The following is a 72,089-nucleotide window of genomic DNA, read 5'->3' as shown; positions in this document are numbered from 1 at the left end:
GAAAGTTGGTCAAAATTCAAAAAACCTCAAATAATGCAAAGAAAACAAGTTCAGAATCATTTAGAAACAACAATACTAATGTTTTCACTCAGGAAGAGTTCAGAAATCAATATTTTGTGGAATAACCATGATTTGTAATCACAGCTTTCACGCGTCTTGGCATGCTTTCCACCAGTCTTTCACACTGCTTCTGGTACAAAAATGTAAGCAGTTCTTCTTTGTTTGATTGCTTGTGACTATCCATCATCCTCTTGACTACATTCCAGAGGTTTTCAATGGGGTTCAGGTCTGGAGATTGGGCTGCCCATGACTGGGTTTTGATGTAGTGGTCTCTTCATTTTTGCCAGAGCTGTATATGCACTGCACACTGAAGAGCAATTCCTGGTGTAGGTGACAAGCCAGACTGGAAATAGGTGATTCATAAAAATTGAAGTATGAAAATCAGCCTAATTTGCCCATCGTAGCATCATAGCATATATGCCAATATGCATGTTAAGCTCAATAAGCATAGTGAAAAGCACTATACACTAGCAAAGTAGATAACTAATTACCCTATTCACTGCTAATGTATTCCAGCAAAGTTCTTTATTACATCCACTTGACAGAAGAGCTGCACTCAGCGGATGTACGGAGGTCCTTGCCGAAATAAAGAAGCAAGTAGAGCTCCAATGTAGCGAAGAGACAGCCCTGGCCAGTGGTATGCCTGGATTAAAAAAAATCAAGGTAATGCAGCCACAGGTATATACAGGTCCTTCTCAAAAAATTAGCATATAGTGTTAAATTTCATTATTTACCATAATGTAATGATTACAATTAAACTTTCATATATTATAGATTCATTATCCACCAACTGAAATTTGTCAGGTCTTTTATTGTTTTAATACTGATGATTTTGGCATACAACTCCTGATAACCCAAAAAACCTGTCTCAATAAATTAGCATATCAAGAAAAGGTTCTCTAAACGACCTATTACCCTAATCTTCTGAATCATCTAATTAACTCTAAACACATGCAAAAGATACCTGAGGCTTTTATAAACTCCCTGCCTGGTTCATTACTCAAAACCTCCATCATGGGTAAGACTAGCGACCTGACGGATGTCAAGAAGGCCATCATTGACACCCTCAAGCAAGAGGGTAAGACCCAGAAAGAAATTTCTCAACAAATAGGCTGTGCCCAGAGTGCTGTATCAAGGCACCTCAATGGTAAGTCTGTTGGAAGGAAACAATGTGGCAGAAAACGCTGTACAACGAGAAGAGGAGACCGGACCCTGAGGAAGATTGTGGAGAAGGACCGATTCCAGACCTTGGAGAACCTGAGGAAGCAGTGGACTGAGTCTGGTGTGGAAACATCCAGAGCCACCGTGCACAGGCGTGTGCAGGAAATGGGCTACAGGTGCCGCATTCCCCAGGTAAAGCCACTTTTGAGCTACAGAGAAGCAGCACTGGACTGTTGCTAAGTGGTCCCAAGTACTTTTTTCTGATGAATGCAAATTTTGCATGTCATTCGGAAATCAAGGTGCCAGAGTCTGGAGGAAGACTGGGGAGAAGGAAATGCCAAAATGCCTGAAGTCCAGTGTCAAGTACCGACAGTCAGTGATGGTGTGGGGTGCCATGTCAGCTGCTGGTGTTGGTCCACTGTGTTTCATCAAGGGCAGGGTCAATGCAGCTAGCTATCAGGAGATTTTGGAACACTTCATGCTTCCATCGGCTGAAATGCTTTATGGAGATGAAGATTTCATTTTTCAGCATGACCTGGCACCTGCTCACAGTGCCAAAACCACTGGTAAATGGTTTACTGACCATGGTATTACTGTGCTCAATTGGCCTGCCAACTCTCCTGACCTGAACCCCATAGAGAATCTGTGGGATATTGTGAAGAGAAAGTTGAGAGACGCAAGACCCAACACTCTGGATGAGCTTAAGGCCGCTATTGAAGCATCCTGGGCCTCCATAACATCTCAGCAGTGTCACAGGCTGATTGCCTCCATGCCACGCCGCATTGAAGCAGTCATTTCTGCCAAAGGATTCCTGACCAAGTATTGAGTGCATAACTGAACATTATTATTTGTTGGTTTTTTTGTTTGTTATTAAAAAACACTTTTATTTGATTGGATGGGTGAAATATGCTAATTTATTGAGACAGGTTTTTTGGGTTATCAGGAGTTGTATGCCAAAATCATCAGTATTAAAACAATAAAAGACCTGACAAATTTCAGTTGGTGGATAATGAATCTATAATATATGAAAGTTTAATTGTAATCATTACATTATGGTAAATAATGAAATTTAACACTATATGCTAATTTTTTGAGAAGGACCTGTATATATACAGTGTGGCAAAAAAGTATTTAGTCAGTCAGCAATAGTGCAAGTTCCACCACTTAAAAAGATGAGAGGCGTCTGTAATTTACATCATAGGTAGACCTCAACTATGGGAGACAAACTGAGAAAAAAAGATCCAGAAAATCACATTGTCTGTTTTTTTATCATTTTCTTGCATATTATGGTGGAAAATAAGTATTTGGTCAGAAACAAACAATCAAGATTTCTGGCTCTCACAGACCTGTAACTTCTTCTTTAAGAGTCTCCTCTTTCCTCCACTCATTACCTGTAGTAATGGCACCTGTTTAAACTTGTTATCAGTATAAAAAGACACCTGTGCACACCCTCAAACAGTCTGACTCCAAACTCCACTATGGTGAAGACCAAAGAGCTGTCAAAGGACACCAGAAACAAAATTGTAGCCCTGCACCAGGCTGGGAAGACTGAATCTGCAATAGCCAACCAGCTTGGAGTGAAGAAATCAACAGTGGGAGCAATAATTAGAAAATGGAAGACATACAAGACCACTGATAATCTCCCTCGATCTGGGGCTCCACGCAAAATCCCACCCGTGGGGTCAGAATGATCACAAGAACGGTGAGCAAAAATCCCAGAACCACGCGGGGGGACCTAGTGAATGAACTGCAGAGAGCTGGGACCAATGTAACAAGGCCTACCATAAGTAACACACTACGCCACCATGGACTCAGATCCTGCAGTGCCAGACGTGTCCCACTGCTTAAGCCAGTACATGTCCAGGCCCGTCTGAAGTTTGCTAGAGAGCATTTGGATGATCCAGAGGAGTTTTGGGAGAATGTCCTATGGTCTGATGAAACCAAACTGGAACTGTTTGGTAGAAACACAACTTGTCGTGTTTGGAGGAAAAAGAATACTGAGTTGCATCCATCAAACACCATACCTACTGTAAAGCATGGTGGTGGAAACATCATGCTTTGGGGCTGTTTCTCTGCAAAGGGGCCAGGACGACTGATCCGGGTACATGAAAGAATGAATGGGGCCATGTATCGTGAGATTTTGAGTGCAAACCTCCTTCCATCAGCAAGGGCATTGAAGATGAAACGTGGCTGGGTCTTTCAAAATGACAATGATCCAAAGCACACCGCCAGGGCAACGAAGGAGTGGCTTCGTAAGAAGCATTTCAAGGTCCTGGAGTGGCCTAGCCAGTCTCCAGATCTCAACCCTATAGAAAACCTTTGGAGGGAGTTGAAAGTCCATGTTGCCAAGCGAAAAGCCAAAAACATCACTGCTCTAGAGGAGATCTGCATGGAGGAATGGGCCAACATACCAACAACAGTGTGTGGCAACCTTGTGAAGACTTACAGAAAACGTTTGACCTCTGTCATTGCCAACAAAGGATATATTACAAAGTATTGAGATGAAATTTTGTTTCTGACCAAATACTTATTTTCCACCATAATATGCAAATAAAATGTTAAAAAAACAGACAATGTGATTTTCTGGATTTTTTTTTCTCAGTTTGTCTCCCATAGTTGAGGTCTACCTATGATGTAAATTACAGACGCCTCTCATCTTTTTAAGTGGTGGAACTTGCACTATTGCTGACTGACTAAATACTTTTTTGCCCCACTGTATATATATATATATATATATAGATATATATATATATATATATATCTATATATATATATATATATATATATATATTATGCAAATTATGCAAATACTGCCTGCACTTCAGAAGATGCATATATAAATGCATACACACATTGCAAGATATATTGTTGTCCACAAAGAACATATATGGCCATCTGCATATGCTTTCAGCAAGAGGTAAAAATACATATGTTAAAAAAGGTAGATATACTCAAGTTATGTAGACATCAGTCAGAGGCACTTGGACATGTATGTCATATTTTATGTCTTCATCCTCCATAGATTATGCAGTGAAAGAAATCCCACATGTTTATAAGTTACTAGGCAAATTGCTATATTCCACTTATGCTTTATTCCATTGTCCTGAGGAGCTTAATTAAGATAGCCAAGTGGGTGAAGAAATGAATTCAGAGACTAAAGGACCATACTTCAAGTGCTACATAAAGGTTTGATTAAAGGCAAAAAGTTCTATGTCATGGTTGAGGCCACTAGGTGTAAAGGTACCTTCACACATAACGATTTAGTTCACGATATCGTTGCAACGTCACGCTTTTTGTGATGTAGCAATGATCCTGCTAACGATATCGTTCTGTGTGACAGCGACCAACAATCAGGCCCCTGCTGGGAGATCGTTGGTCATTGGGGAATGATCAGGAACTTTTTTTGGTCGCTGATTACCCGCTGTCATCGCTGGATCGGCATGTGTGACGCCGATCCAGTGATGTGTTCACTTGTAACCAGGGTAAATATTGGGTTACTAAGCGCAGGGCCGCGCTTAGTAACCTGATATTTACCCTCGTTACCATTGTAAAAGTAAAAAAAAAAACAGTACATACTCATATTCCGATGTCTGTCACATCCCCCGCCGTCAGCTTCCTTGCACTGACTGTCAGCGCCGGCCGTAAAGCAGAGCACAGCGGGGATGTCACCGCTGTGCTCTGCTTTATGGCCGGCGCTGACACAGTCAGTGCGGGAAGCTGATGGCGGGGGACGTGACAGACATTGGAATGTGAGTATGTAGTGTTTTTTTTTTTTTACTTTTACAATGGTAACCAGGATAATTATCGGGTTACTAAGCGCAGCCCTGCACTTAGTAACCCAATGTTTACCCTGGTTACCCAGGGACTTTGGCATCGTTGAAGACAGTTTCAACTATGCCAAAGTCGTTCCCCTGATCGTTGGTCGCTGGAGAGAGCTGTCTGTGTGACAGCTCCCCAGCGACCACACAACAACTTACCAACGATCAAGGCCAGGTCGTATCGCTGGTCATGATCGTTGGTAAGTCGTTTAGTGTAACGGTACCTTAAGACTATTTAACTTAAAGATTTATTTGGCTTCCGTCCTTGACACATGTGCCATAAAATTGCCATCCGTACCAGTATAGATTAGTGGAGTTTAGTAAGAAAATGTTGGGGGAGGGGGTGGCCATTAAAACCCTGTTTGATGTTATACACATGTTCTCTTATCCACTCTTCAAGCCATCTTATTGCACGACCTACAAATATTTTCCTACATGGGCAAATGATGGTATAAAGAACGCTTTTAGTAAGGCTGGTAATTTGGCCCCTAATTTAAAAAGTCTCCATCCCGGTGGAGTTGCTAATCTCATTGCAGGGTTTTCTATGGGTATTGGGAATATGTCAAGAGCCATAGAAAAAGCCACAGCTAAAAAACAAACAGTATTAGAAAAATTTGCCAAAGTTATTGTATCAAAGGTGATTACAAATAAGAGGTCCGCCTTTTTGACTTCCACCAACTGGGTTTTTAACTGTAAGGGCTTTCAAGTTTCCTATATTTTTAGCTTTTTGAAAAATGAATTTGGGGCACACAGGTAGGGATTCCCCAAGAAGGGGATCCTGCTTAAGAACTGACTTGAATTTTGTGACCATATGTTTGAAGGGGACAGTTTGCGTATTATACTGCGTGATAAAGGAAGAAGACAGAAAAATCCTGCCTTTGGTGAAAGATGTTATTAATATCATGTATGGCAAGAAGAACAAACCAATCAATTTTGGAACAAGTCAAGCTAGACATGTAACTCAAAGCAGGGATCAACAAGTTACAACTTGCCTGCTTATCACTAGTGTTGAGCGATAACTTCCGATATCCAAAAGTATCCGTATCCGATTGCATTGGCCGATATCCAAAAAATATCAGCTATCGCCGACACCGATACCCGATACCAATGCAAGTCAATGGGACACAAATATCGGAATGTAAATAATCCCTTTCTGTCCTTCTACATCCTGTTCCGGAGAGGGGAAGAGTGTGGGCGGTGCGTGGGCGGACACTGTGCATGTCTGTGTGTGCGGGCGGGGTCTGTGCAGTCCTGCCGGGGATCTGTACGGGCCTCTCGGGGGTTTGTGCGTGCCTGCCAGGGGTCTGTGCATGCCTGCCGGGGGGTCTGTGCTGGCATGTCAGGGCTCTGTGCGGCGTGCCTGGGCTCTGTGCGTGTGTGTCGGGGCTCTGTGCCCCTAGAGAGTGGTTGCATCAGCTGTGCTGCCGTTCTCTATGGGAGATCGTCGTGGGACATTTGTGGATTTCTGCAGACCAGGAGTATATTGGTTGTTTGTTATTTTCATATTTTTTTACAGATGACACTGGCTTCGGGGAACAAAGTGACAAGTAATGGTGAGTATGAACTCTATGTTTAATGTATTGTATGTCTGTATGTACTGTATGTAATGTATGAATGTATTGTATGCAGTATGTATGTAGCATGCATGTAGCAGGTATGTAACATGAATGTAGTATGTATGGCTTTTTTTTTTCATTCAACACATTAGCCAGATGATGGGACTACTACTGTCCCATCATTGGCTAATGTGTCAATCACTGTCACTGAAGGCATCGTCTGATGGGACTTGTAGTCCCATCGGACGATGCCTGCACACAGGCACAGAGCCCCGCACGCCGCACAGAGCCCCGGCACGCCGCACAGAGCCCCAAATGCTGCACAGAGCCCCACACGCCGCACAGAGCCCCAGCACACACGCACAGAGCACCGCACACCGCACAGAGCCCCGGCATGCTGCACAGAGCCCTGCATGCCACACAGAGCCTTGCATGCTGCACAGAGCCCCGCATGCTGCACAGAGCCCACGCACACACATACAGAGCCCCGCAGGCCGCACAGAGCCCTGGTACGCTGCACAGAGCCCCAGCACGCTGCACAGAGCCCCGCACGCCGTACAGAGCCCCGACACGCCGCACAGAGCCCCGGCATGCCGCACAGAGCCCCGGCACGCCGCACAGAGCCCCGAATGCTGCACAGAGCCCCACACGCCGCACAGAGCCCCAGCACACACGCACAGAGCACCGCACACCGCACAGAGCCCCGGCACGCTGCACAGAGCCCTGCATGCCACACAGAGCCCTGCATGCCGCACAGAGCCCCGCATGCTGCACAGAGCCCACGCACACACGCACAGAGCCCCGCAGGCCGCACAGAGCCCTGGCACGCTGCACAGAGCCCCAGCACGCTGCACAGAGCCCCGCACGCCGTACAGAGCCCCGACATGCCGCACAGAGCCTCGGCATGCCACACAGAGCCCCTGCACACATGCACAGGGCCCCGGCTTGCCGCACAGGGCCCCGGCACGCTGCACAGAGCCTCGGCACACACGCACAGAGCCCCACACACCACACAGAGCTCCGGCACGCCGCACAGAGCCCCGGCACGCCGCACAGAGCCCCGACAGGCCCGCACAGAGCCCCAGCACACACGCACAGAGCCCCGACACACACACACAGAGCCCCGGCACACACCCACAGAGCCCCGGCAGGCACGCACAGACCCCCCCATGGTCACGTACAGACCCCACCTGCATACACAGTCTCAACCCACGCAATGTCCACACTCCATTTTAGTGAATCATTGCCCTATAGGAACTTCCGATTCCGTATCCAATATCGCAAAAGTATCGGAACTCAGTATCGGAATTCCAATACAGCGAATATCGGCCGATACCCGATATTTGCAGTATCGGAATGCTCAACACTACTTATCACACATCATATGAAGAGAGCAATCATTGGAGAAAGACATCATGTTTTGAAAAAAGAAAGAACAAAGCAAAAAGGCAGTCCAGCAACCTATTGGTTTGGAACTATTATGATAACAGCAGAGAAGACCCCGGTGGACATTTCTAGGCTTGCACAAGATGGATCTTCCTACATATCATTCATCCATCAACTCGCCATGACTTGAAATAGAGCCAAAGGCTTTTAAAAAAATTACAGCATGTTTTATATGCCAGAAAAGAAATGGTACAAAAAGTGTGGTAGGAAGGAAATTTAAAAAGAGCTACATGCATGCTCTCATTTTGTAAACTATCACTTATGCTTTTCCAGAAATGAAAATAGAACTATTTAGGTAAACCTTTTGAAATATGAACAATTTCAGACATGTTATTTGAAATGACATTCTTTGCATTTCAACATTGTTGGGTCTCAGTTAGAAAGAGAGTTATTTCAAGCGCTTGTATATACTTGTATCTCTAGGTTTAAACTCTTTTGTCGTCTCATTTCTGTAAGTCTTTTGGAATATTGTTCACCACACAAGGAATATATTTTGAAAAGTATTGTCATTTTTAAAATGTTTCCTTTGTTATCTTATGTTCGTAGAACACAAACCAATATACCAACAATTTCAGAATACTTCATAATAATTTAAAAATAATACCATTTTTCTGTGGTTAACACCTTTTTAGAGGATTGCTTTATATACTCAGGCTATAGGTTCAAATTCTGTGTTTTAGCAGTCAATTGATTAAAAAAACTACCAAACATTCATCATTTTAATCATTTGTTGATGCTCCTGTGGTGCTGATAACTTTCCTTAGTCTCTACTGTAAAAACTATATGTAAAATTTACTTGTACATGATAAGCAGCGATTGGTACATCCTAAAAATAAGAGTTTAAAAAAGAAGAAACAAAAAAGACATCACAACTTCCCACATTTATTAACCCCCTAATCTCATTTGACGTACTATCCCGTCAAGGTGACCTGGAACTTAATTCACAGGGATGGGATAGTACGTCATAGCGAATGGCCATGGGGCTGCATCCGGGTCCTGAAGGGAGGTGGCTTCCAAGCGCCTGCTCAGAGCAGGCGCCGGAAAGCCTCCCTGCTGTACATGTTAGATCGCTGATCTGACACAAAGTGAAGTAAAAAGTAAAAAAAAAAATATTCAGATGTGTAAAAAAAATCCTAAAGAAATAAAAAAAAAATATATTGTTCCAATAAATACATTCCTTTATCTAAATAATACAAAACAATAAAAGTACACATATTTAGTATTGCCACGTCCGTAACGACCCGACCTATAAAACTGTCCCACTAGTTAACCCCTTCAGTGAATACCGTAAAAAAAATTAAAAAAGAGGCAAACAACAACCCTTTATTATCATACCGCCGAACAAAAAGTGGAATAGCACACAATCCAAAATACAGATATAAATAACAATAGTACTGCTGAAAACGTCATCTTGTCCCGCAAAAAACGAGCCACCATACAGCATCATCAGTGAAAAAATAAAAAAAGTTATAGTCCTCAGAATAAAGCGATGCAAAAATAATTATTTTTTCTATCAAATAGTTTTTATTGTATAAAAGTGACAAAATATAAAAAAAATCTAAATTAGGTATCAATGTAATCGTGCTGACCCGAATAATAAAACTGCTTAATCCATTTTACCAAACACGGAATGGTATAAACGCCCCCACCCAAAAGAAATTCATGAATGGCTGGTTTTTGGTCATACTGTCTCACAAAAATCGGAATAAAAAGCGATCAAAAAATGTCACATGCCTGAAAATGTTACCAATAAAAATGTCAACTCGTCCCGCAAAAAACAAGACCTCACATGACTCTGTGGACTGTTATGATCCGGTGACCTTGGAGCCGCATGAAACTTTCTCTGGAGTAGGTGGAAACTGTACTGACCGCAAATCCTAAACTAACACCACAACTAGAAGTAGCCATGGGGTGTGCCTAACAAACCTTAGACACCTCGACACAGCCAGAGGACTAAATACCCCTATAGATGGAAATAGGAATTCTACCTTGCCTCAGAGCAGAACCCCAAAGGATAGGCAGCCCCCCAGGAATATTGACTGTGAGTAGGAGAGGAAAGACACACGCAGGCAGAAAACAGGATTTAGCAAAAGAGGCCACTCTAGCTAAATAGGAAAGGATAGGACAGAATACTAAGCGGTCAGTATTAAAACCTTTCCAAAAATATCCACAGCAGATAATACAAAAAATTCCACCATCTAACTAAAGACGTGGAACGTATATCTGCAACTCATGAGAATCCAACAAGACTGAGAAAATACTGACACAATCTAAGCTGGACAAGAAAAACAAATGAATAGCACTGAATTATTAAGCACACAGCATATGTGCCACAGAAACAAAACCAGACACTTATCTTTGCTGATTTGGCAGCAAGGCAGGAGGAACCAGACAGAGGTCCAATACCTCCCAACAACCATGGACAACTGGCAAGGACTAATGAATCCTGCACACCTAAATACCCCAGTCAGAACTGCAATCAGCAGATACACCTGACTAGGACTGCAACCCAGGGACAACTGCATTACCACCTACAACCACCGGAGGGAGCCCAAAAGCAGAATTCAAAACAGTGCCCCCCCCTTGAGGAGGGGTCACCAAACCCTCACCAGAGCCCCCAGGCCGATCAGGATGAGCCAGATGAAAGGCACGGACCAAATCAGCAGCATGGACATCAGAGGCAAAAACCCAAGAATTATCCTCCTGGCCATAACCCTTCCATTTGACAAGGTACTGAAGCCTCCGCCTCGAAAAACGAGAATCCAAAATCTTCTCAACCACATACTCCAACTCCCCATCAACCAACACAGGGGCCGGAGAATCAACAGAGGGAACAACGGCACCACATATTTCCGCAATAAAGATCTATAGAAGACATTATGGATAGCAAAAGAGGCCGAAAGCGCCAATCGAAAAGACACCGGATTAATAATCCCAGAAATTCTATAAGGACCAATAAACCGAGGCTTGAACTTAGGAGAAGAAACCTTCATAGGAACATGACGGGAAGACAACCAGACCAGATCCCCAACCCGAAGCCGGGAACCAACACACCGACGACGGTTAGCAAAACGTTGAGCGTCCTCCTGAGACAACACCAAATTGTCCACCACATGAGCCCAAATCTGCTGCAACCTGTCAACCACAGAATCCACACCAGGACAGCCAGAAGGCTCAACCTGCCCAGAAGAAAAACGAGGATGAAAATCAAAATTACAATAGAAAGGCAAAACCAAAGTAGCCGAACTAGCCCGATTATTAAGGGCAAACTCGGCCAATGGCAAGAAGGCCACCCAATCATCCTGATCAGCAGACACAAAGCATCACAAATAAGTCTCCAAAGTCTGATTAGTTCGCTCGGTCTGGCCATTTGTCTGAGGATGAAATGCAGAAGAAAAAGACAAATCAATGCCCAGCCTAGCACAAAAGGCCCGCCAAAACCTAGAAACAAACTGGGAACCTCTGTCGGATACAATATTCTCCGGAATACCATGCAAACGAACCACATGCTGAAAAAACAACGGAACCAAATCTGAAGAGGAAGGCAATTTAGGCAATGGCACCAAATGAACCATCTTAGATAACCGGTCACAAACAACCCAGATAACCGACATCCTCTGGGAAATCGGAAGATCAGAAATAAAATCCATAGAAATATGCGTCCAGGGCCCCTCAGGGACCGGCAATGGCAAAAGCAACCCACTAGCACAGGAACAGCAAGGCTTGGCCCGCGCACAAGTCCCACAGGACTGCACAAAAGAACGCACATCACGTGACAAAGAAGGCCACTAAAAGGACCTACCAACCAAGTCTCTGGTACCAAAAATACCAGGATGACCAGCCAACACAGAACAGTGAACCTCAGAAATCACTCTACTAGTCCATCTGTCAGGAACAAACAGTTTCCCCACTGGACAGCGGTCAGGTCTGTCAGCCTGAAATTCCTGAAGAACCCGTCGTAAATCAGGGGAAATGGCAGAGAGGACCACCCCTTCTTTCAGAATGCCGACTGGAACAAGGACCTCAGGAGAATCAGGCAAAAAACTCCTAGAGAGGGCATCAGCCTTAATATTCTTAGAACCCGGAAGATATGAGACCACAAAATCAAAACGGGAAAAAAACAAGGACCATCGAGCCTGTCTAGGATTCAGCCGTTTGGCAGACTCAAGGTAAATCAGATTCTTATGATCGGTCAAGACCACAATACGGTGCTTAGCTCCCTCAAGCCAATGTCACCACTCCTCAAACGCCCACTTCATAGCCAACAACTCCCGATTGCCGACATCATAATTGCGTTCAGCAGGCGAAAACTTACGGGAAAAGAAGGCACACGGTTTCATCAATGAACCAACAGGATCCCTCTGAGACAAAACGGCCCCTGCCCCAATCTCAGAAGCGTCAATCTCAACCTGAAACGGAAGAGAAACATCCGGTTGGCGCAACACCGGAACAGAAGTAAATCGACGTTTAAGCTCCTGAAAGGCAGAGACAGCCGCAGAGGACCAATTTGCCACATCAGCGCCTTTCTTCGTCAAATCGGTCAAGGGTTTGACCACGCTGGAGAAGTTAGCAATGAAACGGCGATAAAAATTTGCAAAACCCAAAAATTTCTGAAGGCTCTTGACGGATGTGGGTTGAATCCAATCATGAATGGCCAGAACCTTAACCGGATCCATCTCCATAGATAAGGGAGAAAAAATGAAGCCCAAAAAAGAAACCCTCTGCAGCCCAAAGAGTCACTTAGACCCCTTCACAAACAAAGCATTGTCACAAAGGATCTGAAATACCATCCTGACCTGTTCCACATGAGACTCCCAATCATCGGAAAAAGTCAAAATATCGTCCAAATATACAATCAAGAATTTATCAATATAAGTCCGGAAGATATCATGCATGAAGGACTGAAAAACAGATGGAGCATTAGTGAGCCCAAATGGCATCACAAGTTATTCAAAATGGCCTTCGGGCGTATAAAACGCAGTTTTCCATTCATCACCCTGCTTAATACGAACAAGATTATATGCCCCCCGAAGGTCAATCTTCGTAAACCAACTACCCCCCTTAATCCTAGCAAACAAATCGGAAAGCAAAGGTAAAGGGTATTGAAACTTGACTGTGATCTTATTCAAGAGGCGATAATCAATACAGGGTCTCAAGGAGCCATCCTTCTTAGCAACAAAAAAAAATCCCGCTCCCAACGGTGAAGAAGATGGCCGAATATGCCCTTTCTCCAAAGACTCCTTAACATAACTCCGCATGGTGGTATGTTCAGGCACAGACAGGTTGAAAAGTCGGCCCTTAGGAAACTCACAATCACAGTCCCTGTGCGGTGGAAGGGAACTGGACTTGGGCTCATCGAATACATCCTGAAAATCAGACAAAAACTCTGGAATTTCAGAAGAGGAAGAAGAGGAGATTGACATCAAAGGAACATCATTATGAACCCCCTGACAACCCCAACTAGTCACAGACATAGACTTCCAATCCAACACAGGATTATGTACCTGCAACCACGGAAAACCCAGCACGATAGCATCATGCAAATTATGCAACAACAGAAATTGACAATCTTCCTGATGGGCTGGCGCCATGCGCATGGTCACCTGTGTCCAAAACTGGGGCTTATTTTTAGCCAAAGGTGTAGCATCAATGCCCCTTAAAGGAATAGGGTTCTGCAAAGGCTGCAAGGGAAAACCACAACGCCTGGCAAACTCAAAGTCCATTAAGTTCAAGGCGGCGCCTGAATCCACAAACGCCATGACAGAAAATGATGACAATGAGCAGATCAAGGACACAGATAACAGAAATTTAGGTTGTACAGTACTGATGGTAAATGAACTAGCGATCCTCTTTGTCCGCTTAGGGCAGACTGAAATGACATGAGAAGCATCACCACAATAATAACACAACCTATTCTGACGTCTGAATCCTTGTCATTCCGTTCTAGACAGAATCCTATCACACTGCATTGGCTCAGGAATTTGCTCTGAGCACCAAAAAACAAATCAGGAGTAGGAATCTTCGGCTCTAAAACAGGAGTCTGAACAGTATAATCAGAAATACCCTGTACCCTAGCAGCAAGCTGGTCTACACGAGAATCTAATTCCTGAACATTGATTCTAGCACAAGACTCCTCAGCCACCCAGAGAAAAAGAGGGAAGAGAAGACAAAGCAGACTGCAGAAAAAAAATGGCTCAACACCTTTCTTCCCTTCTTCTGAGATGCATTTACATCATTATTGGCCACCTACTTTCTCTGTAGTAGGTGGAAACTGTACTGACCGCAAATCCTAAACTAACACCGCAACTAGAAGTAGCCGTGGGGTGTGCCTAACAAACCCTAGACACCTCGACACAGCCGGAGGACTAAATACCCCTATAGATGGAAATAGGAATTCTACCTTGCCTCAGAGCAGAACCCCAAAGGATAGGCAGCCCCCCAGGAATATTGACTGTGAGTAGGAGAGGAAAGACACACGCAGGCAGAAAACAGGATTTAGCAAAAGATGCCACTCTAGCTAAATAGGAAAGGATAGGACAGAATACTAAGTGGTCAGTATTAAAACCCTTCCAAAAATATCCACAGCAGATAATACAAAAAATTCCACCATCTAACTAAAGACGTGGAACGTATATCTGCAACTCCTGAGAATCCAACAAGACTGAGAAAATACTGACACAATCTAAGCTGGACATGAAAAAACAAATGAATAGCACTGAATTAGTAAGCACACAGCATGTGTGCCACAGAAACAAAACCAGACACTTATCTTTGCTGATTTGGCAGCAAGGCAGGAGGAACCAGACAGAGGTCCAACACCTCCCAACAACCATGGACAACTGGCAAGGACTAATGAATCCTGCACACCTAAATACCCCAGTCAGAACTGCAATCAGCAGATACACCTGACCAGGACTGCAACCCAGGGACAACTGCATTACCACCTACAACCACCGGAGCGAGCCCAAAAGCAGAATTCACAACAGTGGACCAAAATATGGAAAAATTATAGCTCTCAAAATGTGTTGACTCAAAAAAATATTTTATGCAATAAAAAGCAACTTTTAGTGTATGACAGCTGCCAATCATAAAAATCTGCTAAAAAAAACACCATAAAAGTAAATCAAACCTCCCTTCATCACCCCCTTAGTTAGAGAAAAATGAAAAAATTTAAAAAATGTTTTTATTTCCATTTTCCCATTAGCGTTAGGGCTAGGGTTAGGGCTAGGGTTAGGGCTAGGGTTAGGGTTAGGCTAAGGTTAGGGCTAGGGTTAGGGTTAGGGTTAGGGTTGGGGCTATGGTTAGGGTTAGGGTTATTGCTAGGGTTAGGGTTGGGGCTAGGGTTTGGATCACATTTACGGTTGGGATTAGGGTTAGGGGTGTGTTAGGGTTAGGGGTGTGGTTAGGGTTATGGTTGGGATTAGGGTTAGGGGTGTGTTGGAGTTAAGGGTGTGGTTAGGGTTGGGGTTAGGGGTGAGGTTAGTATTAGGGGTGTGTTTGGGTTAGAGTTTCAGTTAGAATTGGGGGTTTCCATTGTTTAGGCACATCAGAGCTCTCCAAACACAACATGGCGTCCGATCTCAATTCCAGCCAATTCTGCGTTGAAAAAGTAAAACAGTGCTTTTTCCCTTCCGAGCTCTCCTGTGAGCCCAAACAGGGGTTTACCCCAACATATGGGGTATCAGCATACTCAGGATAAATTGGACAACAATGTTTGATTTCCAATTTCTCTTGTTACCCTTGGGAATATCAAAAATGATTTTTTATTTTCACGGCTCTGCGTTATAAAATGTAGTGAAATACTTGGGGTTCAAAGTTCTCACAACACATTTAGATAAGTTCCTTGGGGGGTCTAGGTTCCAATATGGGGTCACTTGTGGGGGGTTTCTACTATTTAGGTACATTAGGGGCTCTGCAAATGCAACATTAAGCCTTCAGACCAATCCATCTAAGTCTGCACTCCAAATGGCGCTCCTTCCCTTCTGAGCTCTGCAATGCACCCAAACGGTGGTTCCCCCAGCATATGGGGTATCATCGTACTCAGGACAAATTGGAAAACAACTTTTGGGGACCAATTTTTCCTGTTACCCTTGAAAAAAAAATGGGTGTTAAATATAATTTTTGTGGAAAAAAATGATTATTTATTTTCACGGTTGTGCGTTATTAACTGTAGTGAAACACTCTGGGGTTCAAAGTTCTCACAACACATCTACATAAGTTCCTTGGGGGAGTGTAGTTTCCAATATGGGGGTCACTTGTGGGGGGTTTCTACTGATTAGGTACATCAGGGACTCTGCAAATGCAACGTGACACCTGCAGACCAATCCATCTAAGTCTGCATTCCAAATGGCGCTCCTTCCCTTCCGAGCTCTGCCATGCGCTCAAACGGTGGTTACCCCCCACATATGGGGTATCAGCGTACTCAGGACAAATTGCACAACAACTTTTCCAATTTATCCTTTTACCCTTGGAAAAATACAAAACTGGCGCTAAAATATAATTTTTGTGGAAAAAAAAATATTTTTTATTTTCTCGGCTCAGCGTTATAAACTGTAGTGAAACACTTGGGGGTTCAAAGCTCTAGATAAGATCCTTAGGGGGTCTACTTTCCAAAATGGTGTCACTTGCAGGGGTTTCAATGTTTAGACACATCAGGGGCTCTCCAAATACAACATGACGTCCCTTCTCAATTCCAGTCAATTTTGCATTGAAAAGTCAAATGGCGCTCCTTCCCCTCCGAGCTCTGCTATGCACCCAAACAGTGGTTTACCCCCACATATGGAGTATCAGCGTACTCAGGAAAAATTGCACAACAACTTTTATGGTACAATTTCTTCTGGTGCCCTTTGGAAAATAAAAAACTGGGGGAAAAAAATTTCATTTTTGTGAAAAAATACTATTTTTTATTTTTACGGCTCTACATTATAAACTTCTGTGAAGCACTTGGTGGGTCAAAGTGCTCACCACACATCTAGATAAGTTCCTTAGGGGGTCTACTTTCCAAAATGGTGTCACTTGTGGAGGGTTTCAATGTTTAGGCACATCAGGGGCTCCCCAACGCAACATGACATTCCATCTTAATTCCTGCCAATTTTGCATTGAAAAGTCAAATGGCGCTCCTTCCCTTCCGAGCTGAGTGGTTTACCCCCACATATGGGTATTAGTGTACTCAGGACAAATTGCACAACAACATTTGGGGTAACCAAGGGGTAACCTTGGGAAAATGAAAAATTGGGGCGAAAAGTTCATTTTTGTAGAAAAATATTATTTTTTTATTTTTACGGCTCTGCATTATAAACTTCTGTAAAGCACGTGGTGGGTCAAAGTGCTCACCACACATCTACATAAGTTCCCTAGGGGGTCTACTTTCCAAAATGGTTTCAATGTTTAGGCACGTTAGTGGCTCTCCAAATGCAACATGGCGTCCCATCTTAATTCCAGCCAATTTTGCATTGAAAAGTCAAATGGTGCTCCTTCCCTTCTGAGCTCTGCCATGCGCCCAAACAGGGGTTTACCCCCACATGTGGGGTATCCGGGTACTCAGAACAAATTGTAGAATACCTTTTGTTGTCCATTTTCTCCTGTTACCCTGGGTAACAAAAAAAAATTGGAGCTGAAGTAAATTTTTTTGTGAAAAAAAATTAAATGTTCATTTTTTTTAAACATTCCAAAAATTCCTGTGAAACACCTGAAGGGTTAATAAACTTCTTGAATGTGGTTTTGAGCACCTTGAGGGATGCAGTTTTTAGAACGGTGTCACACTTGGGTATTTTCTATCATATAGACCCCTCCAAATGACTTCAAATGTTACGAGGTCCCTAAAAAAAGAATGGTGTAAAAATGAGAAATTACGGTCAAATTTAACCCTTATAACTCCCTTACAAAAAAATTTTGTTTCCAAAATTGTGCTGATGTAAAGTAGACATGTGGCAAATGTTACTTATTAAGTATCTTGTGTGACATATCTCTGAGATTTAAGGGTATAAAATTTCAAAGTTGGAAAATTGCAAAAATTTTCAAAATGTTCGCCAAATTTCCATTTTTTTCACAAATAAACGCAGGTATTATCAGAGACATTTTACCACTATCATGAAGTACAATATGTCTCGAGAAAACAGTGTCAGAATCACCAGGATCCGTTTAAGCGTTCCAGAGTTATAAACTCATAAAGGCACAGTGGTCAGAATTGCAAAAATTGGCCCGGTCATTAACGTGCAAACCACCCTTAAGGGGTTAAGAACTAGGCACATACTGTACCTGCCATGCATGGTTGTCTAAGGCTAAGCTCACACTTACGTTTGGCTGGTCAGCGTATGGCTGCATATTTCCACCCTTAAGCTCAGCCTACGCTCTGCCTTCTTCTGCATGCGTCCTGCATTGTCCTGTATACCTAGCTTTAACATTGTGTACACATGGGCATGCGTTGTATGCAGATGCGTCCGCATGCAGCATTTTGACGTGCCCGCCTACCTCAAGAAAATGCAACATGTTGCGTTCAGAGGGCATGTCAAAGCGCCACATGTCGACACATCCACATACAATGCATGTCCTTGCATACCAAATGTTAAAGATAGGTATGCAGGACTACGGAAGGAGGCATGTGGAAGTAGGCAGAGCATAGGTGGAGCTTAAGGGAGGAAGTGCGCAGCCATGCGCAGACCTGCCAAATGCAAGTGTGAACCCGGCCTAAGGCAGAGAAGATTTTTTTGTTCATGCATTCATGGTGATGTTCCTCATTACTCATGATAATAGCATTTCAACTACAGATGAGTGGATCTTTTGAAATGTTTCCAAAAGATTCAATATGCAACAAATATATTTATGTTAATCTCAATAATGGAAAGCTTGTGATTGCTAAGAAAATACACATGGATAAGAGCGTGAACCCTGCTAGCCATAATAGCTTACAGTCTACAGGCAAGAGAGATGATCCAGCTGATCATAAGAGCTTACACTTTACAAGCAAAAGAGAGAGAACCCAGTTGAGTAAAAGAAATTTCACTTTATGGTAGAGAGAGATAAGACCCTCTCCGACCATAAGAGCCTATACTATACAGGCAAAAAAAGAGGTAGGCTTCAACTGACCACAAGAGCTTACTTTCTACAGGTGAGACAGAAAGAATATCCAACTGACAATGAGATTTTACACTCTACAGGAGAGAGAAACTTACCCAGTGACTCTATAGATGGAAGATGTAATGGGACCATTGAAAGAACATTTTGAAAATATTTCACTTGCTGAGCAAAATCAGATTACTGACATTTGTTGTATTGATTTTAATGAAAAATTGATGGTATGTTATAAAGGTTGACTTTTTTGAAAAAACACTATGCTTTCAACTTATACTATATACCATCCACAATGGTCTCTTTGAATGATATTTAGAATAGAAAGAAGTCGCAACCACCAGTCAACTGAGGGCAACAGTGTCATTTGACTGGTGGATGTGATGTCATTAGTGATGAGCGAGTGTACTCATTGAACGGGTCTTCCTGAGAACGCTCGGGTGGTCTCCGAGTATTTGTAAGTGCTCGGAGATTTAGTTTTTGTTGACCCAGCTGCATGATTTACGGCTGCTATCCAGCCTGAGTACATGTGGGGGTTGCTTGTTTGCTAGGGAATCCCTACATGTACTCAAGCTGTCTAGCAGCTGTAAATCATGCAGCTGAGTCGCCAAAAACTAAATCTCTGAGCACTTACAAATACTCGGAGACCACCCGAGCAACGAGTATACTCACGGATCACTAGATGTCATATTTTCTGGCTCAATGAGCAGCAACATTGGGGTACAGTATCTGTTTGTATGCAAGCCTGCTTTGTGTATTTTGGAAGCATTCTTTCTTTTTTGCCTTTTTGCTTTTGAGTAAAAATTACACCTGTCATTAAATAAATTCTGGTGTGTCTTTTATTCCTTTTATACTTAGTCAAATGGCAAGGCTAGATAAAGAATTTACATTGACTTTTAGGATTACCACTTTTAATAAGTGGCACCAGAGTTCATGTTCTATTCTTCTCTCACTAGAAAATTTGCATAGTTAATTTCCCAGAAGAGTATTGCATGGCCTATGAGTCTTCTTACACTGGCAAGTGTGTCACTCTCCACAAGAAGGGATGTTACCCCTTAGTCTCAAGTCAGAGGTCTCTATAACAGCCAAATCACATCTCTTGCTTTGTACTGAGGAGGTGCAGCGCTCTTAAGTCATGTAAAGGTTAAAGGTTCATCTTGTTAAAAGTTCATAATTAAATTTTAGGATGGCTACTTCCAAAAGGGATACTACAGTAAAATCTTCTCTAAAGAGGCATTTTGCGCGAAATTAACACTTTTTTTACTTTAACAAAGTAACCACAATTTACTAAACATGAACACAGCATTAATTCCTTTAAATGTGTTTAATGTTGCACGGATGTCAAGATAGTCTCATGTTACCAAAATGTGTCTTGCTAGTTTGCTCTGAGAAGCAATTTGCCTGGATCCTGCTTTCTTTCAGAAAATTATTTGTAATGAGTATATCTGAGTAGAAGTTTTTTCAAGAGTCATTAAAAGAAAATAATTGACTGTGAAAACTGCTGGTGTGGAATTTCTTAGGAACAACAAATGCTATAATGCCATTCTCCTTAAGCGATATTTTAGGCGATATTTTTAGACATTGTTATTTTCTTCTCTTCTACATTTTTTGTTAACTATTTCAACGGAAATAGCTATAATTTTCACATCTCTGTCTATTTCATATTTGCTTATGTATTTCATGTTTATCTATCTATTTATATATCGATATCTATCTTTTTCTATCATTCTGGCTGCTACTGCACTCTTGGCTTTGTATATATTATGATCACAGAAGCTTTCAGCTGTTCAAACTTGCTTTTCTGTTATGAAGTGCTAGTCAGGTTTTTGTTCCTTTCTAGTATATATTTGGAGCCAGTGGCTGCCCAGCACTCCTCCCATCTGTTTTTAATTATTACTAGATCCTATCTTTTATTTGTGAATAGTGATTGGCGAACAAGAATAGTAAAGTTTGGGGTTCATACTGAACACCTAATGTTCAGGCACAGCCTCCTCACACCAATAGATTGTTCTTCCAGCAACAAGGAAAAGAATATTCACAACTACATAGAAATAGCCACTTCGAAGTCCATCACCACAGTTTTCAAGCGGCATTGAACCTCCTCCACCAACAGCACGAGCATCATCACCTGCTCCAGAGTTTACCACAGAACAAAAAGGTTTTGCACAAGAGGATCTTCTCGTAGCAGAGGCAGCATGGTGACTCAGTAGTTAGCTCTGGTGATTTGCAGTGCTGAGGTCTTGGGTTCAAATCCCACCAAGGACAACATCTGAAAGAAGTTTGTATGTTATCCCCATGTTTGCGTGGGCTTCCCCTGGGTTCTTCGGTTTCCTCCCACAATGCAAAGACATACTGATAGGGAATTTAGTTTGTGAGCCCCCTTGGGACAGCGATGATAATGTCTGTAAAGCGCTGCAGAATATCATAGTGTTATAATAAATAAATAGCATATCGCCTGTATTGTGCATTGCCGGTGCCAACACCCCTCTCCTCGTTGGCATCCCTGCATGGTTCCTAGGTCTTGTTCACTACAGAATCATCATTATCATAGTTATTCCTGGTATTAGACAAGATTTGTCCTGACTCAGACTGCTGTTATCGCTACCAGAGCCATTACCCCCATGGCTCGCAATATGGTCGTTGGCCCCATCAATTGAGAAACTGTTAACAGTATTGCTGTTTTCAGAAAGCCAGTACTGTTAGCTGTTTTAGACCATAGATCCAGTAGCTCTGTCCTCTGTTGCTTACTCTGGCTGGTCGCTGGATACTTCTGTATGCCAGTGTCATCCAGTGGTTGTTGGTTGGATTAATTAAATTATTACATCAAGTCACTGGTATCCACTGCAGGAAAGGATAGAAGACGAGACAGAAGCTGTAGTGAACATATAGGCTGGATTAACTGAGTATAAGTTGCTTTTTTGTGGGCTGAGGTGAACATAATACTTTATGAAAAAACTATCAGTATTGAGGCTGTCAGAGGGGCCATCATACTATATGGAGGCTGTGAATGATGATCATAATGTATTGGGGCTGTGGGTAACAATCATACTGTATGTGAGATCAGGGGGGCAATCATACTGTATTGGGAATATGGGGATACCATCATACTGTATTGGGGCTATGGGGGACAATCATACTGTATGGGAAGCTGGGGGGAACATAATACTGTATGGGAGTCTATGTAGAGACCATCATACTATATGGGGGGCAGAGATAGTAGAGCGTGAGATCTCAATCTGAGCATGTGCTGCTTCCAGCGGCCATTTTCCCTGAGGCCACTGCATCACAGTAATAGATGAGCGGGGCCTCCAGGCTTTCAGAAAATGCCAGTGGAGCACCCACAACACAGAGCACTTTGAACCTGACGCACTAGCCTGTGAAGGGAGTGTGATCATCGACCTGCAGCTTTGGTCCACGGCAGAATTGCCCGACTCCTGCTTCCGTCACATCACCTTGTAAGTATATTCTGACTATAAGACCGAAAAATATGGTATGTAACAAAGAGGTGAATGAGGCCTGCTCTAAATGAACATCATGACAACAGCATGCATTATGGTCATGAGGTTTATGGTTGGACTATTAAAACAAGTATTCAATAATCAAAATGTGGCCTTTAAAAAAAAAAATCCATTAAAAAAGAATCATTTGTTATTCCGAATTGCGTTGGTTGTATTTTGGCTCTTACAGTGTTCGGTACTACTTACAGGGGCACCACGTGACCCATGAGTCACGTGACCCGAACGCTACGCAGGTCCTGCCAGCTGCAGTGAAACTAAGCATCATGCACCGTTCTCCTCATTTCCTACTGCTCGAGCGCCTGTCACTGGCCAGGACAGTGCGCACAGGACGCATACACCAGTCTTCTGCTGAATTTTTTGGGATTGGTAAATAAGAAGAAATTCTACTCAAAGTCGATCCTATGCTTACCAATCCACTCATCTGTGTTATCTATCTACAGATATTTTAATATATTGATTTAGACTCCAATGGCTTATAATCTGTGACTTGTACCCTCACTTTATTTTATTAGTGCTGCTTTATTTTTATTGTTGTATCTATTTATTTATTATCCATTCATCACGCTTTATGCATTTAATAGCCCTCTGTGTCTGTATTTTAACATTTTCTGGCTGAAAACTGGTTCATGAAGCATTACATGAACACCCGATTTATTACAGCATGTCAGGTCAGAACAATGAAAGCAATTGTTACCATCCATCTTTCGTGTCTCCCGTATTTCCTCATAGATTGTAAGCTTGCGAGCAGGGCCCTCATTCCTCTTAGTTTCTGTTGTTTATGTGATTATTATTCTGTAATATCTTTTATTGTCTGTACAAGTCCCATCTAAAATGTAAAGTGCTGCGGAATATGTAGGTGCTATAGAAATAAAATTATTATTATTATTATTATTACTACTTATCTATCTATCTATTATCTATCTATCTATATATCCCATATCTATCTATCTATCTATCTATCTATCTATCTATCTATCTATCTATCTATCTATTTATCTATATATCCCATATCTATCTATCTATCTGTGGCACCCCTAAGGGTATTTGCCACAAAAATAGTTACTGACAGTAAATACAAATACTAAAATAGCAAGACTGCACTACCACCTCCGGCCAGATGGGGAGCTCCAGAGACTCCCCTTGATCCATTCTGGTCTGAGAGAAGAAATGGCAGTTGGGCTAAGGAGCTGAAAGTGAGAGGTCATACAGCTGAATTTCTAACAGCCCTATGACGGTTTCCAGGCCCAAATCACCGGCCTGAGGAGAAGAGGGATAGAGAAAAAGGACATTGTGAGAACCGGGTAGCATTAATCACTACCCAGAACAGGCGCAAAGACGGATACCGGATCCGTGGCTGTATTCATTACATATAATACAGCAACCGGAAAAACGTGAGGTGATATCAGCTTCACTAGGGTCGGACGCAGCAACAGACACAGAGTTCAGCGGTACTCCCGGAGGGGGTAAGCCGATAAAAGGACTCGGGTTGCCCGTCGAACCAGGACCCGGAGGGGACAGATTGGGCCGGCAGCCAGTTCACATACAGCAGCAGGGCCACACAGAAATTGCGCACAATAAGAGGCGAAGACCCCGGCAGGGTCAAAGTAACTCAGAGTTCCCATACAGACTCCGGTGACAGGACTGGTTGTAAATCCTTTTTTGTTAAAGTAAACTGGTTAAACGTTTCAGTGCCTCAGTCTTTCATTTGGACAATAGCCATCTATCCAGGATTGGGATCATCACCGCTGGGAGAACCTGCTGCTGATCAAGTAAGTGCCTGTTCCCTCATGATACCATTTACACTGTGTATTGCCTGAGGCCACAGCACCGGGTCAAGCCACCCGTGACATCCCCCTCAAGAGACAGACCCCATTGGTCCGGTGCTGGGTATCCCGGTCTCCTGGGCATCACAATTGGCGTCACAAACAGGATAGAGCCAGCCCATATATCGGGTATTGTGTGCCGTGATTGGAGCCCAAAACTTTGAAAACTTGGATGAAAAATCGTGAAAATTGACTTTATTAAAGAAAATTCCATTTCCCATTAAAAACTATTGAAAGTGACTTTTCCCCATTGGTTATAATGGAGTAAAGATGGCCGCCATCCCCTGAGGTAATCACCTCATAACCGTTAGGCGCGAGACTGTTAATTGAGCTACGCCATTACCTGAGCCCCAGTCTAACTGAAAAACTTCAGAATCCGCCATTACAGAGCGCGCGGCGGGCGGGAGCAGCAGGGGGCGTGTCATTGTGGGCGGCACCAAGCTGAGCGCTCTGACGTCAGAGCAAGGGGAAAACCAATCCTGCTGCGCAGCGGAACGAATCTACACTATCCCGACGGAAGCGGAGGACCGGAAGGGTCCGGATTAACTAAGGGGGCACAGTATGTCGCAGCACGGAGACGCCGCAGCACCCGGCGGCGCTAATGCAGCTGAAAGACAGAGTGTCGATAGAGAGTCCGGTAGCGCAGCGGTGCAAGGAGTGGCGCCCATCATGCTGGTGCTAATGCCATATACCCCAGGTGGCCCGTGGCTTCCAATGTATGAAGGTGAGCCTAATACCCTTGACGATTCAGAGAAAAGATGCTGGCCCATTTTAACATGTTCCCCGTGGGTGAAGTTCAGCGTGTTAGTCTCCTGATGATGCAGTTAAGTGGCCATGCTAAGCGAGAAGTCACAGCATGGGCAGCTGATCTAAAAGGCACTGTTGAACGCATATTTGCTGGATTAAAAGCTACATTTGAAACCACTGCCAAGAGCAAAGCTAAAATACGATTCTTTAATTGCAAACAAAAAGTTAATGAGGGCGTGAGAGACTTTGCCTTAAACCTGCAGGAAGCCCTTAAATCACTTACACTGGCTGAACCCATTTTTAACACCGGAGCGGATAAACTGCTAAGAGATCAATTTATGGAGGGACTCTACACCCCTTCTCACCAGGGGCATGTGAGCATGCTTGTTTTTAAGAACCCTGAATTGACATTTGCTCAATTAAAGGAGAGCGCTATACGTCTCCAGCTGGCAGAGGCACCTCGGGATCAGGATCCTGCGCAACCTATGGCAGAGGCACCTCAACAACAGGGAGTGCCAGTGACATCAGCTATGTCCGGGGCCATTGCTAAGCCCCTGGGGCCCAGTACTAATGAGGCTCTTCAACAAAAGCTTGACTCTTTAACTGATGTTTTTGCTTCAATGGCTAAAACCATGCAGGAGATGAGAGGACCCAAGATAGAGTTCGCAAACCGTAGAGAGGATGTTCCATGGATGAGACCCCGGAGATACCCGACATGGAGAGGACGACCCCGCGACCGCTACCAACCGGATGGACAGCCCATTTGCCGCCGTTGCCAGCAGCCAGGCCACTTTGCACGAGATTGTGATTTAAACGGGAATCCCCTGTGAATGCGGGCCGCTTCGCAGGAATGAACTTTCAAGGCCCAACACCCTGGCACGACAGGTACATCGGAGGACGACCCATTATCCCTATCGTGCTGGACGGAATTCCCCTCAACGCTTTGCTGGACACAGGTTCCCAGATTTCATCTATACCGTATATCCTTTATAAGAGGTACTGGGCTGATGCAGATATTGATAAAGGGCCCTCTGATGTTGAACTAGATATATGGGCCAGTAATGGTAAGTTGGTACCAAAACTAGTATTCAGGGAGATGACCATATAGATTGGTAAAGTAGAATTGAAGAAACAGGGTGTTAGGAGTCGAGTTTCCTCTGCTGCACAGGGGGGAATCTCGATCCGTCTCCGCTGCGGTCTCCCATTCTCCTCCAGCCGCAGTGGAGCCTGCTCAGCAGGGACGTCGATCCCAGCGTCTCGCTCAGTCTGACTCTGTGAGAAGAGTTACTGCTGCTTCTCCAGCTTCTGCCTTTAAAGCCAATACTGGTCAGCAGCGAGTGGACTTCTCTGGGACTAAGTCCTTGTCTGCGCACACTGAGCATGCCCAGGGCAAGATCTCCCGTTGGAGATCGAGGGTCATGTGCTCAGACTCTGCAGCGCATTCTATTGGTCCTCTTGGCAGGTCTTGGAAGGGCAAAGTTTCTGTGGCCGCTTCCTGTCCTGCAGCTATATAAACTGCGCATGACCGCACGGCCATGAGCTAGTGTACAACTTTATACGTGTGTTTGTTGTGAGTGCAAGTCGTCCTTTAAATACCCCTACCCTACTGTATGATTGTTCGCGTATGGTGTATGGCTGCTATCTAGCGCCTGACTTAACACTCAACGTGTCACACACGTGTCAGCGTCCTCTGCTGTGACCGCCAGTGCGGCGCCACGCGCCTGTGTGCGCTTCCTGACCCATGTCTGGGTACTTAGTGGTGCCTGCCAGCACGGCACAGTTTGCACTTCGGTGCCTCTATTGTATATACTTTTCACACCCAGTTGTGGTGTAGTGCCAGCAAGGGTCTAATCGGACTACTATCCCTGTTGGGGTCTAGTTCGCTGACCACTTGCTCGCGCTCTATGTGCGGTACCGCGATCCTGTGACGCAACAGGATCGCTTTCTTCACGCTGGGTGAGGTTTAACCCACGCGTGTATACTTATGAGTACCGCCATATCGTCTGTCATGTCCTAGCAGCAGGTTTCACCTGCACGGTGGACCCCGGACTGCGAACGCATCCATTACATCTCTCTTGGTGCATTCCGCCAGTCCGAACATTACACTAGCGCCAGGGTCTGGCTAGTGATGACAGACATACAGCAATCTCTGCGGCATATCCAGCAGCTGGAGGGTAGGTTGGCGGCTCTCGAGAGCGCGACCTCAGCTGTGGATGTTACTGCAGTAGCTGTACAGGCTGCCAGCGTGGCTGCAGCTACTATGTCCATTGCCACCCCTGTTCCGACATTATCTCACCTCCCGCTGCCAGAAAAATTTTCTGGTGATAGCAAGTTTTGTAGGGGATTTGTGAGTCAGTGCTCTATTCATCTCGAGCTCCTGGCTACACGTTTTCCCACAGAGCGGGCTAAGGTGGGATTTATTTTGTCTCTATTGTCGGACAGGGCGTTGGAATGGGCTACGCCGCTGTGGGAGCGTGGCGATCATGTGGTGCAGAGTGCTCCGCTGTTTCTGAGCGCTCTGAAACAGGTCTTTTTAGGACCTCAAGTCACCCATGATACTGCGCTCCAATTGCTGGCATTAACTCAGGGTGAGTCCTTGGTCAGTCATTTTGCCGTCCAATTCCGCACCTTAGCATCTGAGCTGGATTGGTCGGATAAAGCTCTTGTCCCCATATTTTGGAGGGGCTTGGCTGACCAAGTAAAGGACGCTCTGGCCACTAGGGAGATTCCTGCCACACTGGAGGAGTTAATAACTGTCTCCACTCGAATTGACCTCCGTTTTAACGAGCGGAGGTTAGAGCGAGCCCAGTGTAGGCAGAGGTTTCGGCTGGCTCCTACTTTTGCCAAACCTCTTGAATTTCCAGTCCTGGTTCCTGAGTCACATGAGGCCAGGGAGGTGTCACAAGCAGGATCTAAGTCCCGGACCGCTTGTGCACTCAGGGTCTGTCATGTTTGCCAGCAGTCAGGACATCTAGCCACCAGATGTCCTCAGCGGTCGAGGAAACGTCAGCGTCTAGTGGTAGTTGGTGGAGGTACACTAGACACGGCGACGTTTGCCTCTAAGTTGTCCTTTAAGGGGACAATTACTATTGGCTCATTTTCCCACTCGGTAGAGCTCTGCGTGGATTCTGGGGCGGAGGGCAACTTTATGTCTTCTGCCTTCGCCCAACGTCACACAATACCCTTGGTTATGCTTGCTCAACCAGTAACGGTGCGAGTGGTGAATGGGTCGACATTGCCCTCACAGATAACACACCAGACCATCCCTTTTACTCTGTCCATGTCGCCATCTCATCAGGAGATAATTTCTCTGCTCGTCATTCCGGAAGGAATTGATGAGATCCTGTTGGGAATACCTTGGCTACGGTACCACTCTCCTCATATCGAGTGGTCCTCAGGCAGAATTCTGGGTTGGGGTGAATCTTGTGGGGGTAGGTGTCAGAGGGAGTGCGTTCAGGTTGCTACTACTGAGGTATCCGCAGATCTATCCTCTCTCCCCAAGCAGTATTGGTCATATGCAGACGTATTCTCCAAAAAGGCGGCGGAGACCCTTCCGCCCCATCGCCCCTATGACTGTCCTATTGACCTCTTGCCTGGTGCTGAGCCTCCCCGGGGTCGAGTCTATCCGCTATCTCTCCCGGAGATGGAGGCAATGTCACAGTACATACAGGAAAATCTGGCAAGAGGGTTCATCAGGAAGTCAGTGTCACCTGCTGGGGCAGGATTCTTCTTCGTGCAGAAGAAGAGTGGGGAATTGCGTCCATGCATAGACTACAGGGGTCTTAACGCCATCACCGTTAAGAATAAATACCCTTTGCCTTTGATATCTGAACTGTTCGATAGGCTTCGGGGAGCAAGGGTATTTACTAAATTAGATCTGCGGGGTGCTTACAACCTGATTCGCATCCGTGAGGGGGACGAATGGAAGACGGCTTTTAACACCAGGGATGGGCACTATGAATATCTGGTGATGCCCTTTGGGCTCTGTAATGCCCCAGCCGTTTTCCAAGACTTTGTGAACCATATCTTCCGGGATATGCTTTCCACCTCGGTTGTAGTCTATCTGGATGATATTCTCATCTACTCTCCAGATATTGACTCCCACCGGAGAGATGTTTGCAAAGTCTTCGACCTCCTACGGGCAAACTCCCTCTATGCCAAGTTGGAGAAGTGCATGTTTGAGCAGGAGTCCTTACCTTTCCTAGGCTACATCATCTCAGCCCAGGGATTGGCTATGGATCCTGCCAAACTACAGGCTGTGGTGGACTGGCAGGAACCTCATTCTCTTAAAGCGGTGCAGCGCTTTATGGGGTTCATCAATTATTATCGCCAGTTCATCCCGCATTTCTCAACTTTGGTAGCTCCCTTGGTTGCCCTCACCAAGAAGGGGGCAAATCCTAAATTGTGGTCTGAGGAGGTCTCCAAGGCCTTTATCTCTATAAAGTCACACTTCGCTAGCGCTCCCATACTTCATCGCCCCGATGTTGATAAGCCATTTATCATGGAGGTGGATGCCTCTTCTGTTGGTGCTGGAGCAGTCCTCTTCCAAAAGAATGCTCAAGGTCGGAAGCATCCTTGCTTCTTTTTCTCCAAGACCTTCGCACCAGCAGAGAGGAATTATTCCATCAGGGACAGGGAGTTGCTAGCCATGAAGTTGGCTTTCTCGGAGTGGAGACATCTCTTGGAGGGAGCACGTTTTCCCTTCCAAGTCTTCACAGATCACAAAAATTTGGTGTATCTGCAGACAGCTCAGCGGTTGAATTCTCGCCAGGCCAGATGGTCCTTGTTCTTCTCCCGGTTTCATTTCACCCTCCATTTCCTTTCTGGGGAGAAGAACATTCGGGCCGATGCTCTCTCTCTCTCCGTTGTGTCATCTTCGGAGGAGGAGCCTCGGCTTATTGTCCCCACCGAGAGTTTGAGAACCGTGGCCCCGGTTTCGCTGGAGTCTGTGCCCCCGGGCAAGACTTTTGTTCCATCTAGTTTGCGGCCGGAGGTTCTCTCTTGGGCGCACTCGTCCAGGGTGGGTGGACATTTTGGTACTAAAAGGACATCTGAGTTACTGGCGAGGACATACTGGTGGCCGCATATGGCTCGTGATGTCACGGAGTACGTTCGGGCGTGTGTTTCTTGCGCCAGGAACAAGACTCCTCGGCAACGGCCAGCTGGTTTGCTTTACCCTCTGCCCGTGGCTGACAGGCCCTGGGAGATGGTCGGGATGGACTTTGTGGTGGGCTTACCCAAGTCTCGTAATTGCACCATTATCTGGGTGATCACCGACCATTTCTCCAAAATGGTGCATTTGGTGCCTCTTCCACGGCTACCATCTGCACGGGCGTTGGCTGTCTTGTTTATCAAGCATATCTTTCGCTTACACGGTATGCCAGACAAAATTGTTAGTGACCGGGGTCCCCAGTTTGCGTCTCGATTCTGGAGGGAGCTATGTCGTTTACTCAGTATTGAGTTAAATCTCTCTTCGGCATATCATCCCGAGACGAATGGGTTGGTAGAAAGGGCCAACCAGACCTTGGTCACATATCTGCGACATTTTGTTTCTGCCAGACAGGATGACTGGGCATCCTTGCTACCGTGGGCAGAGTTTGCACTTAACAATGCCGTAGCCGACTCCACCGGTCAGACTCCATTCCTCTTAAATTACGGCCAGCATCCGCGTGTTCCAGTGCCCATGCCTGTGTCTTCCGCTGATCCCAGGGTGGCAGACTGGGCTGTGGAGGCACGGGACATTTGGGATCGCACGCAGGATGCCATTCGGGCCTCCAAGGAGAGAATGAGGTCCTCCGCCGATGTTCATCGGCGCCCTGCTCCGACTTTTGTCCCTGGCGACTTGGTGTGGCTCTCCGCCCGTAACATCAGGCTGCGAGTTGAGTCCACTAAGTTTGCTCCTCGCTACTTGGGTCCCTTCAAGGTTCTCGAACAGGTTAATCCTGTGGTCTACCGCCTGGCTCTTCCTCCACGCTTGGGTATCACCGACACCTTTCATGTGTCCCTCTTGAAACCCGTATACATGTCCCGGTTTTCCGAGTCATCTGCCGGGACATCGGGTTCGTCTACGGACGATTACGAGGTGAACGCTATTTTGGGGTGTAAGGTGGTACGCGGCAAAAAGTTCTATCTGGTGGATTGGAAGGGTTATGGTCCAGAGAACAGGTCATGGGAGCCTGCTGAAAACATTCGGGCCCCACAGCTCATTGCTGCCTTCGAACGTAGCGAGGCCCAAGGAGGGGGGGGCCCTAGGAGGGGGGGGGGTAATGTTAGGAGTCGAGTTTCCTCTGCTGCACAGGGGGAATCTCGATCCGTCTCCGCTGCGGTCTCCCATTCTCCTCCAGCCGCAGTGGAGCCTGCTCAGCAGGGACGTCGATCCCAGCGTCTCGCTCAGTCTGACTCTGTGAGAAGAGTTACTGCTGCTTCTCCAGCTTCTGCCTTTAAAGCCAATACTGGTCAGCAGCGAGTGGACTTCTCTGGGACTAAGTCCTTGTCTGCGCACACTGAGCATACCCAGGGCAAGATCTCCCGTTGGAGATCGAGGGTCATGTGCTCAGACTCTGCAGCGCATTCTATTGGTCCTCTTGGCAGGTCTTGGAAGGGCAAAGTTTCTGTGGCCGCTTCCTGTCCTGCAGCTATATAAACTGCGCATGACCGCACGGCCATGCGCTAGTGTACAACTTTATACGTGTGTTTGTTGTGAGTGCAAGTCGTCCTTTAAATACCCCTACCCTACTGTATGATTGTTCGCGTATGGTGTATGGCTGCTATCTAGCGCCCGACTTAACACTCAACGTGTCACACACGTGTCAGCGTCCTCTGCTGTGACCGCCAGTGCGGCGCCACGCGCCTGTGTGCGCTTCCTGACCCATGTCTGGGTACTTAGTGGTGCCTGCCAGCACGGCACAGTTTGCACTTCGGTGCCTCTATTGTATATACTTTTCACACCCAGTTGTGGTGTAGTGCCAGCAAGGGTCTAATCGGACTACTATCCCTGTTGGGGTCTAGTTCGCTGACCACTTGCTCGCGCTCTATGTGCGGTACCGCGATCCTGTGACGCAACAGGATCGCTTTCTTCACGCTGGGTGAGGTTTAACCCACGCGTGTATACTTATGAGTACCGCCATATCGTCTGTCATGTCCTAGCAGCAGGTTTCACCTGCACGGTGGACCCCGGACTGCGAACGCATCCATTACATCTCTCTTGGTGCGTTCCGCCAGTCCTAACACAGGGTATAATTGTTGTTGATGTTGACCGGCGGAACTGTGAACCAACTGTATTGATAGGAATGAATGTGTTAGAGAACTGCTTTTCCGAAGTTATTTCTGTCTTACAGCAAATTGCTGAAACTGCCCAATCCTGCCAGCAGAGAGTTCTCCAAAGGGAAATAAAAGTATTGATGTTAAGGCAACAGGTAGAAGTTGCAGGTGGAGAAATCGGCAGTGTGAGGGTAAGTGATCCAACATCTATTGTAATCCCACCAAAAACAGAAATGCTGGTATGGTGTAGAGCAGCCATTGGTACTAAGGGACGAGATTATCAAGCCTTAATAGAACCAGTGTACACCGACAGCAGGCCCACTATACTCACAGCACGAGGGGTAGTCGAGGTACACCGGGGACGAGTGCCGGTACGACTTTTGAACTGTGGAGAGGAAGAGGTCACTTTGCCAAGGTATGCTACAGTGGCAAAGCTATATACTGTTGACAACAATGCCATCACAACCATTGAGCCCTTAGAACCAACCTGTCAGGTGGAAGGCAACGGCTCAGACGGAGAATTGGAGGATTGGTGTCAACAGCTACACGTGGGCATAAATTCAACACCTACCCATCAAAAACAAGGTGTGTATAGGCTAGTGACGGAATATGAACAAGTCTTCAGTAAACACTCATTGGACTTCGGACGGATAGAAGGGGTAGAACACACAATCCCCACCAGTGACCATCCCCCAATAAAAGAAAGATATAGACCCATACCGCCCGCTCACTATCAATATGCAAAAGATATGCTGAGGGAGATGAAACAGGCCGGGGTAATAAGAGACAGCTGTAGCCCCTGGGCGGCCCCTCTAGTGCTTGTAAAAAAAAAGGACGGAACCATGAGAATGTGCGTAGACTACCGGCGGATTAATAACATCACCCATAAAGACGCCTACCCCTTGCCTAGGATAGAAGAGTCCTTGACTGCTTTGAAATCTGCTAATTATTTTTCCACCTTAGACTTAACAAGCGGGTATTGGCAAGTCCCTGTGGCTGAGAGAGATAAGGAAAAGACGGCATTCACCACACCAATGGGTCTATGTGAATTTAATCGCATGCCATTCGGACTCTGCAACGCATCCGGTACCTTCCAGCGGCTGATGGAATGCTGCCTCGGACACAAGAACTTCGAGACCGTCCTCCTGTACCTAGATGATGTGATCGTCTACTCAAAGACTTACGAACAACACTTAATAGACCTGGCAGAAGTGTTCGAAGCCTTATCCAGGTATGGCATGAAAATCAAGCCATCCAAATGTCACCTTCTCAAGCCAAAGGTACAGTACCTGGGACACATCGTGAGTTCGGAGGGAGTAGCACCGGATCCCGAGAAAATATGCGCCATAAGGGATTGGCCAAGACCTACCAACGCAAAAGAAGTGAGGCAATTCCTGGGATTGGTGGGTTACTATCGCAGATTTATAAAAGGATTTACCAAGTTGGCAGCACCATTGCAAGACGCCTTGGTAGGGCAGACGAAGAAACCTTCAAACCGAAACCCTCCTTTCCAGTGGAACGACGAAAGGGAAGACTCCTTTGAACAACTAAAGAAGGCACTAACCGGAGAGGAGGTTCTGGCATACCCAGATTACCATCAGCCTTTCATCCTCTACACCGATGCCAGCAATGTGGGACTAGGAGCGGTGCTGTCACAAAAGCAAGAAGGTCGGGAGAAAGTCATCGCCTTTGCAAGTAGAAAGCTCCGGCCTACTGAAAGAAATCCAGAAAATTATAGCTCCTTCAAATTGGAACTACTGGCAGTAGTTTGGGCTGTGACTGAACGTTTCAAACACTATCTGGCCGCTGCAGAATTTATTGTCTATACTGACAACAATCCGTTGACCCACCTGGACACAGCCAAATTAGGTGCGTTAGAACAGCGATGGATAGCCCGGTTATCTAATTACAACTTCAAGATCAAGTATCGAGCAGGTCGCAAGAATGGAAATGCCGATGCCCTATCCCGGATGCCACACTTGAGAGATGTAGAAGAAGAAACGGGGGAGCTTGAAGAAATTGAACTACCAGCCTTCCATCATCCCAAGACGAAACATCATCAGTCAAGTACCTATCAGAAACAACAAGAGGTGAATTTTAATCCGTTAGCACACCATAGATGGGCTGACACCCAAGACAGCAATCCGGCTGTGAAGTTGGTGAAGGAACTGTTAACTGAGCAAAGTGCATATCCCGATGAGGATGCCCCAGAAGAGACGCATCAACTCTGGAAAGAGAGAGGCAAAATGTTCCTGTATCAAGGGAAGCTCTGTAGAAGGTACACCAATCCGAAAACACATGAATTGGTTTGGCAGATTATCGTGCCTAAACAAGAGGTGAAGATGGTCCTCGAAGCTTACCATAATGGTGCTGGTCACTTCGGTTGGAAAAAGTTAGAAGTACTTCTAAGAGAAAGATTTTATTGGGTCGGGATGAGAAAATCAATCGAACAGTGGTGCAGAAATTGTGGCCCGTGCAACCTCAGAAGAAATGATCAAAAGAACCAAAGAGCACCACTGCAGCCCATAATCACCAAACAACCACATGAACTTGTAGCCATGGACCACGTGAAGTTGACACCAAGCCGGTCCGGCTATGTCTATGCCTTGACTATCGTGGACCATTATTCACGCTTCTTGGTAGTAGTACCCGTAAAAGATCTGACAGCAAAAACAGCAGCCAAAGCGTTCCAAACGTACTTTTGTAGACCCCATGGATATCCGGAACAGGTTCTCACCGACCAAGGTACAGCCTTTGAATCAGAGATCTTCAGAGAATTCTGTAATATGTATGGTTGCAAAAAGATCCGGACGACGGCCTATCATCCACAAACAAACGGCTTATGCGAGAAGATGAACCATATTGTAATAGAACTACTAAAGACTTTACCTGAGGCAGAAAGGAATCAATGGCCAGAGAAATTGCCTGACTTGGTGGATCTGTATAATCATGTCCCGGTGAGTTCCACCAATTGCACCCCAGCTTACCTTATGCGTGCAAGACCCGGCCAATTACCAATCGATCTAGAAATGGGAATTCTGAAACCAGACGCAGAAGTCCAAGACTCCGATTGGGATATCATACGGCAAATGCAGTATCGCCAAGTGCAAGAGAGTGTGGAAAGAAGCCTTCAGCAAACTAGAGAAAGACAAGAGCGAACTTTCAACCAGAATGCTCTAGCGACCCCATTAAGACCGGGTGACCAAGTGCTCAAGAGAAATCGTCAAACCAATAAACTAGACAATCAGTGGGAAGCTGTACCCTACACAGTTTTACCAACAAGAATGGATAATCCTAAAATGTGTCTCATTAGCAAAAACGGGGGCTTATCATCTGTACTAGTGTCAAGAGACAATCTTAAATTATGTCCGGAAGCATTGAAAGAGACAGAAGTTGTCCAGCCAGAACCAGAAGTTATTCAACCCATGCAGGTCCAACCAGTAAAGGAAAAAGAAGAGGAAATGTATCACACCTGTATAGGAGACTTTCCCAAAACCCTACTAACATACCATGGTGCAGTAGTGGTTCCCATGGTGGCCTTTTACCCAACACCGAACCCAATACCAGAAGTCCCAAGACAGGAAGAGGCTGACCCCGTACTACAGGAGATTCCAGGCCAGGAAGAACAGATTCCTGATCAGAGTGATCCCATTCATGGTGGACTTGCCAACTCCATAGTCGTCGAATTATCTTTAGCAGAGCGGGCAGATACTGCATCCGCAGTAGACAGTAGTACACCACATGGAGAGATACCGCTGTTACGTAGATCACAGCGTAGTACCCAGGGTCAATTACCGGCCAGGTATGCAGATTACCAATTATAAAACTATAGTCATTGTTATCATTTTGCAACGTTTAAGCCCAGTACCTACAGAGACTTGTCTGTATGAACTTCTTGCATATTCTTGAACTTGTTATCAGCCCAGAGGCACTAAATCAAAGCTCCGGAAAGACTGCTTTTTGAAATTTGCTTTTTGCTCTTTTTAAACTTTCTTTAGACTTTATATTGACAACTTCGTTGGAAAAATGGAACTAAATTCCTGGACACAAAGTGCAGTGCCTTTCCTAGTACCTTCAAGGATAGGACTGTATTAATGGACGCTATTTGAAGTGACTTTTTACAGAACTCTATTTTTGTTTCCTTGAGTGGTTTTTGTAACTTTTCACTTTTAAGACTCTGTACATATTAATTGTTATTTCAAAATGTTATCGTCCCACAGTCCCGGAGTACTGTTCTTAACTAAGGGGGAATGTGGCACCCCTAGGGGTATTTGCCACAAAAATAGTTACTGACACTGAATACAAATACTAAAATAGCAAGACTGCACTACCACCTCCGGCCAGAAGGGGGAGCTCCAGAGACTCCCCTTGATCCATTCTGGTCTGAGAGAAGAAATGGCAGTTGGGCTAAGGAGCTGAAAGTGAGAGGTCATACAGCTGAATTTCTAACAGCCCTATGACGGTTTCCAGGCCCAAATCACCGGCCTGAGGAGAAGAGGGATAGAGAAAAAGGACATTGTGAGAACCGGGTAGCATTAATCACTACCCAGAACAGGCGCAAAGACGGATACCGGATCCGTGGCTGTATTCATTATATATAATACAGCAACCGGAAAAACGTGAGGTGATATCAGCTTCACTAGGGTCGGACGCAGCAACAGACACAGAGTTCAGCGGTACTCCCGGAGGGGGTAAGCCGATAAAAGGACTCGGGTTGCCCGTCGAACCAGGACCCGGAGGGGACAGATTGGGCCGGCAGCCAGTTCACATACAGCAGCAGGGCCACACAGAAATTGCGTACAATAAGAGGCGAAGACCCCGGCAAGGTCAAAGTAACTCAGAGTTCCCATACAGACTCCGGTGACAGGACTGGTTGTAAATCCTTTTTTGTTAAAGTAAACTGGTTAAACGTTTCAGTGCCTCAGTCTTTCATTTGGACAATAGCCATCTATCCAGGATTGGGATCATCACCGCTGGGAGAACCTGCTGCTGATCAAGTAAGTGCCTGTTCCCTCACGATACCCTTTACACTGTGCATTGCCTGAGGCCACAGCACCGGGTCAAGCCACCCGTGACATCCCCCTCAAGAGACAGACCCCATTGGTCCGGTGCTGGGTATCCCGGTCTCCTGGGCATCACATATCTATCTATCTATCTATGTATCTACCTTAATTCTCTTTCTTTCTATTTATACCTTATCTCTTATATTTAAAGTTGTTGTCAAAGAAAACAACAAATAAAATGTGACATATCACAAATGAATATTTCTCCGCTGTGATTTAATTTGATAAAGCATTCCCTGCTGCCACCATCTGCATGACTCTGTAAGACAGCTGCATAAAAAGAAAATATTTTCTTCATAGAAGAATCAGATTTAAAATATGGATTTATGTGACTGTAAAGTGTATAATTAACAATGAAAAATAGAGCAGGTTTTCAATGTTCACCCACAATGTTTGCAGGCATGCAGTGGTTGCAGCACAATTTGCTTATCCTCTATTTAAGGAGAACATCCGTGGACTCTTCCATTTTCATCAGTGTGGTCTGATAGGTTATTTGTATTACTGTGTCAGCCTTTGCACTCTGTAGAGGACTTTCCAATGGCTCAGTCAATCCCTGATCACAAGGGAACATGGTGACAGCCTTAAATTCATATAACATAAATGATATTTTTAATGCATTGCAATAATTGTAGAAAAAGATGATCAGCGCCTCCAATTTTATTGATCAATTGCTGCTAAGCAGTTCTTATTTCAACATTTTAAACTCACTGTATGAGCCGCTTAATAGTGGATCTAACTCTATTAAATGCAGCACTGCACTATGAGCACCATCGCAGTACATTATTTTTAGGGACTGCAGCAGGGGCAGACATATCATTGGTGCAACCTGTGCATCCGTACAGGGGCCCAAGTTTTTCACCTCTAAAGATGAAAATTTGCATTATGATGAGTTACTGGACTGCAAAGAGCCCATGTACATTGTTCTTGCACAGGGCCCTTTTCAGCATATGTTCACTAGTTAACTGCATCCCAACATTACCCTTGCTTCCATGGTTACAGGTACTTTTGAAAATATTTGCATGTTCTGTCCCACCTTACTCTTTAGCTTTGTCTCTTTTGCTTTGTCTCTTTTGCTTTGTCTCTTTTGCTTTGTCTTGATGCTGGCACTGCACCTCTTTAGCCAAGGTTTTTAAATCAGCAGGACACTATGTAAGGTTGTCTACCTATTTGCTCTCCATTGATTAAGGCCATAGGTGTGAAGGGAGCTGTTAGTGCATTGCATTTATTTTTAGAACTAAGTGAACTTAAGCCCCCGTCACACAAAGCGAGATCGCTAGCGAGATCGCTGCTGAGTCACAAGTTTTGTGACGCAACAGCGACCTCAGTAGCGATCTCGCTATGTGTGACACGTAGCAGTGACCAGGCCCCTGCTGTGAGATCGCTGGTCGTGTCGGAATGGCCTGGACCTTTTTTTGGTCGTTGAGGTCCCGCTGGGTAACACACATCGCTGTGTTTGACACCTTACCAACAACCTCATTACAGGACGTCCCTCATTGAGGTCTGTTAATCGTCATGAAATAGCTGCCATGTGACATTGTTGTACAGGTTGCTACAGGTCGCCGCATCGCTGCTGCGTCGTTGGGGAGATCTCACAGTTTGACATCTCACCAGGGACCACATAGCGATGCAGCAACGATCCCTGACAGGTCGTATCGTTGTCGGGATTGCTGTAGCTTCGCTAAGTGTGACGGGGCCTTAACCCTGACAGCAGGGTTGTTGGGATGTTTCCTTGTGTTACAGTGCTAGTGGTCACCATGCAGTGCTGGACGTCATGCAGTAGGGACCCACTTTAATGTGGTAGATGTGAAGTGGCAAGTCGGTATACACAATCTGATCAGAATGAAAAAATTACTTCCTTTCATTTTGTTTAGCAGCAATACATCACAACTAAAATTGTTGTTTCACCCGCGTCATATTCTGCATCAGTTACAGTTGTGTGAAAAGTATTTGCCCCCTTCCTGATTTCCTATTAATTTGCATGGTTGTCACACTTAAATGTTTCAGATCACCAAAACAAATGTAAATATTAGACAAAGATCACTAAATGCAGTGTTTAAATGATGGTCTTTATTATTAAAGGGAACAGGATATACTCGTGACAGAGAGACAGAGAGACACGGAGCGAGACAGAGAGTGATTGACGGAGAGAGAAACAGACAGAGACCGACAGAGAAAGAGACACACAGAGACAGAGACAGACACAGAGAAGGAGGCAGACATAGACAGATAGAGACAGACAGCGATAGAGACAGACACACAGAGAGACCAACATAGAGAGATAGAGACATACAGACATAGAGAGACAGGCACAGAGAGACAGTAACAGAAAGAAAGAGACAGAGCGAGAGAGACACAGAGACGCAGAAACATACAGGGAGAGACAGAGCCACAGAGAGACAGAGAGAAACAGACAGAGAGTCTGACTCTGTCTGTCATTGTTGATCCGTGTCTCTTTGTCTGTCTTTCTGTGTCTGTCTCTCTTTGTCTTTGAGGGCAGAATTTTCCTTGGTTTCTCTGGCTTAGAGCAGTAAGATAAGACTCTGCCTACAGTACCACTCCTGAGCATAAGAATCTCATTAAGTGAAACTTCTAGCACTGATTACACAAGAACCACAAGACAGATTTTTAATCAATGTAACAGCACCAACATGGCAATGCCTGAAGTTTACTTAAATAAAAAAAACAAGCAATTAAAACCTTTAAAAATTAGATTATATTGAATTCATCAAAAAAGCCAGCACATAATATCATATAGGTGAGTGGATCAAGCCAGGATCACAAACAGTTACATGTCAGCAGAATTATATATAAACCAGTTGACTATTTATCCATAAATGATCTAGGGGAAAGCATAAATTGATCATCCTTTCCCCTATCTGACAGCAGAGGTTGGCACTCTAGAGGATATGTTGTGGTGCCCCACTCCACAACTGTCCCTGATTGACCCTGTAAAGGGTGACTTTTGTGTGTAGCGCTGTACAGAAGAGCAGATCTGAATGTGGGTGAGATAGGTGTCCGTGGATCATGGCATACTGCCTTGGTATGATTTCAGTGAAAAGCTTTGTTTGTCATTATAACAATAATGGAGGCTCTTGGTGTCACTACTGTGAGTGGGGAAGAAGCTGGTTGTGGCTTGCGACCCTCTCTCAGAGCTAAATGTGGCTCATGACACTCTTTCATAGCTGGATGTGGCTCTCAAGGTCAGAAAGGTTGGGGACCTATGCTATAGCCTATATGTGACTATATCTCAGTGGGTGCCAAGATTTTACAATATATAGAGATATATAGAGAGTTATACTTGCTGTCCAACTGGCTGGAGCTGCCTCAAGCTCTGCCCCTCACGCTACAATCCCCTAATGAATAGTGTTGAGCATTCCGATACCGCAAGTATCGGGTATCGGCCGATACTTGCGGTATCGGAATTCCGATACCGAGATCCGATACTTTTGTGGTATCGGGTATCGGTATCGGATACATAGAGATGTGTAAAATAAAGAATTAAAATAAAAAATATTGATATATTTACCTCTTCGGCGGCCCCTGGACTCAGCGCGGGTAACCGGCAGGCTTCGTTGTTCAAAATCAGCACTTTTAGGACCTGAGACCACGCGACCAATCACAAGCCGCGACGTCACCGCAAGCTATTAACGCGCTCATTTTTAAAAATGAGCGCGTTAATGGCTTTCAAAGACGTAGCGGCTTGTGATTGAGCGCGTTAATAGCTTGCGGTGACGTCGCGGCTTGTGATTGGTCGCGTGGCCGCGACCAATCACAAGCCGCTACGTCTTTGAAAGTCATTAACGCGCTCATTTTTAAAAATGAGCGCGTTAATAGCTTGCGGTGACGTCGCGGCTTGTGATTGGTCGCGTGGCCGCGACCAATCACAAGCCGCTACGTCTTTGAAAGTCATTACCGCGCTCATTTTTAAAAATGAGCGCGTTAATAGCTTGCGGTGACGTCGCGGCTTGTGATTGGTCGCGTGGCCGCGACCAATCACAAGCCGCTACGTCTTTGAAAGTCATTAACGCGCTCATTTTTAAAAATGAGCGCGTTAATAGCTTGCGGTGACGTCGCGGCTTGTGATTGGTCGCGTGGCGGTCACATGGGCGGCCCGCGACCAATCAGAAGCCGGGACGTGATTCTCAGGTCCTAAAAGCGCTGATTTTGAACAACGAAGCCTGCCGGTTACCCGCGCTGAGTTCAGGGGCCGCCGGAGAGGTAAATATATCAATATTTTTTATTTTAATTCTTTATTTTACACATCCCTATGGATCCCAGGGCCTGAAGGAGAGTTTCCTCTCCTTCAGACCCTGGGAACCATGAGAATACCTTCCGATACTTGATGTCCCATTGACTTGTATTGGTATCGGATATCGGTATCGGCGATATCCGATATTTTTCGGGTATCGGCCGATACTATCCGATACCGATACTTTCAAGTATCGGACGGTATCGCTCAACACTACTAATGAACCCTTTATGCCACAGGAAAGGGGAGAAATGCATCAGGATGGGTATTTCTACCTAAGATAAGTGACACCATATGCATCTTGACTATTAACTTTACTATGGATGTCTTCATGGTAGATTCATTAAAATTATACCATACTTTATTTTTATCATACCTTGTTATATCTAAAATCCTGTCCATTCTAGTGCTCTCCGTACACAGATGAGTTGGTATATTTGTATATGGTCTTTTGCATTAGATAATGGCCTTCAAAGTGTACTCCTGTTATTGCATTTAGGCTATGTGCACACGTTGCAGATTTAGATGCGGATCCGCAGCGTTTTTTTGCTGCACGGATTCACATCAAATCCGCAGTGTAGTGCACAGCCAATGTTTATCTATGGGAAATGGAGATTTGTTGGGCACATGCTGCAGAAAAATCCACACAGAAACACAGCGCTTTTTTTCCGCAGCATGTCAATTCTTTTTGCGGATCTGCAGAGTTTCTGCACCCATTGACTTCCATTGAGTCAGGCACATCGGCAGCAAAACCACAGATGTAAAAAATATCTGTGGATTTGCTGCAGATTGGGAGGACGGAAATGTGTGGGTGGAGTGTGGGCGGAGCTATTTGCATGTATGTGTGTGTGCGGGGGTCTGTGTGTATGTGTGTGTGCCAGTGTCTGCGTGAATCTGTGTCTGTGTGTGGGGTTGTGTGTATGTCTGTGTGTAGGCAAGCATTGTCCGTTAGGACTACTAATCTCATTTGGCTATACCTGCTACAGTGACACCATTAGCCAATGATGGGAAAGTAGTCCCATCATCCCATCATCTGGCTAATTTGTTGAATGTTAAAAAAACACATACAGTACGTATACTGTATCATACATACTTACCATATACACCGAATCCCCAAAGCCATCGATCATCTGCAAATTAAATTAAAATAATATACAAACAATATACTCTCTGTTTCCAACGTAATCCAATTAATAACGATTGTCCCACGACAATGTCCTGTGGAGAGCTGTCACATCAGCAGATGCGATACAATGACAGAGATAATCCTCCGCACTGTATCACTCAGCCACCGACAGGTCACCTGAGTTCACCTGTCACTTGCGGCACTACAGCATGAGAATTTTCTCATGGCTTTAGTGCCGTAATGTGAACTCCGATGATACACTGAGGGAGGGTTATCTCCGGTCAGTGTGTCATCAGAGGCCATATAGAGTGGTGACATCTGCTGATGTGACCACTCTATATGAGAGATTGTTGTGGGACACACGTTATTAAAGAGGGACTACAGAACAGGGAGCATTTGTGTTTTTTTTTTTTTTTTTTTTGCAAGTGATCGATGGCTTTGATTGGATTAGGTGTGGAATAAAAATTATGAAAAAATGTGTAGTGTTTTATTTCATTAAAATACATTTTTCTGGCTGTGTCTTTTTTAACCCATTAATAACTATAGGATTAATAATGGATAGGTGTCTTATTGACACCTCACCATTATTAACCAGGCTTAATGTCACCTTACAATCAGCGGTGATATTAGCCCCTTATTACCTCATATGCCACCACTACATGGCATTGGGGAGAGAGTCTAAGTGGCAGAATTGGCACGTCGTACAGATGCACCAATTCTGGAGTGGCTGGGTGCTGGTATTTTTAGCTAGGTGGGCCAATAACCATGGCCCCTTTCTAGGCTATGAATATCAGCCTAGAATGCATAGCCTTTCTGGCTATAAATTAAAGGGGGACCCCACATCATTGTTTTAGGGTTCCCCCTATTTTAATAGCCAGTAAATGCTAAATGTACAGCTGTGGGCTGATATTCATAGCCTGGAAAGCCCCATTTGTATTAACCCCTTCCCAGGCTAGAAATATTGTCCCCGACCATCGGCTTTCCCTCTCTGGCGCAGAAAGGAGCCCAAACCATTTTTCTTTTAAATTAAAGATATTGCGTGCAGATTTTTTTTGTGTGTGTCTTTATTTATTCATAAAATGCATCAAAAATGCGCGGATTTTTACCTGCGTTTTCTGCCAAGAGGTGCAGATTCTGTGGAGATAATTTTGCAGGCAAATCGGCAACGCATGCACATACCCTTAGTGGGAAGGGCTTTTTACTATGATAGTTTGACCCAGGTAGTCATCCATCTAACATCCTTCTAATCCTCACTAACAGCGCCTTGCAGAATGAACTATTGAGGAGAATACCAGATTATGTATGCCTATCTTTGTATGATGCAATATATAACGCTCTATTGATTAGGCTAGGTTCACATTGCATTAGTGCAATCCGTTTAGCGCATACGGTAATGGAATGCGCTAATGCAATGTTCAAAAAGGGATTGCATTTAGCGATCCCGCTAGCGCAGATGCCCGATCTGCGCTAGTGAGAAACGGACCGCAAACGCTGCAAGCAGCATTCGTGGTCCGTCAGAAAATAACGGGACATCGCTAGCGCATGCCAAAAATGGCATAAGTTAGCGATGCGTTCGATACATTGCACTCAATGGGTGCGCTAATGGATCAGTTAGATAGCATTAATTGCGCCATGTAACGGATTCCATCAGCGGACACCCACTAACGCAATGTGAACCCAGCCTAGAGACAAACTATTTTGCCATATGCCTCTCTGAATGTTTAGTCCTCCTTCTTTGAATACATCTTTAACCCCTTCCCGACCTTTGACGCATACGTTGCATCATGAAAGTCGGTGCCATTCCGACCCATGACGCAGCATATGCGTAATGGAAAGATTGCGTCCCTGCAGATCGGGTGAAAGGGTTAACTCCCATTTCACCCGATCTGCAGGGACAGGGGGAGTGGTAGTACAGCCCAGGGGGGGTGGCTTCACCCCCCCGTGGCTACGATCGCTCTGATTGGCTGTTGAAAGTGAAACTGCCAATCAGAGCGATTTGTAATATTTCACCTAAAAAAATGGTGAAATATTACAATCCAGCCATGGCCGATGCTGCAATATCATCGGCCATGGCTGGAAACACTAATGTGCACCCACCCCACCCCACCGATCGCCCCCCCAGCCCCCCGATCTGTGGTCCGCTCCCCTCCGTCCTGTGCTCCGCTCCCCCGTCCACCTGTCCGCTCCCCCCGTGCTCCAATCACACCCCCCTGCTCCAATCAAACCCCCCCGCATTCTGATTCCCCCCCTCACAGCGATCCCCCCCGTGCTCCGATCCACCCGCCCGCACAGCGATCCCCCACTCCGTGCTCCAATCCACCCCCCCGTGTTCCGATCCACCCCCCCATGCTCCGATCCACCCCCCGTGCTCCGACGCCCCCCCCGTGCCCTGATCTCCCCCCCCCTTATACTTACCTGGCCTCCCGGGGTCCGTCCGTCTTCTTTCCTGGGCGCCGCCATCTTCCAAAATGGCGGGCGCATGTGCAGTGCGCCCGCCGAATCTGCCGGCCGGCAGATTCGTTCCAGAGTGAATTTTGATCACTGAGATATAACCTATCTCAGTGATCAAAATAAAAAAAAAAGTAAATGACCCCCCCCCTTTGTCACCCCCATAGGTAGGGACAATAAAAAAAATAAATATTTTTTTTTCCACTAAGGTTGGGGTAAGAACTAGGGTTAGGGTTAGGGGTAGGGTTAGGGGTAGGGTTAGGGTTAGGGGTAGGGTTAGGGGTATGGTTAGGGTTAGGGTTAGGGGTAGGGTTAGGGGTAGGGTTAGGGTTAGGGTTAGGGGTAGGGTTAGGGTTAGGGGTAGGGGTAGGGTTAGGGGTAGGGTTAGGGGTAGGGTTAGGGTTCGGGATGTGCACACGTATTTTGGTCCTATGCGGATTTTTCCGCAGAGGATTTGATAAATCCGCAGTGCTAAACCGCTGTGGATTTACCGCGGTTTTTCTGTGCATTTCACTGCGGTTTTACAACTGCGATTTTCTATTGGAGCAGTTGTAAAACCGCTGCGGAATCCGCAGAAAGAAGTGACATGCTGCGGAATGTAAACCGCTGCGTTTCCGTGCAGTTTTTCCGCAGCATGTGTACAGCGATTTTTGTTTCCCATAGGTTTACATTGAACTGTAAGCTCATGGGAAACTTCTGCGGATCCGCAGCGTTTTCCGCAGCGTGTGCACATACCTTTAGAATTAGGCTATGTGCACACGGTGCGGATTTGGCTGCGGATCCGCAGCGGATTGGCCGCTGCGGATTCGCAGCAGTGTTCCATCAGGTTTAAAGTACCATGTAAACATATGGAAAACCAAATCCGCTGTGCCCATGGTGCGGAAAATACCGCGCGGGAACGCTGCGTTGTATTTTCCGCAGCATGTCAATTCTTTGTGCGGATTCCGCAGCGTTTTACACCTGTTCCTCAATAGGAATCCGCAGGTGAAATCCGCACAAAAAACACTGGCAATCCGCGGTAAATCCGCAGGTAAAACGCAGTGCCTTTTACCCGCGGACTTTTCAAAAATGGTGCTGAAAAATCTCATACGAATCCGCAACGTGGGCACATAGCCTTAGGGTTAGGGTTGGAATTAGGGTTGTGGTTAGGGTTAGGGGTGTGTTGGGGTTAGGGTTGTGGTTACGGGTGTGTTGGGGTTAGGGTTGTGATTAGGGTTACGGCTACAGTTGGGATAAGGTTTAGGGGTGTGTTGGAGTTAGAATTGAGGGGTTTCCACTGTTTAGGCACATCAGGGGGTCTCCAAATGCAACATGGCTCCACCATTGATTCCAGCCAATCTTGTATTCAAAAAGTCAAATGGTGCTCCCTCACTTCCGAGCCCCGACGTGTGCCCAAACAGTGGTTTACCCCAACATATGAGGTACCAGCATACTCAGGACAAACTGCGCAACAATTACTGGGGTCCAATTTCTCCTGTTACCCTTGAGAAAATAAAAAATTGCTTGCTAAAACATCATTTTTGAGGAAAGAAAAATGATTTTTTATTTTCACGGCTCTGCGTTGTAAACGTCTGTGAAGCACTTGGGGGTTCAAAGTGCTCACCACATATCTAGATAAGTTCCTTGGGGGGTCTAGTTTCCAAAATGGGGTCATTTGTGGGGGGTTTCTACTGTTTAGGCACACCAGGGGCTCTGCAAACGCAACGTGACGTCCGCAGACCATTCCATCAAAGTCTGCATTTCAAAAGTCACTACTTCCCTTCTGAGCCCCGACGTGTGCCCAATCAGTGGTTTACCCCCACACATGGGGTATCAGCTTACTCAGGAGAAACTGGACAACAACTTTTGTGGTCCAATTTCTCCTGTAACCCTTGGGAAAATAAAAAATTCTGGGCTAAAAAATTATTTTTGAGGAAAGAAAACGTATTTATTATTTTCACTGCTCTGTGTTATGAACTTCTGTGAAGCACTTGGGGGTTCAAAGTGCTCACCTCACATCTAGATAATTTCCTTTCGGGGTCTAGTTTCCAAAATGGGGTCACTTGTGGGGGGTTTCTACTGTTTAGCCACATCAAGGGCTCTGCAAACGCAACGTGACGCCCGCAGAGCATTCCATCAAAGTCTGCATTTCAAAACGTCACTACTTCACTTCCGAGCCCCAGCATGTGCCTAAACAGTGGTTTACCCCCACATATTGGGTATCAGCGTACTCAGGAGAAACTGGACAACAACTTTTGGGGTCAAATTTCTCCTGTTACCCTTGGGAAAATAAAAAATTGCGGGCTAAAAAAACATTTTTGAGAAAAGAATTTTTTTTTTATTATTTTCATGGCTCTGCGTTATAAACTTCTGTGAAGCACTTGAGGGTTCAAAGTGCTCACCACACATCTAGATTAGTTCCTTTGGGGGTCTAGTTTCCAAAATGGGGTCACTTGTGGGGGATCTCCAATGTTTAGGCACACAGGGGCTCTCCAAACACGACATGGTCTCCGCTAATGATTGGAGCTAATTTTCCATTTAAAAAGTTAAAAGGCGCGCCTTCCCTTCCGAGGCCTGCCGTGTGCCCAAACAGTGGTTTACCCCCACATATGAGGTATCGGCGTACTCGGGAGAAATTGCTCAACAAATTTTAGGATCCATTTTATCCTATTGCCAATGTGAAAATGAAAAAATTGAGGCGAAAAAAATTTTTTGTGAAAAAAAAGTACTTTTTCATTTTTACGGATCAATTTGTGAAGCACCTGAGGGTTTAAAGTGCTCACTAGGCATCTAGATAAGTTCCTTGGGAGGTCCAGTTTCCAAAATGGGGTCACTTGTGGGGGAGCTCCAATGTTTAAGCACACAGGGTCTCTCCAAACGCGACATGGTGTCCGTTAACGATGGAGATAATTTTTCATTCAAAAAGTCAAATGGCGCTCCTTCCCTTCCGAGCCTTACCATGTGCCCAAACAGTGGTTTACCCCCCCATGTGAGGTATCGGTGTACTCAGGAGAAATTGCCAAACAAATTTTAGGATCCATTTTATCCTGTTGTCCATGTGAAAATGAAAAAATTGAGGTTAAAAGAATTTTTTTTGTGAAAAAATAGTACTTTTTCATTTTTACGGATCAATTTGTGAAGCACCTGGGGGCTTAAAGGGCTCACTATGCATCTAGATAAGTTCCTTGGGGCGTCTAGTTTCCAAAATGGGGTCACTTGTGGGGGAGCTCCAATTTTTAGGCACACGGGGGCTCTCCAAACTTGACATGGTGTCTGCTAAAGAGTGCAGCCAATTTTTCATTCAAAAAGTCAAATGGTGCTCCTTCCCTTCCAAGCCCTGCCGTGCGCCCAAACAGTGGTTTACCCCCACATATGAGGTATCAGCGTACTCAGGACAAATTGGACAACAACTTTCGTTTTTCAGTTTCTCCTTTTACCATTGGGAAAATACAAAAATTGTTGCTGAAAAATCATTTTTGTGACTAAAAAGTTAAATGTTCATTTTTTCCTTCCATGTTGCTTCTGCTGCTGTGAAGCACCTGAAGGGTTAATAAACTTCTGGAATGTGGTTTTGTGCACCTTAAGGAGTGCAGTTTTTAGAATGGTGTCACTTTTGGGTATTTTCAGCCATATAGACCCCTCAAACTGACTTCAAATGTGAGGTGGTCCCTAAAAAAAATGGTTTTGTAAATTTCGTTGTAAAAATGAGAAATCGCTGGTCAAATTTTAACCCTTATAACTTCCTAGGAAAAAAAAATTTTGTTTCCAAAATTGTGCTGATGTAAAGTAGACGTGTGGGAAATGTTATTTATTAACTATTTTGTGTCACATATCTCTCTGGTTTAACAGAATAAAAATTCAAAATGTGAAAATTGCAAAATTTTCAAAATTTTCGCCAAATTTCCGTTTTTATCACAAATAAACACAGAATTTATTGACCTTAATTTACCACTAACATGAAGCCCAATATGTCACGAAAAAACAATCTCAGAACCGCTAGGATCCATTGAAGCGTTCCTGAGTTATTACCTCATAAAGGGACACTGGTCAGAATTGCAAAAAACGGCAAGGTCTTTAAGGTCAAAATAGGCTGGGTCATGAAGGGGTTAAGGATTTTCATAATATGCAGTGAATAATCTCTATGCATCTCTATATATTGTATAATCTGCACCCACTGAGGTATATGAAGATACAAAAGAGCATAGTAGAACCAAAAAACACTCAGTTTCAAAAAATCACAGTAATCCGCAAGTGCTAGTAAAAAGATGTAAAAAACAGGGTATTTGGTTGATACGTTTTTTTTCAAAAAATGTGTACTAAGCTGCTCCACCAAACGTCACGGTATACCCATAACAAAGCAGTCCTAACTGATGTATGCAATCCCTATCTGATGTATTTAAAAACCTGATCATCTGTATATTACCTGTGTGAACAGGGTTCAGAGAGGAAAAGTCCATGTGGACATGCTGAGTGGAACAGCTTTTGTGCAGATAACCCAAGAGGAGTGGTTGGTTCTGCTATGCTCTTTTGTGTCTTCAAGTTTCTATGTGGTGTGTGAGCATGTTCCTACAGACTTGTTCAGTGTGCGAGTAGCCCATGTGTTCCTGTTTCCGCTGAGGTATAGTCACATATAGACTATAGTAGCCTATAAGGTTCAGATACTGCTTCAAGCACTTTGCTTGGGTGTTGGCTTTTGGTGAGGGACATCCTTTACAGGGTCAAGAAGAGGCAGGCTACGTGGAGCAGGAGCGCCACAACTTATCCCCTAGAGTGCCGCCAACCTCTGCTGTCAGGTTGGAGAAGAGAGCATCAGTTTTTGTCTTCCTCTAGATCATTTCTGCATAACTAGTCAATTAGTTTACCCTGACTTGATCCCCTCACCTATATGATATTTTGTGTGGTCTTTTTTTAATGAAAACAATAAAAGCTAATTTTTATAGTTTTTTTCAATTAATTAGACCTGGTTCATTCTCTTGGTATACCTGTTTACCTGTTGAAATCCTATTTTCATAATATGCAGTGAATAATCTCTATGCATCTCTATATATTGTATAATCTGCACCCACTGAGGTATATGAAGATACAAAAGAGCATAGTAGAACCAAAAAACACTCAGTTTCAAAAAATCACAGTAATCCGCAAGTGCTAGTAAAAAGATGTAAAAAACAGGGTATTTGGTTGATACGTTTTTTTTCAAAAAATGTATACTAAGCTGCTCCACCAAACGTCACGGTATACCCATAACAAAGCAGTCCTAACTGATGTATGCAATCCCTATCTGATGTATTTAAAAACCTGATCATCTGTATATTACCTGTGTGAACAGGGTTCAGAGAGGAAAAGTCCATGTGGACATGCTGAGTGGAACAGCTTTTGTGCAGATAACCCAAGAGGAGTGGTTGGTTCTGCTATGCTCTTTTGTGTCTTCAAGTTTCTATGTGGTGTGTGAGCATGTTCCTACAGACTTGTTCAGTGTGCGAGTAGCCCATGTGTTCCTGTTTCCGCTGAGGTATAGTCACATATAGACTATAGTAGCCTATAAGGTTCAGATACTGCTTCAAGCACTTTGCTTGGGTGTTGGCTTTTGGTGAGGGACATCCTTTACAGGGTCAAGAAGAGGCAGGCTACGTGGAGCAGGAGCGCCACAACTTATCCCCTAGAGTGCCGCCAACCTCTGCTGTCAGGTTGGAGAAGAGAGCATCAGTTTTTGTCTTCCTCTAGATCATTTCTGCATAACTAGTCAATTAGTTTACCCTGACTTGATCCCCTCACCTATATGATATTTTGTGTGGTCTTTTTTTAATGAAAACAATAAAAGCTAATTTTTATAGTTTTTTTCAATTAATTAGACCTGGTTCATTCTCTTGGTATACCTGTTTACCTGTTGAAATCCTGTTGACATGTTCTTTTTTAAGTATATATTATCAGAAGAAAATTGGTCAGGATCTGGGGTCTGAAACCCCCATAATGTCCTAAAAAAAAGGCAAAAGCCCTATTCCGATCTTTTCCTTCTGCAATGACATTTCCATTCACAATGAATGTAATTACAGATACAGAATCTCTATTCAGAAAATCTGTGATGGAATCTAAGACAGTGGATTCTTTATTTTGAGCAATGAAGGAATTGTTGGCATAGTACATATATATTCTTTAATTTTGTAACTGCTTAAATAATTGTAAAAATTTAACTTTTTATTTAAGCATTACAAGCAGAGGACTATTGTGCTCTTTGCAGTACGTGTTAAACGTTTTATTACACGTTCAGTAGCAGAAATCACTTAGCAAAATAGCTTAAGTGCTCTTTAAAACCTCTTAATTCTAGAAATTATTGGCCTGAGATCAAATACTTCAGCTGTGTGATATTATTATATGTATCTTTGACTTCTCAGAAGATCATTATGACTATTCGTTCTTTAAGAGATGTCAAACAGAACTTATTACTAGTGATGAGCGAACATGCTCGGATACGGTGTTATATGAGCGTGCTCAAATGCTAACCGGATGTGCTGGAAAAATATGTTCAAGCATGCCAAAGACACTCGGTTAGCACACGAGCAAGCTCATATAACGCCTTATCTGAGCATGTTCGCTCATCACTACTTACTAACAATTTGTTTATGAGTCTGTGGGATATCACAGAATTCTGCTGATTTAGCAATACAGCATAGATTACCATTCAACTTTTTCTACTTAAAAATATATATACATCTAAATTAATTTAGTTGAAAAATGGCAATTTTAAGCAATAATGTATAACCCCTTAACGACCGATGATATATATTTATATCATCAGCTGTGTCATTGCTTTTGATGCGGGCCTCGGCACTGAACCCACATCTTTCCCCACACTTGAGGACTAATTTAGCCCCTTAGTGACCACGACAAAATTATTAAATTTAACCAATGCAACTTTATGTGGTAATATCTCAGGAATGTTTCAACATATCCCACTGATTCTGAGATTATTTTTTTCATGCCACATTATATTTTATGATAATGGTAAATTTAGGTTGCTCTATTTTGTATATATTTATAAAAAAAATCAGAAATTTGACAGAAATTTAAAAATTTTGCAATTTTCAAACTTTGAATGATTATCCCTTAAATCCAGATAGTCATACAACACAAAAACATTAATAAATAACATTTCCCTCATGTCTGATTTATATCAGCACCATTTGAGAAACACTGTTTTTTTTTTGCTAGCATTTTAGAAGTTTTAAAAATGTAGCTGTAATTTTTTTTTTTTTCAGTTTTGAAGTGACTTTGGGGGTCCTATATATTGGAAAACCCACAAAAGTGATACCATTTAAAAACAGAACCCCTTAATATATTCAAAATTGCCATCAGGTAGTTAATTAACCCATCAGGTGCTGTTCATGAATTAATTAAAGTGGCATGACAGGAAAAAAACAATATTTTTACCACCTAAATGTTTCAAACTTCTGAACAGGCCTCTATAGCCGACACACTCTAAGGCCGATATTTGGTTGTGAATTACAATAGCAAGCATCAGGACCACACAATCATAAATTCGGAAGCCTATGGGGTTAAAGAGGGAGCCACATCTAGATGCTGTAGTCACTTTTGACAGCAGCATCTAATGGGTTAAAAGGTGATGGTCGGTGCCAACGCTGGTCTTTGCTGATGCAGCAAGTTGTCAGCTATAGCGTACAGCTGATAGCTGCTGGATTGTCCCCTTTCAGAGGATGCTATTCTCTTATATCTCAGATCAGTAAAATTATGTATTTGAGGTAATTAAGGGGTTAAACAATCAAGTGCCTCTAACAACTGCGGTTGGATCCGAGATCAATCACTGGTGGCAGCATTATAAGTATCGCCCATTGGCGCCCCTGTGACGTGATCGAGAGGCGTCGATGAGTTGCCATGACAGGTAGGAGACCCCTGTGCCTGTCAATATAATACTCCTGTGAATGCTGTCTAGTGGCAGTTCATAGGAGATCATAATTTTTGCTATACATAGCAAAGTTGATCGATCGTTGCTTCAAAACTCCTAAAGGGACTATTAAAGAAAGTAAAAAGCGAAGAAAAACCTCAAAAGTTGAAACCACTCAACTTTAAAAATAAAACAATTGAATCAAAACTAAAAATACATATATTTGGTTTAACTGCATTCATAAATGTCCAAATTATGAAGATGAAAAATAAATTAATTGGAGCGGTGAAATAATGAGAACCGGAATTTTTTTTTTTTTGGTCGCTGCAACAAAATACAATAACAAGCGATCAAAAGAAAGTATCTGTTAAAGCTAGCGGAACACACCAAATAATATAAAGGGAGATATGAGGTGCATTCGAAGCCCGGGGTCCACCGTGCAGAGATGGAACCTGCTGTTGAGAAATGGCAGATGAACGCTTGCTCACGCGTGGGTTAGACCTCACCCAGGGTGAATGGAAGCAAACTCTGTTGCTTCACAGAGTCACTTAAATCAGAGGTGTCAAACTGCATTCCTCAAGGGCTGCAAACAGGTCATGTTTCAGGATTTCCTTGTACTGCACAGGTGATAATTTAATCACCTACACACATCATGATTACAGCACCTTGTGCAATGCTAAGGAAATCTTGAAAACACGCATGGTTTGCGGCCCTCGAGGAATGCATTTTGACACCCCTGACTTAAATGAATGCTGTGCCCTGTTAATATTCACAGGGTGCAGCTGGTGGATGCTGGTGGGATCCCTATGATTCACCCCCTCTATGCTGGTGATTGGACTTGCTCTGACCCTCGGTGGCTTTTGAGCCTGTGCCTGAGGACGTCCTGAGTCATATGCTGAGTCCAAGCGGGAGTATCCATCCTACACTGACCAGTTGTCAGGACTAACTACAGATTTACCGCACAGAGTGCGTACAGCGCTTCTCTGGTGGATGCCACTAACCACCCTAACTAGAGCTAGGAAAGGGCACTGGTTGCGCACGGCGCTGCACTGGAGGTGGCTGCTAATTGATGCAGTAATTTGTGTCTAGTGCTCGATGGTACAATCTGACGCTAGGTAGCTCAATCGCCCAAATACTTTCAACAACACTAGGGATGGGAATGATTAAGAAGCTTTAACCAGTTTCAGTCATACATCCACACACACATGATTTCAGATTTATACTAGCGCATGGCCAAGTGGCCATGCAAACCTTTTATAGCTGTAGCCTTCCGGGACCTTCCATGTGATCCAATCGGAGCCGCTGCAGGACCTGAGCATGTGACCCCCGACCTCTAATGAGAGTTCTACCCATGGGCATGCTCAGTAGGGGAAAAGCAGGACATAGTCCCTAGAACGTCTGCTTTCCGCTGATCAATGCAGGCTACAAAGGCTGAGCCTGGAAAAGCAGCTGTAACCAAATGTACAGTATCTGCTTGAGCCAGATGCTGGGATCGATGTCTCTGCTGAGCAAGCTCTACTGTGGCTGAAGGAGAATGGGAGACTGCAGCGGACATGGTTCGAGATTTCCCCTGTGCAGCAGCGGGAACTCGACACCTCACATTACTCCTCTCCTTGGGAATCGCTATGCTCGAAGGCAGCAATGAGCTGAGGAGCCTGAATGTGCTCAATATGCTCCCAGGACCTGTCCTCTGGGCCATGACCGTTCCATTCCACCAGATAGAATTTTTTGCCACAAATAGAATTTTTTGCCACGTACCACCTTACACCCAATGATAGCGTTCACCTCGCAATCATCCGTGGACAAACCGGATGTCCCGGCAGATGACTCGGAAAACCGGGACATGTGAATGGATATTAGGAGGGACACATTAAAGGTATTGGTAATACCTAGGCGTGGAAGAAGAGCAAATCGGTAGACCACAGGATTAACTTGTTCCAGGACCTTGAAGGGGCCTATGTAGCGAGGCACAAACTTAGTGGACTCAATTCACAGCCTGATGTTACGGGCGGAAAGCTATACTAAGTTGCCATGAGCGGAGGTCGGAGCGGGGTGCCGGTGTGCATCAGCAGAAACCCTCATTCTTTCCTTGGAGGCCTGGATGGCATCCTGTGTGCAATCCCAAATGTCACGTGCCTCCACTGCCCAGTCTGCCACCCGAGAATCGGTGGATGACACGGGCATGGGCACAGGGAGACGTGGGTGCTGGCCGTAGTTAGAGAGGAATGGGGTCTGCCTTGTGGAGTCGGCTACGGCATTGTTCATTGCAAATTCCACCCAAGATAGCAAGGATGCCCAGACATCCTGCCTGGCAGAGAAAAAATGTTGCATGTATGTGACAAGAGTCCGGTTGGTCCTCTCTACCAATCCATTTGTCACAGGGTGGTATGCTGAAGAGAGATTCAGCTCAATGCCTAGTCAACCACAAAGCTCTCTCCAGAACCAAGACAAAAACTGGGGTCCCCGGTGTTAGGACTGGCGGAACGCACCAAGACAGATGATATAGATGCGTTCGCAGTCCGGGGTCCACCGTGCAGGTGAAAACCTGCTGCTAGCAATTTGCAGACTATATGGCGGTACACTAAAGTATACACACGTGGGTTAAACCTCACCCAGCGTGAAAGAAGCAATCCTGTTAAGTCACAGGACCGCGGTACCGCACCTAAAGCGCGAGCAAGTAGTCAGCGTACTTAACCCCAGCCGGGATTGAAGTCCGATTAGACCCTTGCTGGCACTACACCACTATTGGGCGTTAAAGGAAACTAAATAGAAATATATAAATGCAGAGGAGTGCGAGCAATGCCGCACTGACAGACGCCACCAACCACCCAGGCTTGGGTATGGAAAGCGCAAGGCAAGCGCAAGGCGCCGTACAGGCGGACACAGCAAGAGGACGCTGTAATGTGTGTATCGTGCAGATGGTTAGTCGTGCGCTAGATAGCTACCAACATCCGCGAGCAGACAACAACTCTAGGGAGGGATACTTAGGAGCTTTCATCCATCGACATACATCCATCTACACACACACATATATCATTGTAAGACAATACTAGCGCATGGCCGTGCGGTCATGCGCAGTTTATATAGTTGCAGCACAGGAAGTGGCTACAGCACTTTTGTCCTTCCAAGACCTGCCAAGAGGACCAATGGAATGTGCTGCAGAGCCTGAGCACATGACCCTCGATCTCCAACGGGAGATCTTACCCTGGGCATGCTCAGTACGTGCAGACAAGGACTTAGTCCCAGAGAAGTCCGCTCGCTGCTGACCAGCACTGACTTTAATGGCAGAGACTGGAGAAGCAGCAGTAACTCTCAGAACAGAGTGAGAATGAGCAAGACGCTGGGACTGACGTCTTTGCTGAGCAGACTCCACTGCGGCTGGATAAGAATGGGAGACCGCAGTGGAGGTGGCTCGAGATTCCCCCTGTGCAGAAGCGGGAACTCGACCCCTAACATTACCCCCCCTCCTTGGGCCTCGCTACGTTCGAAGGCAGCAATGAGCTGCGGAGCCCGAATGTGCTCAGCAGGCTCCCAGGATCTATCCTCAGGACCATAACCCCTCCAGTCCACCAAATAAAATGTTTTGCCACGAACCACCTTATACCCCAAGATAGTGTTCACCTCGTAATCGTCCGTAGTCAAACCCGACGTCCCAGTAGATGACTCAGAAAACCGGGACATGTACACGGGCTTAAGGAGGGACACATGAAAGGTGTCGGTGATACCTAGGCGTGGAGGAAGGGCTAGACGGTAAACCACAGGATTAACCTGTTCGAGGACCTTAAAAGGACCTAAGTAGCGAGGTGCAAACTTGGTAGACTCAACTCGCAGCCTGATCTTACGGGCGGAGAGTCACACCAAGTCGCCAGGAGCAAGGGTTGGAGCGGGGCGCCGATGTGCGTCGGCGGAGGACCTCATTCTCTCCTTGGAAGCCCGAATGGCATCCTGAGTGCGATCCCAAATGTCCCGTGCCTCCACAGCCCAGTCTGCCACCCTGGAATCGGCGGAAGACACGGGCATGGGCACAGGTACCCGCGGATGCTGACCATAGTTAAGGAGGAATGGGGTCTGTCCAGTGGAGTCAGCTACAGCATTGTTAAGAGCAAACTCCGCCCACGGTAGCAAAGATGCCCAGTCATCCTGCTTAGCAGAAACAAAATGTCGCAGATATGTGACCAAGGTCTGGTTGGCTCTCTCTACCAACCCATTCGTCTCGGGATGATAAGCCGAAGAGAGATTCAACTCGATACTGAGAAGACGACAAAGCTCTCTCCAGAACCGAGACGCAAACTGGGGACCTCGGTCACTGACAATTTTGTCTGACATACCGTGAAGACGAAAGATGTGTTTGACAAACAACGCTGCCAAGGCCCGTGCAGAAGGTAACCGGGGAAGCGGCACCAAATGCACCATTTTAGAAAAATGGTCGGTGATTACCCAAATAATGGTACAGCCACGAGACTTGGGCAGACCCACTACAAAATCCATCCCGACCATCTCCCAGGGCCTGTCTGCCACCGGCAGAGGGTATAACAAACCAGCTGGCCGTAGTCGGGAAGACTTATTCTTGGCACAAGAGACACATGCCTGAACGTAGTCTCCGACGTCACGAACCATATGTGGCCACCAGTACATTCTCGCCAGTAACTCAGATGTCCTTTTCGCCCCAAAGTGTCCACCCACTCTGGACGAATGAGCCCAAGAGAGAACCTCCGGTCGCAAATTGATGGGAACAAAAGTCTTGCCCGGGGGCACAGACTCTAGCGAAACTGGAGCTACAATTCTCATACTCTCCGAAGGGACAATGAGCCGAGGCTCGTCCTCCTCCTCCTCAGCTGACACGAAGGAGCGAGAGAGAGCGTCAGCACGAATGTTCTTCTCCCTGGCGAGATAATGTAGGGTAAAGTGGAACCGGGAGAAAAACAAGGACCATCTGGCCTGACGAGAATTCAGCCGCTGGGCTGTTTGTAAATAGACCAAATTCTTGTGATCCGTGAAAACTTGGAATGGGAACCGAGCACCCTCCAAGAGATGTCTCCACTCCAAAAAGGCCAACTTCATTGCCAGCAACTCCCTATCCCCGATGGAGTAATTTCTCTCCGCTGGTGTGAAAGTCTTAGAGAAAAAGAAGCATGGGTGCTTCCGACCCTGAGCATCCTTTTGATAGAGGACTGCTCCAGCACCAACGGATGAGGCATCCACTTCCAAAAGGAATGGCTTACCCACATCGGGACGATGTAAGATGGGAGCGCTAGCAAAATGAGACTTTATAGAAGTGAAGGCCTTGGAGACCCCTTCGGACCACGATTTGGGATTCGCTCCCTTCTTGGTGAGGGATACCAAGGGAGCTACCAAAGTTGAGAAGTGGGGAATGAACTGGCGATAGTAATTTATGAACCCCATAAAGCGCTGCACCGCTTTAAGAGAATGGGGTTCCTGCCAGTCCATCACTGCTTGTAGTTTGGCAGGATCCATAGCCAATCCCTGGGCCGAGATGATATAGCCCAGGAAAGGCAAGGACTCCTGCTCAAACACACACTTCTCCAACTTTGCATATAAGGAATTCGCCCGTAAGAGTTCGAAGACTCTGCCAACATCTCTCCGGTGGGAGTCAATATCTGGAGAGAAGATGAGAATATCATCCAGATAGACTACGACCGAGGTAGAAAGCATATCCCGGAAGATATCGTTGACAAAGTCCTGAAAAACGGCTGGGGCATTACAGAGCCCGAAAGGCATCACCAGGTACTCATAGTGCCCATCCCTGGTATTGAAAGCCGTTTTCCATTCGTCCCCCTCACGGATGCGAATTAGATTGTAGGCACCCCGCAGATCTAACTTGGTGAATATTTTAGCTCCCCTTAATCTGTCAAAGAGCTCCGATATCAGGGGCAACGGGTATTTGTTCTTAATAGTGATAGCATTGACACCCCTGTAATCGATGCAAGGACGTAACTCCCCGTTCTTCTTCTGCACGAAGAAGAATCCTGCCCCTGCCGGAGACACTGACTTCCTTATAAAACCTCTTGCCAAATTCTCCTGAATGTATTGAGACATAGCCTCCGTCTCAGGGAGAGAGAGGGGATATACACTTCCCCGAGGAGGTTCGGCTCCAGGCAAGAGTTCGATAGGACAGTCGTAAGGGCGATGAGGCGGTAGAGTCTCAGCAGCCTTTTTAGAGAACACGTCTGCATAACACCAATAATACCTGGGAAGTGATGAAAGGTCTGCGGGTACCTCGGTAGTAGAGACCTGTACACACTCACTCACACACCTGCCCAAACAAGACTTACTCCAACCCAATATTCTCCCTGAGGACCACTCAATATGTGGGGAGTGGAAACGGAGCCAGGGTATTCCCAGCAAAATCTCATCCATTCCCTCAGGAAGGACAAGAAGGGAAATAATCTCCTGGTGGGAAGGAGATATGGACAGCGAGAACGGAACTGTCTGGTGTGTGATTTGCAGTGGGAGTGTCGCCCCATTCACAACTCTAACCGTTACTGGTTTGGCGAGCATGACTAGTGGTATAGCATGACGTGTAGCAAAAGCAGAGGACATGAAGTTTCCCTCTGCTCCTGAATCCACACAAAGCTCGACTGTTAGAGTGGAGGAGCCTAACAGGATTGTCCCTTTAAAGGACAGTTTGGAGGAGAATGCAGCTGTGTCTAGTGAACCCCCCCCCAATGGTTACTAGACGCGATCGTTTCCCGACCGCCGCGGACATTTATTGGCGTAATGTCCATGTTGTTGACAGTTATTACAAACCACGGGTACTCGAGCGGCTAGAGATTTAGGTCCCGTTCGAGAAACCTCCATGGCCTCATGGGAATCTGACGCCAAGACAGGGGATTCCAGAGGTCTGGCGAAAGTTGGAGCCAGCCGAAACCTCTGCCTACACTGGGTCCGCTCCAACCTCCGCTCGTGAAAACGGAGGTCGATGCGGGTAGACACAGAAATAAGTTCCTCCAGTGTGGCCGGTATCTCCCTAGTGGCCAAGGCGTCCTTCACATGGTCTGCCAGTCCCCTCCAGAACACCGGAATAAGAACTTTGTCTGGCCACTCTAACTCTGAAGCTAGAGTCCGGAACTGGATGGCAAACTGGCTGACCACGGACGTACCCTGTGTAATAGACAACAATTGGAGTGCGGTGTCGTGGGTAACCCAAGGCCTTAAAAAGACCTGCTTCAGAGTGTCCAAGAAGAGAGGAGCACTCTGTATGACACGATCATCTCGCTCCCAGAGTGGCGTTGCCCACTCCAACGCCCTGCCCGACAAGAGAGATAGGATAAATCCCACTCTCACCCGCTCCGTAGGAAAACATGACGCCAGGAGCTCAAGATGTATAGAGCACTGGCTCACGAATCCGCGACAATGTTTACTGTCGCCAGCAAACTTGTCAGGAAGCGGGAGATGGGATAAAGTCGGAGCAGGGGTGGCAGCGGACAAACTGGCTGCGGCTACACTTGCAGCCTGAACAGCTACAGCAGTGACATCCACAGCTGAGGTTGTACGCTCAAGAGCCGCCAACCTTCCCTCCAGCTGCTGGATGTACCTCTGTAAATGCTGGTCGTCCGCCATTTTACTAGCCAGACCCTGGCGCTAGTATTATGTTAGGACTGGCGGAACGCACCAAGACAGATGATATAGATGCGTCGCAGTCCGGGGTCCACCGTGCAGGTGAAAACCTGCTGCTAGCAATTTGCAGACTATATGGCGGTACACTAAAGTATACACACGTGGGTTAAACCTCACCCAGCGTGAAAGAAGCAATCATGTTAAGTCACAGGACCGCGGTACCGCACCTAAAGCGCGAGCAAGTAGTCAGCGTACTTAACCCCAGCCGGGATTGAAGTCCGATTAGACCCTTGCTGGCACTACACTGCTACTGGGCGTGAACGGAAACTAAATAGAAATATATAAATGCACAGAAGTGCGAGCAATGCCGCACTGACAGACGCCACCAACCACCCAGGCTTGGGTATGGAAAGCGCAAGGCAAGCGCAAGGCGCCGTACAGGCAGACACAGCAAGAGGACGCTGTAATGTGTGTATCGTGCAGATGGTTAGTCGGGCGCTAGATAGCTACCAACATCCGCGAGCAGACAACAACTCTAGGGAGGGATACTTAGGAGCTTTCATCCATCGACATACATCCATCTACACACACACATATATCATTATAAGACAATACTAGCGCATGGCCGTGCGGTCATGCGCAGTTTATATAGTTGCAGCACAGGAAGTGGCTACAGCACTTTTGCCCTTCCAAGACCTGCCAAGAGGACCAATGGAATGTGCTGCAGAGCCTGAGCACATGACCCTCGATCTCCAACGGGAGATCTTACCCTGGGCATGCTCAGTACGTGCAGACAAGGACTTAGTCCCAGAGAAGTCCGCTCGCTGCTGACCAGCACTGACTTTAATGGCAGAGACTGGAGAAGCAGCAGTAACTCTCAGAACAGAGTGAGAATGAGCAAGACGCTGGGACTGACGTCTTTGCTGAGCAGACTCCACTGCGGCTGGATAAGAATGGGAGACCGCAGCGGAGGTGGCTCGAGATTCCCCCTGTGCAGAAGCGGGAACTCGACCCCTAACACCCGGTAACTGACAATTTTGTCTGGCATACCATGTAGGCGAAAAACATGTTTAATAAACAATTCCGCCAACGCCCGTGCAGAAGGTACCCTTGGAAGAGGCCCCAAGTGCACCATTTTGGGAAAATGGTTGATGACAACCCAGATAACGATGCAGCTATGAGACTTGGGTAAGTACACCACAAAGTCCATCCCGACCATCTCCCAGGGCCTGTCTGCCACTGGCAGGGGGTAAAGTTATCCAGCAGGCCGTTGCCGGGGACACATCTTGGTGCATGAGACACACACCCGAATATAGTCTCCAGCGTCACGGGCCATATGCGGCCACCAGTACATCTTCGCCAGAGGCTCAGATAACCTCTTGGTCCCAAAATGTCCACCCACCTTGGACGAGTGAGCCCAAGAGAGAACCTCTGGTTGCAAATTAGGTGGAGCAAAGGTCTTTCCTGGGGGCGCAGACTTTAGTGAAACCGGAGCCATCGTTCTCAGGCTCTCTGAAGGGACAATAAGCCGAGGCTCCTCCTTCTCCTCCTCTGATGACACTACAGAGCGAGAGAGAGCGTCGGCACGAACGTTCTTCTCCCCGGAAAGAAAATGGAGGGTGAAATGGAACCGGGAGAAGAACAGGGACTATCAAGCCTGACGAGAATTTAGCCGCTGGGCTGTCTGTAAATACACCAAGTTCTTGTGGTCTGTGAACACCTGGAAGGGAAAGCGAGCTCCCTCCAGAAGATGTCTCCTCTCTGAGAAAGCCAACTTCATAGCTAGCAACTCCCTGTCCCCGATGGAATCTCAGGCTCTCTGAAGGGACAATAAGCCAAGGCTCCTCCTCCTCAGATGACACTACAAAGTGAGAGAAATCATCAGCATGAATGCTCTTCTCCCCGGAGAGGAAATGGAGGATTAAATGAAACTGGTAGAAGAACAGGGACCATCTAGCCTGGCAAGAATTTAGCCTCTGGGCAGTCTGTAGATGCACCAAATTTTTGTGGTCGGTGTAAACTTGAAAGGGAAAAGGAGCCTCCTCCAGGAGGTGTCTCAACTTCGAGAAGGCCAACATCATAGCTAGCTGCTCGCTGTCCCCAATGGAATAATTCCTCTCCGCTGGTGAGAAGGTCTTAGAGAAAAAGAAGCAAGGATGTTTCCAAACTTGAGCATCCTTTTGGAATAGGACTGCTCCATCACCGACAGATGAGGCATCCACCTCCATTATAAAAGGTTTATCTACATCAGGGCGATGTAGAATGGGAGCGTTAGCAAAGTGGGACTTAATAGAGAGGAAGGCCTTGGAAACCTCCTCCAAACACAATTTGGGATTTGCTCCCTTCTTGGTGAAGGCTACCAATGGGGCTACCAAAGTTGAGAAGTGAGGAATGTACTGGCGATAGTAGTCAATGAACCCCATAAAGCGCTGCACCGCTTTGAGAGTATGGGGTTCTTGCCAGTCCATTACAGCCTGTAGCTTGGCAGGATCATAGCCTATCCCTGGGCAGAGATGATATAGCCCAGGAAAGGCAAGGACTCCTGCTCAAACACACACTTGTCCAACTTGGCATACAGGGAGTTTGCCCATAGGAGGTCGAAGACTTTGTAAACATCTCTCTGGTGGGAGTCTATATCTGGAGAGTAGATGAGAATATCATTCAGATAGACTACGACCAAGGTGGAGAGCATATCCTGGAAGATATCCGTCACAAAGTCTCTGAAGACAGCTGGGGCATTACAGAGCCTGAAGGGCATCACCAGGTATTCATAGTGCTCGACCCTGGTGTTAAATGCCATCTTCCATTCATCCGCCTCACAGATGCATATAAGGTTGCAAGCACACCGCAGATCAAGTTTAGTAAATACCCTCACTCCCCGCAACCTATTGAAGAGCTCAGATATCAGTGGTAGACGGTACGTGTTCTTAACGGTGATGGCATTAAGACCCCTGTAATCTATGCATGGACGTAGTTCTCCATTCTTCTTCTGCACAAAGAAGAACCCTACCCCTGCAGGTGACACTGACTTCCTAATGAATCCTCTTGCCAGATTCTCCTGGATGTATTGGGTCAATGCCTCCATCTCCGGGAGAGACAGGGGATAGTCTCAATCCCGGGGAGGCTCAGCACCCGGGAAGAGGTCAATAGGACAGTCATAGGGGCGATGCGGTGGAAGAGTCTCTACAGCCCTCTTGGAGAACACTTCCACATAGGGCGAATAGTGCTTGGAGATAGAGGAAAGATCTGTAGGTACTTTGGTAGTAGCAACCTGAACGCACTCCCTCAGACATCTAGCCTCATAGGATTCACTCCATCCCAGAATTCTCCCACAGGACCATTCTATATGAGGAGAGTGGTAACATAGTCATGGTATCCCTAACAGAACCTCATCAATTCCCTGGGGAATGACCAGCAGGGAGAAAATCTCCTGATGGCATGGAGACATGGATAAAGTAAATGGGATGGTTTGGTGTGTTGTCTGTGAGGGCAGTGTTGACCCATTTACCACTTGTATAGTCACAGGTTTGGCGAGCATCACCAGGGGTATTGTGTGCCATTGGGCGAAGGCAGAAGACATAAAATTTCTCTCCTGGAATCCACACAAAGCTCTACCGTAAGAGTGGAAGGGCATAAAGTAATTATCCCCTTGAAGGACAATTTGAAGGGAAAATGCTGCTGTGTCTAGTGAACCTCCTCCAACGGTTACTAGACGTGGTCGTTTTCCGACCATTGAGGAAATTTCTTGGTATAGTGTCCTTACTGCTGTCAGACAGCACAGACCATGGGTATTCGACCGGCCCGGCACTGAGATCCCACTCGAGAACCCCCCTATGGCCTCATGTGGCTCAGATGCCTGAACCGGAGATTCCAGGGTTCTGGCTCGCTCCAACCTTCATTCGTTAAACGTAGGTCGATGTGGGTAGATATTGCTATAAGCTCCTCCAGTGTGGCAGGAATCTCCCTAGTGGTCAAGGCGTCCTTCACATGGTCAGCAAGTCCCTTCCAAAATACTGGGATAAGGACTTTATCCGGCCACTCCAGCTCAGATGCCAAAGTCCGGAAATGGAAGGCAAAATGGCTAACCATGGATGAGACCTGTGTCAATGCCAGCAGTTGGAGCGCCGTATCATGGGTGACACGAGGTCACAAAATGACATGTTTCAGAGTGTCCTAGAACCACGGAGCACTCTGCACCACATGATCTTCATGCTCCCACAGCGGTGTTGTCCACTCCAATGTCCTGCCTAACAGAAGAGATATACTGTAATAAATCCCAACTTAGTCCGCTCCATGAGAAAACGTGCAGCCAGGAGCTCAAGATGAGTAGCACACTGGCTCAAAAATCCCTGACACAGTTTACTGTCACCAGCAAACTTATCTGGCAGTGGGAGACGGGATAAAGTCAGAGCAGGGGTGGCAAAGGACAAAGTTGCAGCAGCTGCGCTAGTAGCCTGAACAGCAATGGCGGTAACTTCCATGGCCAAGGTTGTGCGCTCAATAGCCGCAAACCTGCCCTCCAGCTGCTGGATATACCACTGTAGTCGCTGTTCATCCGCCATTACTAGCCAGACCCTGGTGCTACTATAATGTTAGGGCTAGTAGAACGCACCAAATAATATAAAGGGAGATATGAGGTCCAATTTATGAAGATGAAAAATAAATTAATTGGATCGGTAAAATAATGAGAACCGGAATTAATTTTTTTTTGGTCGCTGTAACAAAATGCAATAACAAGCGATCAAAAGAAAGTATCTGTTAAAGCTAGCGGAACACACCAAATAATATAAAGGGAGATATGAGGTGCATTCGCAGCCCGGGGTCCACCATGCAGATATGGAACCTAGTGCTGAGTAATGGCGGATGAATGCTTGCTCACATATGGGTTAGACCTCACCCATTGTGAATCGAAGCGAACTCTGTTGCTTCACAGAGTCACTTAAATGAACACTGTGCCCTGTTAAAAGTCACACGTTGCAGCTGGTGGATGCTGGTGAGATCCCTATGATTCACCCCCTCTATGCTGGTGATTGGACTTGCTCTGACCCTCGGTGGCTTTTGAGCCCACGCCTGAGGACGCCCTGAGTCAGATGCTGAGTCCAAGTGGGAGTTCCCACCCTACACTGACCAGTTGTTAGGACTAACTAAAGATTTACCACACAGAGTACGTACAGTGCCACTCTAGTGGAAGCCACTAACCATCCTAACTTGGGCTAGGAAAGCGCACTGGTTGCGCATGTGCCACACTGGCGGTGGCTGCTAATTGATGCAGTAATTCGTGTCTAGTGCTGGATGGCATAATCTGGTGCTAGATAGATCAATCACCCAAGTACCTTATAGAACACTAGGGAAGGGAATGATAAAGAAACTTTCACCAGTTTCAGTTTCAGTCATACATCCACTCACACACAATTTCAGTTATATACTAGCACATGGCCGAGCGGCCATGCAAACTTTGTATAGCTGTAGCCTTCCAGGACCTTCCAATTGATCCAATCGGAGCCGCTACAAGACCTGAGCATTTGACCCCCCACCTTCAATGAGAGGTTGTCCCGTGGGCATGCTTAGTAGAAGCAAAGCAGGACTTAGTCCCTGGAACATCTGCTCTCGGCTGATCAATGCTGGTTACAAAGGCTGAGCCTGGAAAAGCAGCTGTAACCAAATGGACAGTATCTGCTTGAGCCAGATCCCGAGATCGAAGTCTCTGCTGTGTAGGCTCCACTGCGTCTGGAGGAGAATGGGAGACCACAGCAGACATGGTTTGAGATTCCCCCTGTCCAGCGGTGGGAACTCGACACTAAAAGTATAGGGTTGAGCGACCTTGACTTTTTTAGGGTCGAGCCGGGTTTCGCGAAACCCGACTATCTCAAAAGTCGAGTCGAGTGAAATCGGCCGATTATGGCGAAAAGTCGAGGATCGACCGAAACACGAAACCCAATGCAAAGCCAATGGGATTTTTTTTTTTTTTTCTCTCTCTCTCTCTCTCCTCCTTCCGTCCCTGAACTGAAAAGCTGGTGTTACACATTGCAAATCATTACAGCGCACAAGCGACAACATGGCGATAGGTCTTAGGGGCGTGGACGCCTATGTCATCGCTCTGCCCACGCCCCTTCATTGGCTGAAAAAAATGGCGCCAAGCGCGTCATACGAAACGCGACTTTGGCGCGAAAGTCGCGTACCGCATGGCCGACCCCACACAGGGATCGGGTCGGGTTTCATGAAACCCGACTTTGCCAAAAGTCGGCGACTTTTGAAAATGAACGATCCGTTTCGCTCAACCCTATAAAAGTATCTACCCCAAAACGGTATCAATAAAAACAGCATCTCAGGGTGCAAAAAAATAAGCCTTCACTCAACCCCAGATCCCAAAAAATGAGAATATTACTGGTCTCGGAAAATGGCAACAAAGGCAAAAACATTTTTTCATGCAAAATTCTGAATTATTTTTCACCACTTCAATATATGTATTTAAAGGATTAATTTATCACAAGTATTACTGATTATTGCAAAAATGTTATGACAACAGGGATACTTTAAGAAACTCCACTTTTTATTAAATGGAGGATAAAATTGAGATCCGTCTTGAAGACTCTGTTATGTAAAAGGAGTAATTCATAAAGTTTTTTAGATATTAGAATTAGTGATAAGTTAATCTCCTGGAATTTGATGCTGCAAAACTGCTCAAATTTGTCCAGGAAATTATATGTGCAACAAATTTACTTGCTGTGAATTGAATATGACCAGGCCCCAGAGGATTATAAACATAGCTTAAAAATAGTTTTAAATAGAAAAGGGACAAACACATGCAACAATATAATGTCATAATATTTTGAGACCTAGCCATCACAGATGCTGTGATGCAGCAGGAGAAGAAATCTGAAGACCAGAGTGGAGAGGAGGTATGTGATGGCTGGGACATAGTAAATATACTGTAAAAACAATTGATGTCTTTCCAGCCATTTCTAATCCATTTAAATGGCAGCCAGTTAGCTTACCACCATTTTGTTGGATTTGCACAAATCATCGAAAATTTGGTTTTAACTCAATCTATGAATTTTGGAAAATTTGAAAAAAAATTTCATTAATTTAGAATTGGTTTGCAATACTGGGTCTTATTGTAATTTATGCTTATCTGCTTTAGACTTAAACCCCAAAATTGCCAAGGAGGCAGTATGATACATTTTAATATTATACATTACATGGTTTTTAGATTCTGGATTAATTTAGTCAACGTAAATGTTTCAATGTTCCATTGCTTTCTCAAAACACATAAGATTCAACTCCACAGGACACAAATGTCTTCTTGCGAAAGCATTCAAGTATTAAAAGCCACAACTATATGTCTAGATAAATGTCTGAAAAAGCAGTCATGTTGTGTCTAGTTGCGTACAATGTATCTCTATAACAAGCTGTGCAATCAATATATGATATTTTAGGCTGGGTTAGTCATCATAGGTAAAGTAATATGGTCTGCTGTTTCATAGCTTTAAATAAATTGACCATTATTGAGTGTAACATCTTCTGCTTTGATAAAGTACAACATCTTATCGATCTGACATTTTTGGTTTTTAGAGGATTGCAACCTATTGATCTGCCTTTGTGTGTTCTGAATACGTTCATCAAACCTTTTTATTATTTGAAAGAGTGAGTACAGAAGACTAGTTAACAAAGTACATGCAGTGGAGGAAATAAGTATTTGATCCTTTGCTGATTTTGTAAGTTTGCCCACTGACAAAGATATAAACAGTCTATGTAATGTAGGTTAATTTTAACATTGAGAGATAGAATGTCAAAAATAAAATTCAGAAAATCACATTGTATAAATTATAAAAGTGTATTTGCATTTTGCAGTGAGAGATAGGGATTTGATCCCTCTGGCAAACAAGATTAATACTTGGGGGCAAAACCCTTGTTGGCAAGCACAGCAGTCAAACATTTTTTGTAGTTGATAATGAGGTTTGCACCCAAGTCAGGAGGAATTTTGGTCTACTCATCTTTGCAGATCATCTCTAAATTATTAACATTGAGGCTGTCGCTTGGCAACTCAACTCCCTCCATCCAGTTGTTCATTGGCAAACTTCATATGAGCCTGCAGATGTTACTTCTTGAGCAGGGGGACCTTGCGGTCACTGCAGGATTTTAAACCTTTGCAGCGTAATGTGTTACCAATGGTTTTCTTGGTGACTGTGTCCCAGCTGCCTTGAGATCATTAAAAAGTTCCCCCGTGTAGTTTTATGCTGAGCTCTTACCTTCCTCATGATTAATGATACCTCACAAGGTGAGATTTTGCATTGTGCCCCTGATCAATGTCGATTAACAGTCATTTTATATTTCTTCTATTTTTTTACTATTGCACCAACAGTTGTCTCCTTCTCACCCAGCATCTTACTTATGGTGTTGTAGCCAATTCCAGCTTTGTGCATGTCTATAATCTTGTCGAAACCTTATAAAGCTCTTTGGTCTTGCCCATGTTGTAAAGGTTAGAATCTGACTGATTAATTGAGTCTGTGGACAGGAGTCTTTTATAAAGGTGACTATGTAAGACAGCTGTCTTTAATGCAGGTTAACAAGTCAATTAGGAGCGTCTAACTGGTCTGTAGGAGCCAGACACTTAACCCCTTCACCCCGAAGCCTGTTTTCACCTAAGCAACATGGACAATTTTTACAATTCTGACCATTGTCACTTTATGAGGTCATAACTCTGAAACGCTTCAACGGATCCTGGTAATGCTGAAAATGTTTTCTAGTGACATATTGTACTTTATGATAGTGGTAAAACTTCTTCAATATGACTTGCATTTATTTGTGAAAAAAACTGAAATTTGGCAAAAATTGTGAACATTTTGCAATTTTCAAACTTTCAGTTTTTATGCCCTTAAATTAGAGAGATATATCACATAATATAGTTAATAAACAACATTTTCCACATGTCTGCTTTACATCAGCACAATGTTGGAAGCATCATTTTTTTTTGTTAGGGAGTTATAAGGGTTAAGAGTTGACCAGCAATTTCTAATTTTTACAACAAAATTTGCAAAACCATTTTTTTGGGGACCACCTCACATTTGAAGTGAATTTGAGGCACATATATGACAGAAAATGCCCAAAAGTGACACCATTCTAAAAACTGCACCCCTCAAGGTGCTCAAAACCACATTCAAGAAGATTATTAACCCTTTAGGTGCTTCACAAGAATTTTTGGAATGTTAAAAAAAATGAACATTTAACTTTTTTTTCACAAAAAATTAAATTCAGATCTAATTTGTTTTATTTTACCAAGGGTATTAGGTAAAATTGGACCCAAAAAGTTGTTGTGCAATGTGTCCTGAGTACGCTGATACCCCATATGTGGGTGTACACCACTGTTTGGGTGCATGTCAGAGCTGGGAAGGGAAGGAGCGCCGTTTGACTTTTCAATGCAAAATTGGCTGGAATAGAGATAGGACACCATGTCGCGTTTGGAGAGCCCCTGATATGCCTAAACATTGAAACCCCTCACAAGTGACACCATTTTGGGAAGTAGACCCCCTAAGGAACTTATCTAGATGTGTGGTGAGCATTTTGAACTGCCAAGGGCTTCACAGAAGTTTATAATGTAGAGCCGTAAAAATAAAAAATAAATCCTGAGTACACTGATAGCCCATATGTGGGGGTAAACCACTGTTTGGGCGCATGGCAGAGCTCGGAAGGGAAGGAGCCCCATTTTTGAATGCAGACTTTGATGGACTGCTCTGCGTGCGTCACGTTGCGTTTGCAGAGCCCCTGATGTACCTAAACAGTAGAAACCCCCAACAAGTGACCCCATATTGGAAATTAGACCCCCATAGATCTTATCTAGATGTGTTGTGAGAAGTTTGAACCCCCAAGTGTTTCACTAAAGTTTATAATTAGTGTTGAGCGATACCGTCCGATACTTGAAAGTATCGGTATCGGATAGTATCGGCCGATACCCGAAAAATATCGGATATCGCCGATACCGATATCCGATACCAATGCAAGTCAATGGGACATCAAGTATCGGAATGTATCCTGATGGTTCCCAGGGTCTGAAGGAGAGGAAACTCTCCTTCAGGCCCTGGGATCCATAGTGAGGTGTAAAATAAAGAATTTAAATAAAAAATATTGATATGCTCACCTCTCCGGAGGCCCCTGGACATCACGCTGGTCACCGGCCGGCTTCTTTGTTTAAAATGAGCGCCTTTAGGACCTGCGAATGACGTCGTGGCTTCTGATTGGTCGCGTGCCGCCCATGTGACCGCCACGCGACCAATCAGAAGCCGCGACGTCATTCGCAGGTCCTCAATTCCTAGAATTAGGAGTTTAGTGAATGAGAATGACGTCGCGGCTTCTGATTGGTCGTGTGGCGGTCACATGGGCGGCACGCGACCAATCAGAAGCCGCAACGTCATTCTCAGGTCCTAAAGGCGCTCATTTTAAACAAAGAAGCTGGCCGGTTACCAGCGTGATGTCCAGGGGCCGCCGGAGAGGTGAGCATATCAATATTTTTTATTTTAATTTTTTATTTTACACATCCCTATTGATCCGATACCGATACCCGATACCACAAAAGTATCGGATCTCGGTATCGGAATTCCGATACCGCAAGTATAGGCCGATACCCGATACTTGCGGTATCGGAATGCTCAACACTATTTATAATGCAGAGCCGTCAAAATAAAAAATCTTTTTTTTCCACAAAAATGAGTTTTTAGCCCCCAATTTTTATTTTCACAAGGGTAACAGAAGAAATTGGACAAAAAAGTTGTTGTGCAATTTGTCCTGAGTACTCTGTTACCCCATATGTAGGGGTAAACCACTGTTTGGGCGCACGGCAGAGCTCAGAAGGGAAGGAGCACCGTTTTACTTTTTGAACGCAGAATTGGCTGGAATTGAGATCGGACGCCATGTTGCTTTTGGAGAGCCTCTGATGTGCCTAAACAGTGGAAACCTCCCAATTCTAACTCTAACCCTAACCCCATCACACCCCTAAACCCAACCCTAACCACACCCCTAACCCGTACATGGCCCTGACCCAACTACCAAACCAAACCACACCCCTAACCCTGACACACCCCTAACCCTAATCCCAACCGTAAACGTAATCCAGACCCTATCCCCAACTCTAGCCCCAACCCTAACCCTAATTTTAGCCCCATCCCTAACTTTAGCCCCAACCCTAACCCTAACTTTAGCCCTAACCCTAATGAGAAAATGACTCTGTGGACCAAAATATGGAAAAATTATGGCTCTCAAAATGTGGAGATGCAAAAACAATTTTTTGCAATAAAAAGCG

Source organism: Ranitomeya imitator, chromosome 2, assembly GCF_032444005.1.
Source record: "Ranitomeya imitator isolate aRanImi1 chromosome 2, aRanImi1.pri, whole genome shotgun sequence".
NCBI classification, from domain to species: Eukaryota; Metazoa; Chordata; class Amphibia; order Anura; family Dendrobatidae; genus Ranitomeya; species Ranitomeya imitator.
The sequence above is the reverse complement of the archived record's forward strand: the minus strand, read 5'-3'. Positions refer to the sequence as shown.